Source organism: Pieris brassicae, chromosome 1 (genome assembly GCF_905147105.1).
Source record: "Pieris brassicae chromosome 1, ilPieBrab1.1, whole genome shotgun sequence".
NCBI lineage: Eukaryota > Metazoa > Arthropoda > Insecta > Lepidoptera > Pieridae > Pieris > Pieris brassicae.
Window position 1 is genome coordinate 384,075 of NC_059665.1, and position 60,948 is coordinate 445,022.

At 36.1% G+C, this 60,948-nt stretch overlaps 4 protein-coding genes and 1 long non-coding RNA gene across 19 annotated transcripts; 2 read left to right on the forward strand and 3 right to left on the reverse strand.

The window, feature by feature from the left end:
• Window positions 1–14,576: 14,576 nt before the first annotated feature.
• Window positions 14,577–32,602, reverse strand: LOC123715203 (neurexin-4). Of its 3 annotated transcripts, none has more exons than XM_045670238.1 (25): window positions 32,414–32,602; window positions 32,134–32,247; window positions 29,990–30,186; window positions 29,319–29,460; window positions 29,030–29,233; window positions 28,712–28,878; window positions 28,275–28,451; window positions 27,991–28,152; window positions 26,784–27,000; window positions 26,298–26,442; window positions 25,996–26,102; window positions 24,148–24,273; window positions 23,829–24,032; window positions 23,266–23,445; window positions 23,030–23,167; window positions 22,770–22,906; window positions 22,489–22,640; window positions 21,951–22,147; window positions 18,706–18,846; window positions 18,439–18,618; window positions 17,360–17,493; window positions 16,936–17,143; window positions 16,714–16,848; window positions 16,047–16,138; window positions 14,577–15,959 (listed from the first exon to the last, which is right to left on the reverse strand). In XM_045670238.1, exons 1-25 carry the CDS (start codon window positions 32,478–32,480, stop codon window positions 15,861–15,863), a joined length of 3,822 nt encoding a protein of 1,273 aa, XP_045526194.1. In that variant the 5' UTR covers window positions 32,481–32,602; the 3' UTR covers window positions 14,577–15,860. The 3 variants fall into 3 exon arrangements, with proteins under 3 accessions (XP_045526194.1, XP_045526116.1, XP_045526271.1); XM_045670160.1 differs by lacking the exon at window positions 29,990–30,186 and adding an exon at window positions 30,534–30,730; XM_045670315.1 differs by lacking the exons at window positions 32,134–32,247; window positions 32,414–32,602 and adding an exon at window positions 30,534–30,665.
• An 88-nt stretch (window positions 32,603–32,690) lies between these two features.
• Window positions 32,691–45,435, forward strand: LOC123708384 (cytoplasmic dynein 1 intermediate chain). 12 transcript variants are annotated; one of them, XM_045659062.1, is made up of 18 exons: window positions 32,691–32,832; window positions 32,940–33,048; window positions 33,322–33,449; window positions 33,693–33,880; window positions 34,113–34,240; window positions 36,156–36,188; window positions 36,733–36,753; window positions 37,350–37,397; window positions 39,130–39,300; window positions 39,496–39,652; window positions 40,210–40,464; window positions 40,617–40,734; window positions 40,952–41,183; window positions 41,313–41,473; window positions 42,842–42,982; window positions 43,137–43,262; window positions 43,470–43,627; window positions 44,656–45,435. In XM_045659062.1, the coding sequence occupies exons 3-18, from the start codon at window positions 33,330–33,332 to the stop codon at window positions 44,657–44,659; spliced, it is 2,061 nt and encodes a 686-aa protein (XP_045515018.1). In that variant the 5' UTR covers window positions 32,691–32,832; window positions 32,940–33,048; window positions 33,322–33,329; the 3' UTR covers window positions 44,660–45,435. The 12 variants fall into 12 exon arrangements, with proteins under 12 accessions (XP_045515018.1, XP_045515042.1, XP_045515052.1 ...); XM_045659086.1 differs by having other exon boundaries at window positions 39,163–39,300; XM_045659096.1 differs by lacking the exon at window positions 37,350–37,397.
• A 98-nt stretch (window positions 45,436–45,533) lies between these two features.
• On the reverse strand, window positions 45,534–47,213 carry LOC123708465 (peptide deformylase, mitochondrial-like). The gene is made up of 3 exons (XM_045659185.1): window positions 46,590–47,213; window positions 46,350–46,470; window positions 45,534–45,749 (listed from the first exon to the last, which is right to left on the reverse strand). Exons 1-3 carry the CDS (start codon window positions 46,923–46,925, stop codon window positions 45,556–45,558), a joined length of 651 nt encoding a protein of 216 aa, XP_045515141.1. The 5' UTR covers window positions 46,926–47,213; the 3' UTR covers window positions 45,534–45,555.
• An 86-nt stretch (window positions 47,214–47,299) lies between these two features.
• LOC123708451 (3-hydroxyisobutyryl-CoA hydrolase, mitochondrial) lies at window positions 47,300–50,342 on the forward strand. Of its 2 annotated transcripts, XM_045659164.1 has the most exons (6): window positions 47,300–47,499; window positions 47,564–47,687; window positions 47,840–48,374; window positions 48,813–49,087; window positions 49,577–49,718; window positions 49,848–50,342. In XM_045659164.1, exons 3-6 carry the CDS (start codon window positions 47,840–47,842, stop codon window positions 49,991–49,993), a joined length of 1,098 nt encoding a protein of 365 aa, XP_045515120.1. In that variant the 5' UTR covers window positions 47,300–47,499; window positions 47,564–47,687; the 3' UTR covers window positions 49,994–50,342. The 2 variants fall into 2 exon arrangements, with proteins under 2 accessions (XP_045515120.1, XP_045515130.1); XM_045659174.1 differs by lacking the exon at window positions 47,564–47,687.
• A 4,589-nt stretch (window positions 50,343–54,931) lies between these two features.
• LOC123713278 lies at window positions 54,932–60,493 on the reverse strand. Its single transcript, XR_006754169.1, has 3 exons — window positions 60,367–60,493; window positions 59,067–59,219; window positions 54,932–55,412 (listed from the first exon to the last, which is right to left on the reverse strand). It is a non-coding gene; the product is annotated as an uncharacterized LOC123713278 (long non-coding RNA).
• Window positions 60,494–60,948: the final 455 nt, after the last annotated feature.

Genomic DNA, 60,948 nt, shown 5'->3' on the forward strand with positions numbered 1-60,948 from the left:
GACTTGTGTACACATCTGGATAAAGGTTAGCTAGACGGACGGCTTTAACTAATCTTATTATTGCGAAGATCGCTCTGTGCCGACTGCCAAGGGTCAGGTGATTGCGCTCCCCACAAGGATTACACAGCGAGACTTATCTTACCTCTTGTAAGGAACAACAATGTAAAATCCAGTTTCGTTAGATTCAAAAAAAATATTGAAACACTGGATGATATAAACGAAACTGGTAGACGCAGATACTTCAGTATCTATTTTATTAGTTTGTTAAACCAAACGCATAGTTTTGAATTGAAAATGTCTTTGGCCGAGCGATTTATGATCGCGATTAACTTTGGGTAAGATATTTCTTGTAAAAGTTTTCCGACTCATAGATTCTATTATGTACTCAATAAAACCTCAAAGCATACATTTTCCTGCCGTATATTCATGGAATGATTGTGATAATAGCAATAATCTTGACTGATGATCATCACCTCTCGCACACTGACGGTGATATATCACGGCCGCGATGGACAGACAGATTTATTCGCTATCAATAGCGATTCAATGGAAATGTTACGTGAATTACGGCAGCATATTTGAAATTATATCATTACCAAACTGCACTTTTAAACCCTGTCTTATTTGACTTAAAATTCCTTAGAAACTCATAGAAAACCATGGATTAAACCAAATAAATCATTTGTCTCTTTCTGTGAAAGTGAGTCTATGTTTAGATAAAAAGAGACAAAATAGATATTTTTAAATTCGTAATTAGTTGAGTTTTTATGCATAAAGGAATGCAAATATACATTTTTACATAAAATATAATTTACTAAATAAATAAATCAGTGTAGCTACAACCTTTATGGGTGTGGGCCTCAGATTTATGTGTCTATTTCATGAGCAATTGTCAATCAAATAAGCTTTCGACTCTTTGGGTCTAAGGCAAGCTGGTTTCTCCACATCATTTTACTTCACCGTTAATGTTAAATGCGCACATAGAGATCGAACCTACGACGATTTTTTGTAAATTTTATTATATAAAAAGGCCCTTCGCAACATCCTTTGATTACAAAAAGCCTGTAACGATAAATCGTGTGAACATTTCCCCGCGGAAGTCACATAAATAAAACAATACTTGCCATAACCGTATGTACCGTTTGCACAAAATATTTGCATGTAAAGCAGAAAGGCAATCCACTTAGAGACTGTTACCTGCACGATGTTCCACTTAAATATCATGCTGTCGGTACAGAACAGAGGAGTTGAAGAGCTGACCTTCCACTACGTTTCACAAGACATGATTAGTGTTTGAAACGTGACCAGCTATTACCTAGTGTTTTCGAAAAAAAGTTCTCTTTTAATTAGCCACAATATCGTTCTGCTGTATGATATTCTAACTTGTTTATTCTTTCTCTCTTTCTTGGGATATTATTGATGTATAGCACGGGCTATCGTATGGGAAGGTGCTTGTGTGTACACGTTAGCCCAGTCGTACAAGCGCTAATACTGGCGCGGCCGCAGAGCAGGAGGAAAATAATAAACTGCTCAAATATAAGACTCTTTTGTCCAACTTTGATTTTTTTCTCTTTAGAGTAGAGACTCTTGCAATAATATTGTAAATACCTACTGTATATTTATGTGTTGCAAGTAATATCACATATATATACAATCATTAGATTGCCAATTTACAGAAAAAGAAGTATCCATGATGAAAACTTCAACAAAATTCCACCCGTATCACCTCGACGTCCGCCGTTCCACGACTGAGCGTTTTTCAAGGCAATTTTTGCCGCGCACCACCGCTATGTGGAACCAGCTGCCCACTGAAGTATTTCCGAACCAATTCGACTTAGGGTCCTTCAAGAAAAGAGCGTACAAATTCTTAAAAGGCCAGCAACGCACTCGCGAGCCCTCTGGCATTGAGAGTGTCCATGGGCGGCGGTATCACTTAACATCAGGTGAGCCTCCTGCCCGTTTGCCCCCTATTTTATTAAAAAAAAAACTGAATATATAATAAAAAATATATGAAAAGTATGCCTGAAACACGACTCCATCCATCTGCAAGACACAATTTGTCGAGGACTTACCTCTTCATAAAGGGGGTTGGAATTTTTCTTTATTGTTCGGATTATTGAGCATCCCTGAGAGGTTTATCTGAAGATGGCCGATTTTACGACATTATCAAACTTCGACGTTATTAAGTTATTGATATAAAATCGAAGCCTCTCTACCAGAAGCTTGGAATCGAATTTTTAAAATTGCTATTTCGCTTTTGGATTTTCGTATTTTTATGGAATAATCAATATTATCTAAGCATAAATTAAGGGACTAATGTTGTAGTCAAACGTGGTTACTATGAAAATTTTCATAAAATTTGTAGTTGTCTTATTTATTGTATTTTTTTTATTATTGAGTAAAACTTTATATCCAAGTTCTTACTAGTTACATTAAATATATGACCACGTATGAGTAGGTACTTCCACATATTATCTATCTCTTAAGTCTTTTTGACATTCTGACATTGTTTTTTAATTACATTTTGACATTTGCGTGCTGATTTCATATAGCTGATTGCAGTTTGTTATAATTATTCCATCTTATGCACCAGCTTCATCGCAAAGAACGTATTATTATTAAGATAATATAGATTATTTTGCGGGAAACTACTTATTTATGTTTAATCCAGTCCTCAAAAGTATTCATTTAGTAATGTGTAATAATGTTAAGCTTGAAGTATAGGTTTAGATCGCGTTGCATTCTTGTCGCCCGACCAGAACAAATAAATTATCATTAGTGTACACAGGCAAAAGGATGAAAGTAACTGAGTTAAAAACTTGGATATGGTATTTTTTATAAAAAAACACAAAAAAGCTCAGCTAAGCTTTGCTATATAACTTTGAAAAACTTTAAGGCTTAAAGGAAATAAGTGTTTATTGTTAATGTTCCTCTTATAAGTTAATGTTTTATATTATGCAGTCAATTTAAAGACAATTTTTAATTCTTTTTTTTATTAAACGGTAAACGAAAATATTCTTATTATTTCGATCAACTGATGTTAAGTGATACCGCCGCCCATCGACACTCTCAATGCCAGAGGGCTCGCAAATGCGTCGCCGGTTTCTAAGAATTGGTACGCTCTTTTCTTGAATTGGTTCGGAAATACTTCAGGCAGCAGTTTGTTTCCGAAACTGCTTTAAAATACTTAGCTGTGAAACAGCGAGGTGTCGAGGTCATACGAATGGTATTTTGTATTCTGCCTTGACGTCTTATGATGAAAAATTGCCGCAGGTAAAGTTAAGAATTCCGAAGCTGACTGTGGCTTTAAGAAGAGTGTCTTTAGAAAGAGATGTAGTGACAATTGGTGTTTAAGCCTATTTTTGTGTATGCACATACGACTCTATAGCTGCATTCGAATGGCAAGTGAAACCAGATTTAAAAAATACTCAATCATTACCTATGAACGGTAAAAGTCATAAAAAATAAAAAGGAATATTAAACTCTCTAAATATGAGCCACGCTAGGAAGTGCAAGCACGCTTCCCCGTGATTGCGTCCATTGTCGCCTCTAGTTAGCAAAACTTATTTTTAAAACTCCACGAAATTGACCGTACTTGTTTGAGGAAAATATTTATGCTTATGAAGCGGAATGTATGTGAATTCCGTTCCTACTTTTCCGACCGTTAAAATGAAATGGTAGGATACGTTTGAACTTATATAGATCGCATTATATACGGATGTAATACTTAGGGCATGTAATTAGATAGACTAGCTTTTTCTATAATCTATAATATTTTAACCATATAATACACTCAACTATAAAATTAATTTTTAAATAAACTAAAACTAAAATCTTTGCAAAATATTTTATAATTTTTAAGTTGATATAGGAATATATATATTTGTATATATCTCTTTATTTCACATACATTGTAAAATATTTCAATCGATTTATATATAATGTGTATTCGGAAGCTATATCCAGGATCCCTCAATGGCTTAAAGCGGTAGGGACTGGAATTTGTCTCGTGTAGTTAACAAAGCAATTACACAATAGTGACACCACCGCCGGCCGCCGTGATAAAAATAAATATGTTTATTATGGAATAAAAGATACAGGTATCACTAATTCCACGTCATTAAATTTGTATCTGTAGACATCCCTACTCATAGACAAAGAAGACAGAGGATGTAGGCCGGGAGAAAAAGCCGGCGTAAAAAACTCTCGGTAATCTTTAAAAATAGCAAATCATCATATAAAATGACTGGCAAACATAGATAGTAGAAACCAGAAAGGAAGGAGATACGATCCTCTTTATTTGTATTAAATTACAAAACTTAACGGAAACCTCGCAGTCCTGTTTCCGGAAGCGGCACCTGTTCACAAGCATGACGTATGAGCCAGCCGTCGTTTTACTCAACCATATTTGAAGGAATTAAACTACACAAGCATGACTTCTCCGGCGGTGATAACATTCACATTGCCAGAAGGCTCGAAGGCTTTTAAGAATTGGTGCACTCTTTTCTTGAAGTCGAATGGTTCGGAAATACTTCAGCGGGCTGGTTCCACATAGTGGTGTTACGCGACAAAATCTGCTTTAAGAAACGCTCAGTTGTGGAATGACGGAGGATTCTACCTCGACGTCCGATGAAACTCAGATAATTTATTTGTCTGTAACCATGGCAACTACGCCTTATATTTATGTTAGCCATAGAAAGTAGTATAGTATATTTTTTATCACAGATAACATAATTGTGAGGTACAATAATATGGTGTAATGCTACTCTTTGTAGTTGCAGTTACTCTTTCGTAGCTCTTCTACGTTTACGGCTACACTTACGGCGGGAGTGTACAAATTGAAAGTCAGCCGACGGTAAACAGCTACGACATTGATTTGTTGACCGTTTTTATCTAGAAATACAATTTGTTTCACAATTTACGTTAAGCTTTTTTTACATTTTATGATATCAACTCGGTCACGGTTCTAATTATTTTAACACCCGATTTAAACACATCATAAGCACGGATGTTGATAATGCTCTTAAATACCTTATTAAGATATTAAAATAATTAAATGGACAAGATTTTAGGTAATATTTTTATTGAGTTGTTTTTTACTAGATAAGATTATATTGGACGACGCACTTGATTTCTTAACAAAGGATTCTTTCGTCACAATTGAAAGACAAAAATAGTACTAATTTACACGAGGATTTATATCATCTAAATAGGTGTGTTTAGCTCAAAATCTGAACGAAACCGTATTGTTTCACTTTTGTAAATTTAATTTATAATATACGCTATTTTTATAATCAGAAAACGCGGCGGCTTTTAATGACAAGTTGTATATTATCATAGTTACACTGATTCACAGTATTTACTCAAGCTAATATCAATCACCAATTGTCTGTTTAAAGGACTTCTGCCATTTTATTTTATTTAATATTAAGGCTATGATTACAGTTTTCGCAGTTTGTATCTTACCATAAAGAAAAAACATTAATCAAATCGGAAAAACGTCCATCACTCCGTAGTCATTAGTGAGTTGCAGGTGTTTTTTATCTGTAAGCCGAGAAGTAATCGACAGGAGAATTAATGTGGCGTCACTAAGTTGGACCTCGGCTGCCACTTTTAAAAATCTCTCTTTTACTTAATTTTTACATCGCTACAAGGTGTTAGATTTAGGGATGTAGACGCTCTGATGTAAGAATCAAAACTGTATTTTATACAATTTTTTCTTTGTTTATTTCTACGCGTGAGTACTACAAACGGTTTTGAACATGTTTAGTTGACAGTTAATTAATCGCCATCGCAATTTACGTATATTTAGCGATACTTGCGTCCAACTTCGAACCCATATTCTTTTGAGGTCCTTGGCAATTCCATCCCCTCATCATCATCCTCGGTCTACCGGGTTTTTGTTGCCACCTGGTTGTGAGTTCTGTCTTGTGTTCTTGGGGTTCTGTCGTAGCATTTTGTGAATTTGACGATGTTGGGGTTGTCAAGGAACTTATCAAGTTCTTCATTTTACCGAATAGGCCAAACACCATCGTCACAAACAAAGCCAAAGATTTTTCGAAAAATCGTCCCCTCGAATATAATAATCAATAAATAAAACCTTGTGACAAATTAAATTGGCTAATAAATCTGAAAAAATCCTTTTCTTCTACAAAGGCTTTACTCGTCATCAACGAATGTTATCATTATCGATTTAAAATATCGCGGCATACATTTCAAAGTACTGCGTTTGGTTTGGTTTAGTTTTAGCTACAAATAATCGCTGTTATATATTTTATACACATCTTATGAAATACGTTAAACTACCTTCACTATAAACTATTAAATCAGCACTCATTAACTTCCATAAGGTTAAGGAATCAAACGTTATTTAGCAAGATAAACTCTTAATCCGGCTATCGACAGCCTTCAGTAGGATTGCAATCACATCCCTACTCATGAAAACCTATTAATAACTCGCGGCTGTGGAAACTTTTAAAAGTGTTTTCCTCCACCTTGTTGGGAGGTGTCGGACGCGTTCCGTCCATTAATTATTTGCTCCGATCCGCAAACCTGATGATATTGTTGAATCTTTTATAAAGAAGGGAGCGATATTGTATGGTAATTCGATTTGGAGATGTAGGAAAACATTGCAAATAATACTTATATAACTGTAAATTCTTAAATGCGATTGTCAGTTTGGATTTTTTTAAGAATCAACAGTTTGCGTGTGCTAATTTTACAGCAGCTAGTGAGAAAATATACTTCTCTTTTATACATAGGTTATATGAAAGAAACCATTTCTGGAATTTATTAATTCGGACATTATTTGAATTGTTTCATATTGTAGATTCATTATAATTTTAGTGTATTAATTAACATATACATATAATACAAGCTGACCCGGCAAACGTCGTTTTGTCGTGTATATTTCTAGGAAACATTTCTTTATTTCAATAAAAATAATCTATATATATATATATATTAAAAAATAGAGGTTAATTCTAGCGGGGTGACAATTAAGGGTTGTATGCATTTTTGTATGCTGTATCATAAATAAATACAAATAAAAGAAGTTGTCCAAAAAATAAAAAATATTTTTTTGGGGTGGACACCCCTTATCAGTTAGGGGGTTGAAAGATAGATAGTAGCCGATTCTCAGACTTACTAAATATAGATTTAAAAAATCATAAGCATCGTTCGAGCAGTTTCAGAGGAGTATGGGAACGAACATTGTGACACGAGAATTATATATATAGATATATATACAGAGAAGACACGTAGAAAGAAAACTAAATAACTAATTCGTAAACTGTGATTATGTCAATAGCTTTTCCTTCCAATTAATTTGTTACTAGGCAACCCGCTGATTGAATTGAATTCTACGTAGTCTGTTCCTAATATCAAATTAAGAATCAAGGATATATTAAATTCTATATTAAACTAAGGAGGTTAATGTATGAAGGTTTTATTCTTCACAAAATTAATTACGGAAAAGAAATGCTAAACGAAATTCGAAAACAGGTGTGACTATTCTTCCCAAACATTTCCTTAACTTCCTCGTTTATTTAATGTCACAAGCATTTCTTGGAAGTGAAAATTAAATATACTAGAACTTCGTTCAACAAGCATATTGCTATACTACACTGAACCTTAAACTTTTGTTATAAAGGCGCAGTAGCTCGTTGAGTGTTCTTGGTAGGGCGTTCACAAGTAGGCTATGATTATGACAGGTTGGCGAGGTGGTGAGCTGATGGTACTTATAATTCTATGAATCTCGACTGTTTTTGCATTGTTTAGTGAATGTTGAAACTGAAATACTCTTATCCTTCTATTTCGACGCACTTCAGTGTTCTGGCGATGGTGATGGCGTAATCTTCAAATACCAAGTTTAACTTAAGTAAAAAGTTATTTAACTTATTTATTTATTCCTCATAAATGTCTTTAACGCTAGAATAGTTTATATTCTACTTACCTACTATATAGTCTTTACGTTTTAATAAACTAACGTAAACGCATTTTTTTATATGACATTAAGAAAACTTACCCTAACTTGAAAAAAATATTTTTTTAATAAGACCTTTGTAGTCTTAGATTTTAAATGTGTTTTTATTTATAAAACAACAAATATTAGAAATGAAATCGGAAAAACAAAATTACACTAACAAATAATAGAACTTTTGTCAGTTCACTCAACGGACAAAAAGGTCCGTTAACTAAATTTATAAACCGAGTCATATGTGCACATTAACAAACAGCAGACGATAGCTTCTAACGAAAGTACCGCCAAATTACTGCATACTGATATGTTCTGTGTCCATTAATAGAAAACTTAAGTCCTGAATTGCTTTCAAAACAATCTTTAGAATGGGTAAGTAAATAACAATTTGAGTTTAGAAGTGTAGCGTAGTGTTGTGCAAGTTATCGAACTCGCAAGGTGTCGTTAAGGCGAGCGACGCTTGCCACGGCACGTACGGCTATCGACACCCGACAACGTGTTGTTTTAGGGAAGCTATTATGTCACCTGAAAGTCGATATTTTCATTCTTATTTACAGTTATCACGTATTTCTTAGTTGTAAGACTACCCCTTAAATTTTAAGAGAAATGAAGTGGAAATAGAAACTTTAGTTAAATAAATAGACGTTCGTTGAAGATATTCATTATATATATATATGCATAGTACAATTATTTGGGTTGTAATAATTATTTAAAATGCTTTGAGAACACCTCGTAGACCGAGGCTACGTTGCTGTGATGGAGTTGTCAAGGACCTCAAAACAATAGGGGTTCGAAGTTGGACGCAAGAAGCACAAAATAGATTGCAATGGTAAAATATAGGTACTTGAGGAGGCTAAGGCCCACGAGGGACTAATTGGATGATGATGAAGATTGAGGGTATATGGTATAAATCAAAAAGACACCCGGAGAAACCTAAGATGGAATAAGAGGTAATGCGAGACAAGTGGAAGAATTTGCAGGAGCCCTTCACTCCGTCGGAGGTAGAGTACTAAGTAATTAAACATAATCACAAAAACTTAATGTAATGTGTAATGTAAATGCTCGACTAAAGGCAATTTTTTATTATTGATATTGTTATCGAATACCTGGCACAACCCTCGCTCTGACACCTTGTAGAATATATTACTTCGTGCTACCGAATCTAATCATGATCTGACGGATTAATATCTGCCGTGTGTTCCGCTAACCCGCCGGCCATTTTATAATTACTTTGATTCGACACCCGAATTCACCCTTATCACAACGGACTAAAGTTCAAATTGGTACGAATGTCTACCCCGTAAGTTTGTTTTATGAAATATTGAGTTGCCCTGAAGCACTTGAAGATTTATTATAATACCGGCCTTGTTCGATTGTTGTTTAATGTAGGGACGGATTAGGTGAGCGTTGTTTAATAATCTTGATAATGTTCTTGTAATTATTATTAACGGTGAGAGTTACGAGAAGATGGCAGTAAAGTGACAACAAGATGGCGTTACTAATTAACATCTATCCCTACTATAACTAAATGAGAAAAGCTTTTAATAATGGCTGATCTTTCCCACAATAAAATAATATTTACCCAGTTTATCTTCACCACTGTCACATATTAGACAGAAAAGTGGACGTGTGTCAGGCATTGTACCACAAAGAACGGTTCGGTGGCTATCGATACACAATCTTATACTAGAATAATAAGTCCCGAGTACACTATAAAATTCTAAATAGTGGACGTAACTATTATCAATTATAATTAACAAAAAGTATATTTCAAAATAAAAATGTGTCTAACGTAATCCGAGTAAATCTCAACACTGACTCAACTAATAAATGTGACGGTCGGCCGAGAAAATTTTTTTGGGATCACCCTCATCAAAAATTATTAAATTGAAATTATGTACTTCGAACAGGCATATAATGCATAGAAATATTATCGTGCAAACAGAGGCGATTATGTGTATTTTTATTTAAAGATTAAAGTACATACCATCATATATAAAACATTCAAGAGAATTTCGGTGAACAGAAAATTTACAAAAGGTAATAATAATACTTCCAAAATAGAGAAAGAAATTTGATAAAAAGTTCCGTTTTTATTGATTAAAAATAATGTTTTTTTTAATTGACTGTCTGCCCCATATCCCCCTAGACTTAACTCTAAAAAGAGGCAACTCTCTATTAGAAACATAAATAAATTATCTAACCTTTGCATCAATATAGGTACTTACTACGTAGTAACAGAAGCGAACACGGAAACCCTTTTCAACATAAAGAGATTACGAAATATGACGGAAAGAAGATAAAAGTTCCGTTACACAACGTCACGGCGACACCGCAAAACATAATTCCTCAACTTATAAAAAGATTTCCACTCCACAAAGGTGGAAATTTTTATCCGAGAAACAGGCACCTGCTTCGCTAAGTTTCCGAAACTTCGTGGAACTTGGAGAAACTTGGCGCAGGATGTTGTTATCGGCCGGAAGCGCTTTAGGCGACTTCCTGTTTTGACGGACGGGAAAAAACCGCCATGCCTAATGTAGTTTATATGAAAAGTTTTGAAGAAGGCCGTGTTCAATGTTAATAGCCTAGATCAGATCCTCCTTAACATAGTATGAATCTTTATTTTATTAATGTAGGAGATGAAAATATGTAAGAATAGATGTTTCTATCGTAAGCGTAATACTTGTTATATGGTGTACAAGCCAAGGCTGTAAATTTTGCTCACTCAGGCTTTCTTCTCTTCTTTTCTTCAGGTTTTATAAGTGATGATCGATATTTACGTGCCAAGGCTTGCATAATTTGCTCATTTACAAGCTTGACGATTTCCTAAAGTATAGCCAGACGGAGGCACTCTCTTGTACATTACAGTTATTCTTTTCGTAGCAATTAACTTAGTCATGGGAGTTACACCCCGAGAGCATAGCCACTCTCTTTGACTGTTAAAATTGCATTCTTTCGGTACATTAGCACGTCATTATTTCGCTCATATTCTATTGTAAAGTGGTTAATATAGAGTAAAACAAGAAAACTCTGTTATTCAAAGCACCCCGATGAGCAAGGAACTGTACATATGGTAAAGGCAAACACAAAATCGTCATCAGGAGACTATGGCACATCTAAAATGATAGCATTGTGTCAGGCGACAGGAGGCTTAAAAATATTAAATATGACAACATCAAAAAAAAGTTCTTTTCTCTTGTGTACACAAAAAAAATAGTAACAATAAATGGTACACAAACGTTAGAAAATGCTTACTTATTTTACCTTGAAAATAATTTTAGTATAAAAAGTAATTCCCAAGGTAGAGTGCAAAGTGCTCATACATTAGGCGCGAGGAGACATAGTTTCTACATTATGTTCCCGCGATGCGCTACAGAAAAATAGCTACTGACGTGCACCCGACGACGCACAAGATAGTTGAATTTTATTTCCGTTTTCGAGTTAGAATAAGATCATCAAAGATTCTCATAAGAGCCTTAAATAAGGTAATTGTTGATTGTGTTGTTAATTATATTTTTGAAAGAGACTTTAGCCACTTAATTCGAGGAATTTTAGGCCATACACCTACCGTAGCGAAATGAAATTTACTAATGACTTGCAAAGTTTATGTCTTAATTTAGACTTTATTTGTAATAATTTTAATGAGCAAATAAGGCTTGAAAGCCTGTCAAGTGGCATCGGATCGTAATCGGCTCAGACAGGTGCCGTGGAGGTGGGGAAGGGGGTGTATTTTAATTTGCAACTAATTTCGAACGCTTAACAGTTAAAGCGGATTGCAAAGTTCATAATTACGCCGAAGCTTGCCCGACGCGAACGACAATTTTTGATCATTATTTCACTGTTGTCAGGTGGACATGAGAATTTATATTTATGCATACATTTCATAAATATTAAACGTTTCAATCTCAGAAACTAACACGTCTTACATTTATTTCACATATTTCTTTATGTATTCTGTATGTGTTGCTTGTGTCCTCGTACTAAAACAAGAAAAAGTACACATTAGATTTAATTAGGTGGAAGGAATATGATATTTATACATTAGGCAGAAAAGAGCGTAATGTGAAATCCTATATAATACATATACTATTCATTAAATTATTTAATCTAACTTATTCTAATACATCAAATGTGCCGGTTTTGGTTATCAACGAATCCTATACTCATAGACCTCTTCCAGCTGCTTCTATTATTTTCTTATGTTAGCTCTTCCTGTCCAAGTTTCTCCTATACTCTCTATATCGTCTGCCCATCTCTAGCTCTGTCCTCTTTTCTTTTTCCAGTGTTCTCAATGATAGACAATTAAAAGTGGCGATATAGAGTATCTTATTTTCGATTGAGTTTTAGTGTTTACACTGTTAATGTTTTTGTCATCTCGTTTCTGAGGCGAAAGGGATCTCACTTAGATTATTATAAACGTATAATATAACCTTTATAAAAATATAAGGGTTTTTTAAAATTCCAATACATATGCTGTTAAAAAAAAAACTGTGAGTTAAAATGTTGTATATCGCATTTAACTGAATGCATAATACAACTCAGCAATACAATTATGACAGAAGGCTACAAATTACTGTTTGCGACACACCTCAAAGGAGTGATCACTACACAAATTATAGGATTCCCGGGAGGTGGCACAGATTACACGTTACCACTTTAATGACAGAGTTCTGACGCAATACCTTTCATTTGAGAAGAATAGCTTTGATTGTATACACGTACGATCAAAAGTAAACCGACATCTATAGAATCCACCCCTAACCTATAAAAAAAAACGTAGTATTCAGATTCTAAAAATAATATAATCATGACATACTGCACCTTTAGTCCACACCACGGTCGATTTGTAATCGGACACCGAAGCTATGTTTATATAGAAAATTCTAATGATTTTTAAATATATAATAGACATTATTGTCTGATTATTGTGTGATTTTGTGCTACGGATACTAGTAACAAAATAGTAAGGGGTAGACTGTTTTATGGCTAATTTGAGGCATTTTTAAATTTCTCGAATACATCTCTATCAAAGGAAATCAAATAAGTTTGCAGTTAGAAATTTTCTCACCCCTTTAATGGTGTTTTGCAAAAACAAGGAGCAAATAACAAGGCAATAAAAACAAGATATCCCAGGAGAGCGATGTCGAGGAGTTGTAACTGGCACAGGTGAACGTACAATTTTATTACTGTACCACTCTTGAGACTCAATGTTAAATTATAAACAACCTTTTTACAGAAGATTTTAGCCAATGAATTACTTGAATGCATTAGGAAGTCAATAGAATCTTTATTCATTAAGTCGTTGTGTATATAATTCCATTCGGACATGGACACAATATACAATTACATAGTTGAATGATGTACATATGTAATTGTGTAATTTAATTGATTATACATATAAAGGGGGAAGAAATGCTATGTTTAAAGATGAATTATTTTAATCCATACACGTATGTCGCAGCAGCCAAAGGACCAACAGATGTATGTATTCATCTGAGGCGTGAGGGTGTTCAAACATCCGTGACCGTGGAACTTTATAAAAATCTTATAAAATATATTGTTATAAAAATCAAGATACACGAATGCAACTCCTCAAAAAATTCAACCTTCTGATAATACTCGAGTCGAGAGCTCTATTATCTTATCAAATAAATGTTAAACCAAGTACTAGTGATGTAAGGGCTTGTATCGACATAATATATGTCAAGGGGGAGTGAAATTCAGCGTTAGAGCACAAAGCGGCCGATAGAAAACCATTTAAGGCACAATCGGCCCGCTAAGCACCTGGACCACTTAACCCCTTTGCAAAGCGCTGACTGCCGACGGAGGCTTTTACGTGAGAAAATCTAGTGTTGTCTCTACATCCATGTCGATGTTTCAAGCTATCCCATGGTAAAGTTTTGTTGCCTTCGGCTACGGGTAAACAATTATTTAACCCAAACGTTTGATTTGCAGGTCAAGCTGCAGGGCGCTGGGTATCATACCTATTTGGTAATAATGGAGTATTAACTGAGCAATCGTCCTCTTCCAGTGGATGTTACACTTTATAAAGGCAAATATATACTATTATTTAGTATATTAACTACTGAACTACAAAATAATGATATTTTCATTAAGAGTTAATATTCACCTACGATATTAATATGTTGGCATAATCCCAGCCCTATGTATCGAGCGCAAGTGGTCTTTAGGGCTGGTATATCGGCCATCGAGCACGCGCAGCCTCTCGGCACCTTCGCGGCTCGGGTCACTGGGCCAGGTGACAGCTTATACACTTCGCATACGCTTACCGCTTTTGTTCTACGACCTCATTATACCTAAGCCACGATAACGGTTACTATTAATATTGTTTCTCCAAATTAATTTGCATTCAAATTGAACTATACATTTCAATTTACAAATATTGTTCCACCAATATAACAAAGTTTCTAGAACAATCTTTAGTAATTGATTTAACAATCCTGTAAACACAATCTTTGATAAACTTGAACTACCTTATTCAAGGAGATCGCTCAAGATTTCTTATTTTATTATAAGGAATAGTTGTCATCTGTTTATCTAAGAAGACGGAGTAGGGTGATAAAGACAATAAAGCAAATTATGATATTTGGGCATTTATTTGTGATTTCATAGTAAAATAAAAACTCTAGTCTACGCTAAGTGATCTCTGTGCCAAACTTTAAGGCACCCTTATGTGACGTCATCCACAGACAACAGCATACTATATATAAAGCTAAAAATTATGATATATTTCATTTGAAAAATATTACAGAAGTCAAGAAACCTGCTTGCTTCAATGGTTGAATTTCATTTAACAGATAATATTATTCACTTTGAAGATAGCTATTTCTTAAATATTGTCTGTGGAAATAATGTGTTGCTCAAACAGTATACAAACCTAAACTAATTAAAACAATACTCAAAGGTTAATTTATAATTTATTTTCATTCATTCTTCATCTCGTTTCCGTGAATATTACTTGTAATAATATTGATATTAGTATCAGCCAGTTAACAACTGACATTGTTGCGCAAACTATAGATTAAAAATTAACCCTTTGTTATTGTTTAGTCTGTGCAATTACAAAAAATACATTTGTACGATACAGAAGTCTTTTAATTACAAATAGTAATACAATAATAAATGAGATTCAATACGCTACACAGCTCCTACCTTCATACACACTAAATACGATAAAATAATTAATACACAATAGTTTGTTTTTGCATTTCCAAACATAAATCGCATTTATACAATTAAGTAGCGTTTTGACATTTTTGGACGGAAAAATAAACGAAAATTTACATGAGATTATAAAAATATACCAAAGCCTAAATCTGCCGACCGAAGCTGTGTTCGTCATTCGTGCTGCTCTGATGAGTTCATCTCGTTCAATAACTTAAAACAAAATCTTGTTACTTAAAAGGGAGTTTAAGTTTTACTCTCTAGTGAAGCGAACTAGACAAACATTCACGACATACCGAACGCCGACTTTAGAATAATATCATTTAAAAAGGCTTTAAAGGGATTTAATTTGAATCTATTAAATAAATTACACCTGTTCGTTAAAGCCAAATGGCACTCACTGGGAGAAGAATCAAGTATAAAACGCTTTGTGCTCGTGACAACACCACCGAATATATACCGATACCTAAGATTTTGCAGAATTGGGACTACAGCATCGCGATTAATAGTGATATTAAAGGCTATTTGGAGAGTGATAAGTCATACAAACCTGACTCGAGGGCCAAGCAATTTCATGAATCGGGCATCGACTTGACAACTTGACTGATGCGTCAAAATAACTACGCTATTAAATGAACTAAGGTCGAAAGGCTAAGGGTATGAAAACTATATGGAATGGAAGCTGACGGAGACGCGTCTAGATGAAAAACTCCCTTCGTTTGGTGACCCTCGGGCCGGTGGCGGCAGCGAGGGCAGCCGAGTCGGGGTCGGCCGCTCCTTCCGCTCCCCGTTCCTCCTGCGAACGCACAAGTCAACGGAGTATAATTAATATAGGAAAGTGTTTAGAACCGTTCAGGGAGTACAGACGTAAAAAGCGAAATACCTGAGTGAGGTATTCTCCCTTGTGGCGTGACAGCGCACGCACCAACACTATGGCCACGGCGATCAGCAGCAGGAATATGAAGGCCAGCACGGCTGCAATTCATCAAGATGCCATAAAGAATTAGCAGCCACGGTCAAGAAAATATCTCTTTTACTTAAGATCGATCACTTTATAGAATTGTAATCGAAAACACCTAGAAGCATCAACGTGTGAATTTGAAGAGACCAGGCACGACTCACGCAATTTCTTTTTCGACTAGACATGCATTTTTATTATGTATAATGAAGGATTATGTTTCAAATGAATACAAATTATTAACATCGCTTACAACTACTAAAATCGTACCTTTTAAGACAAATTTGCACGCCATTACGTGTGCCAGAATATGAAAAATTTAACATTTTTCTACCATATTCTTTCAAATAAATAATAATTATTATTAGTGTACTATCAAGTATTAATATTTCACGAGTCTTGAATACGAAAAAAAAAAACAATAGTCGACGTTGGATAGTAAGGCAACGCTAAAATATAGAAAATTCAATAAAAATAATATATAATAAATGAAAATTGACTAATTGAACTGAATAGAAAAGTGACAATTATTTAACCTTTTTACTCAATAAATTAAATTAATCTGAAAAAAAAATATAGGTCCGAGACTCACTCGCGAGTATGGCTTCGTCGGTACGATGCAGATCGTCGGCGGTGTTGTCGACCGGCGGAGGAGGTCGAGTCTCAATGGGCTCCGGGGGATGAGTCACGGGTTCGACGCCGCAGAAGTCTTCGTGGAGGATGCCACCTAACACACAGAATATTATTATTGTATAATATATGTTTAATAATATAATTTGTTTTGTGCGAAACGAGTGAGAGACAGAACACTGACCGATGGCCCGGACGTTGGCGGGCGGGTCCTGCTGGAAGAGCAGCTTCAGAGGGTAGATGTCGTCGAACTCCACGCGACTGACGCATCCCGCGAAGCCTTCGTTCATGGTCTCGTTGCGCCCCATGTACATGTACTGGATGTTGTTGAACTGCGCGTCCGCACTTTCGCGTATGTTGAAGTGGTACTCTTGGGTCTCGTAGTTGTCGACCTGAAGGTTTAGCCCTTTGAGTCTCGTCTCGTTTGAGGTTTGGAGACCATTTAACACGAGAAAGTAAAATGTAAAGTTACACTAGTGCAATACTAAAGACTTTTTTTAAATTACTAGAGATACACTCACATTTATTCGAAAAAATTCACAGACAATTTATAATTGGTCATTAAAAGCAGCTTTCACGAATTTTCAATAAATCGGATGAAGCGGTACCTGCAGGACCATAGTGGCGCCACTGTTCTTCCTGGAAAGACGCACGTCGTGGTACTGGCCCAGCCCGAAGTGCTTCCCTTGGAATATTATCTCTTGACGCTCGAAACCGAAGTCGAACACCACACGCAAATGACCTGGAGTTGTGTTAGGGAGACACGTCAGTTAATTAACCGTTTAGATGATTTTCAATAAAAAAAATATTTTCTGCATTTTGAAGATATAGATTTAGTATATTGTTACGAAGACGGGTCGACTGCAGTGTTTCTAGATTTTTCCACTACTTAGAGAACTTTTCAGCAGGCTGTAATATGATTTCTGACCGTTTCAGGAGAGGGTCACATATTAGAAAATTGTAATTTCCATAATGTTACCCTAGTTTTCAGGAAGCTGAACCCTTTTTTCAGTCGGTTTCAGAACATGTGTAGTAGAGTGGTGCAGTTTTCAGGAGACCCGTTTTCAGGCGTTTTCAGGCCTAGGTATACCCCTTTGATGAAGGAATATTCTAGACCAAACTTTCTAGGTGTGAGACAAGGAGGAAATGATACGAGAGAGAGAGAGAGAAGATCAGAACTTTCTCGAAACTAGACGAGCACTCTAGAACGCCGTACGACAAGGACGGAGCAACGTGCGAAAGAGACAAAGAGTGCGAACGTTCTAGAATTGTGCAATGGCTACGCAGTAGCAAGCCCGCCTAGAAAGTTCTCTAATATTGTTTAGAATTATTCCCAGGGATATATAAGCGAGCCGAAACGCGACTAGTCGCCTTTAGTTTTGAATGCGATTACACGAGAGGAACACCGAAGCGATACAGTGCGAATAAAGTGAATACAAGTGATAAAGTACTGTGTTAAGTGTGCATTAGTGAAGTAATTAGTGACTGTTTTTGTGCGTGTTATAAGTGCATTTCTGCGATTAATTTGTGTCCATAAATTCCTCATTGATTTATCAAGACATGAACGCTTGAAGAAATCTACGGCATTTTCTATCCAATCCCCTAGCTCGTAACAATATGATAAAAAAATAAAGATATTTTACAAGAAAACTGTATAATTTTTCGAATAATATTCACAATAACCTACCAGAGTTGGACACCATGAGCGTGAGGTACTCTGCGGAAATGTTGGAGTAGAACCCGAGCAAGAATCCCTTGGGGTTGGTGGTGGTGAAGCCGACGCGGATCTTCTCGCTGATGGTGGATCGCCACGAGCCGAGGAAATCGTATTTCACCATCAAATTGGGGCGAAGGTTCACTCCGATTTCTGTCAAAATAGATGCCCACTCAAATTAACATTTTATTAAAAGGTTTAAGGAGGAAAAATACTGGTCAGGAAGCAGAGTATACTCACCGTCGGCACAGATCGGGCCCTTGAAGGCGGTCCAGCGGCAGTCGCAGGAGTAGGTGTCGTACCTCTCGAGACAAGTTCCGTTGTTGAGGCAGGGCGAAGACTGGCACTTGCCTACGCAGCCCTCCGACACTCCATACAATCCTACGAGACCAAATATATCAATAATATTTAATTCAAAACGAGAGTTATATATATATATATATATTAACATAACATAACATTTATTTCCAACAACACACACAGAAACACATAAAATAACAATAATCAAAAAGAAAAAGGTTTAATTGTGTAATGCGTGTGTGCTGTGGTTGTAATTGGCCCTGGCTCAGCATTTTGCTGAGGAGCAGATTTGTTCCACAGCGCTGGTCATTCTGCCAGAGACCACAGCAGCTAGTTTGCACCTCAGTCGTAAAAAACAATAAAAACTAATACTGAGTAGAAACAAATAATAATAATAGTAGTAAAAGATAGCAGTGTAAAAAATGTAAATAAAATAAAGACTTTCACACACTTGAAGCCAAAATGAGCCCTATAGTTTTTCCTACAGTCATAGATTGTAATATTATAGCATTTTAGTTTTCTATCATGTCCAATAGGTCGACTACACTTACTGAATTGTCGCTTAGATTTAATAACCCTTTAAATAAACCAAGTTAGTGTTTTGTTAATCCGGCGTCGCAACGTGAACGCATAGGCGTTAATGTTTATGTTAATAAAGCCAATTGACACCCAGCTTCATACAAAGAGTTTTATTTAACATACATTTGAACATTATCTGGGCATAGTTAGTTTTTTTTGTTAAGAGCGAAATCGCCCTGTCCTGTAACTTTGTGCTACAAAGACCATTTACGTTTACACAAACAGTATTTTACTCTTAAGTATCTATTTTTTTAGTTGTAGCGTACAAAACCGTAGATGTTCATTATATTTAAGTTTATATTGCAAAATAAAACCAACAAAACGTGCGTTTTTTGCATGTCCCACCCCTAAACCTTCAAGTTCGCAGCTAAAATTAATATCAATGTTTGCTATTATTTGTAAGGTTTATAACCTTCGTCATTCAAATGATTGTATACTTGGCTTTTTATTTAAAACCTTATCAAACCATAGGTTAAGCTATATAATTGATTTAAGGTAACATTAGTGTTGTCCTCAAAATTTGGTATAGTGGACTGTCCATTGGACGGAACGGTCTTACTATTTCCACTTCCCTGCCAAAAACTACCGTACTGGGTTCGGATTTTAATTAATAAAACATTATTTTGTCAATGGAAGACACCTTCTTGCTAAAAAAAGCGCCCGTTGCCTTGTAAAACGCGATTGTAAAGGATTGTTTTCTAATTGTCAAAAAATTGTGACCACTACGAATGCTACGAAATAACGGTACGCTTAGTTTTATTGAATTCTTAGTCATTTCTCACATTGCGTAATTTACTATTTCATTAGTGGATTGTTTATTCCCTATAAACTTTGGCTTACAAATATCTTTAATCTGGGATATATACATATTTACACAACGTTAAATATTAATGGTAAAAAGTGACGTAATGGAAATATAAGGACTACTCCATACTATGACTACTTCAAATAAGATGTTCTTAAAAATAATAAGTAAAAAGGCTGAAAATTTTCCAAAAAAAGCCTCGGTGAAGGCTCAAAGAAGGCAACTTTGGAGAGACCAAAAACAAAGAAGTAAAAAAAACAAGATAATATTTCGCGTTTCTTACGTAACACACGTGTTGTCCCAGATAAGATTGTTGTACGCCTCAGAATTCAGGTAAGGTTCACATTTACAAAACCAAACTAAAGAAAATCAAATCGTTATATATGAAAATGCTTTGAAAAAAATAAAGAAACTATAGGCAGGTTTTGCTTCTCTGAGAAAAATAATTCAAAGAACCAAAAAGCGTGCGTGGTGGACGCACAAGTGTGAGCACTTACAGAAGAAAACAATAAATTTAAAGCACGGCAAGAAATGTTTTAGGCTAGCTTTAAAAAAATTAAAGATAGGCGTGTTTTAAAAGAAAACTGCTAATAACGAGATTTACACAAGATTGAATTTCTGAATTGAAAAAGCAGTTACCTCGCTACAAGACACATGTTTACTAAGCTAAAGTCCAACAGGAACAAGCATTGCAGCAAGCATCGTGCATTTTAAGATGAGTGACCTAAATACAGTAAATTATGAATAAGACTGGCCCGAAACTCGTAGCTTCAAAAGTTTACTTGTCTAGGTTTAATGATAGTAGTAGATAGTAACCTTATGTTTCATGTTTGTATTTCATCCAAAACTAATAAAAGACTAGACATGCAAGTTTTTTTTTAATTTACCGTTTCTTCTAGCCATTTATGCCTTTACATTTTCCGATTACAATAGAATTTCGATTACGTAACCGTCCCATTATTTTGAAGACGAAAATTATATTTTATTTGATATCTATTTACAAAATATAACCACTGAGTACACTATACTTTAAATCTATAAAAGGATAAAAACGTCTATATTTTTAACTGATTAAATAAAAAATAAAGATATGAAAGTGACGTAATTCACTAAATTAGATAAATTGAATTACATGAATGAGTTTTAGAATTACAGCTACTTGAAAATGACGCGTGTGACGTAACGGACAATTTTATGCATATCGTTTTACTAAGACTTGATTACTGCCCGATATCTTGATTTAATTTACTAAAAAACTTACCAGTGCATTTAACAATATTTATTTAATCAAATTAACCTTAATTTAACTTATTTTAATCGTTAGTCCACTACGTCACAAAGCAAAAAATCTAACTATTCGAGTGAGGCGCAATAATTACTTAAGCAAACTTAAATTTATTAAATTATTATATATTCAATTATGAAATACGCTCTTTTGATTTATTTAACTAAAGATACGGTAGATTGAGTTGATCAATTTTTTTTACATACTAAGATTTGTGTGTGTGTGAACAATAAATGTATGGAACACAGCGCCATTTAAAAGTGTTTTTAATGCGAAATGTAAAGTTCTGTAAAAAAAATGGATTAGATGACTTTCTGCTACTCGTCCGGTTCAGGTCTTAGAGAGATGGAGCTACTATGCTTTCTACTCACACCGTAATGTAAGACCGCGAATATATCGTTATTGTAAAGTTGATTATTAACACCGAAATTTTCTAATATTCCAGTTATATCGGCCATAGAAGTTCTGCATGGGCCATCGTCAGGCCATCATAAGTGCACTGTAGGTTTCACTCACCTCGCCTGGCATACGATCTGAGGTCGACCGGTTTCCCGCTCAAGAGCAAGGCCCTCATGCAGCCGACGAAGCCGTCCTTTCGCTCCAACGTCGCCCCCAGCACGAGGGCCGTGGTGAGGTGTAGGGCCCTCACGGGTTCTTTAGCGGTTCGAATCTCATTTTTCAACGCCCCATCCACGACCACCCGAGCTTCTTTCCTGTTAAAATTATTGATTGATTCATTTACGACATTTGGTTTTCAACGTCCTAAAACCATACCTGGAGTCGTAAGTTCGATCCTCGATCCAATGAACTATTTGCGCACTTAACACTCGCTCGTACGAAAGAAAACATCGTGAAGAAACCAACTTGCCTTTGACCCAAAATCTCAACAGGGTGTGTCAAGCACAGGAGGCTGATCACCTACTTGCCTATTAGATTGACAAATGATCATGAAAGAGATTCAGAAATCTGAGGCTCAGCGCTGTCGCGTAATTCGTGTGACCTTATATTAACTGATGATACAATGATGAAAACTGTTATTCAATTGAAGTTGTACCTATTTCTCTCGATGGACACGGAATGCCAGTGGTCATCGGCCAGCCGAGAGCTGGTCTCCACGGAGACGCCGAGGGGCGTGTCTCCCACTTGGAACTGGAAGTGCAGCTGGTCTCCGCCGATTATCGACAGCTTTATGTAGTCTTGGGGACCCTGCAGGAGTTCAGGGCGTATTTACTATTTTCCAAGACAAAGCCGTACGAGACGTTTGTGAAGCACATTGAGGAGACAATTAACATGAATTATGTTAAGGGAAAAGCAGTAATTATAGATTTCACATACCTTAGCGTGCAACAGCACGGCGTTCTCTTTCGTGGTTTTGAATTCGAAATAGATGTCTCCGCTGTGGCCCAAATCAAAGGCCGGCAACATCACCACGGCGTCGGAGATTCGGAACGTTATCTCGTTGTTGAACAGGTCTATGGTTAAACGTTTTCATCAAGTTGAATCATCACACACACCATGGAGAGACCGTTCAGGTTGAAAAACGTTACAATTTTATCTAAATTTACAATTCTGAAGTGATGAAGAGATTCACTCACCGTCTCCCTCGCACAAGAGAGGTCCGAGGGTGTACCTGCCCTCCTTTTCGTCGAGATGGCTGCCGGTGTCCCCGAACCGCAACTGCTTCACCGGCAAATACTCCTTTTCGGTGATGTCGCCGCCATCCATTTGGAAGTCTGGGAAATCAATTTTATGAGTACTTAATAAATAAATATATTATAGCTTTTGTTAATTACTATGAATGTATTTGTTATATAATACGCATTTTCCTCACCGTCTTTATCCCCGACCAGATATTCCGCATCGCAGTTGCACCACTTGCTGGGGTCCTTGCAGGAGCCGAGGACCCCACAGGCGCACATGCGCGACCCGGGTGGGGCCCCGGCCCAATAGTCCATGCGTTGACCGCTGCGCGACACCCACCACGCGAACGGGTGGAAGTTCGATTCTTCGCCTACAAAAAATATACACCTTAATTGGTAAACAAATTAACCTACCTAGTTACTTTGTCATATATCCGGAACGCACGGTAAGCGTTAATACAACTGCTGCACAAAATGCTTAGTTTCAATTATGTTATCGCATAAGGTGTTTGGCATTAAGGATGTATTGAATATTAAGGGCAGTCTAACATCGACCACCGTGTATAAAACACTTGTATTTTTAATCAATTAATAAAGTTTCTTTTTTTTAAATCTATTTAATACCGTCGCAATTTGACTACCTACGCTACCTGAACAATAAAAATATTTATGTATTGTCAAATATTTCAAAGTTCGCGTATAGAAATTATTTATTTATACATAATTCTTAATATCAAAATAGGAGCATACTCACTGGGTGAATTGAGCAGGCGCGAATGTCTGCACATGTAGTCCAAGCGCTGAGAGCAGGTTTGAGATCGGTTCAACAAGGCCTCGAGCTGAGCTCGCGACGCGTCGTACTCGATATCCTGTTTGAAGCTTCCCGGCTCCTGGTATCCGTCCACGATGCTGCTGCTCGCCACCGCGTGGCTCACGGCTGTCACAATGCGACCGTCGGCTGAAAATAAATTAAAAATATAATCATACTGCACTTTAAAGTTACATTCTAAAAAACAATAAGAAATTAATTAATTCTAGTGATTTACTATGTTAGAAAGACGGAAGACACTCACAATAGGCATGGCAGGTGACGGGGAAGGCCGCTAAGGGCCCGGAGCCGTCGACGTCCACCTTGATGTCGGCCGACCTCGTCAGGCCTGCCGCGTTGGAGTACGCCTGGCACGACAGCGGGTGTGTTGCTGCAAATTTATATTTAAGAGATCGTTCAATACCTGCATACTAAAATAGTGAAACATCATATTCTAACACTACCTTACAACTAAAGATAAGAGACACTAACAACCTGTCGTTTGGCGAAAATCAAACCACAGGCTATGATTATACTATTGGAAAATGCAGATTTATTTAGCTCCAAAAATAAAGTTTTCTTCAGAGTAAATATTAATATTACTGGCAGACACAAGAACTTATCAAACTATCCAGATACAAACTCACAAGTCAATAAACTACGATATCCGGATTGGGTTTAAAATCTACAGAGGACTTACCTCGTATCTTGGCATGACTCTGAGGTTTCAAAAACTAAAACAAACACGGTGCACGCTTATAACCACTCTCAAATACATGCAAGCACACACCCATTCACACACTCACACAGTCACACACACTTAATTCCTTATATGACTTGTGTTAGATTAGTTATAACACTATACCCTATACTTTTTCGCAAAAAAACTGTTTAAACCATGACTGACTAATTGTTATTTAGTTACCCACAACGTGGACCTAGTGTGTAAACTAGCCATAGATGAATTTTGTCACAACCCATTTCTGTCATGAACAAAGTGTTCATTATTATTACTATACGGCAGTGAGGTACAGACTATTAAATAATAAATAAAATGACGCTTCGAAGCTTTTGAGATGTGGTGTTACCGTCGCAGAGTCAGAGACAAAGTCCTTCAACGAATGGGGACGACAGGAAAGTTTAGGACTGTTTAAAATAATAAAAGACATATCTGGGACACGGATAGCAAACTTCAAGACAATAGAAGGACTGGTAGAAGGGAGAAGTCGTGGTTGCGGAACGTACGGGAGTGTACCGGCATCACAGCTTTTTAGACTAGCGCAAGAGGCTTGGCATAAATTTTAATCAACTAAAAAGACAAATGAGGAGGTGTCATTACAATGTCAGATTAAATAAATAAGGGAAAAGGTAAACATAGTGTTACGAGCTAGGGGATCGGATAGAAAATGCCGTAGATTTCTTCAAGCGTTTATGTCTTGATAAATCAATGAGGAATTTATGGACACAAATTAATCGCAGAAATGCACTTATAACACGCACAAAAACAGTCACTAATTACTTCACTAATGCACACTTAACACAGTTCTTTATCACTTGTATTCACTTTATTCGCACTTTATCGCTTCGGTGTTTCCCTCTTGTTATCGCATTCAAAACTTAAGGTCGCGTTTCGGCTCGCTTATATATCCCTGGGAATAATTCTAAACAATATTAGAGAACTTTCTAGGCGGGCTTGCTACTGAGTAGCGATTGCACAATTCTAGAACGTTCGCACTCTTTGTCTCTTTCGCACGTTACTCCGTCCTTGTCGTACGGCGTTCTAGAGTGCTCAGTCTAGTTTCGAGAAAGTTCTGATCTTCTCCCTCTCTCTCTCGTATCATTTCGTCCTTGTCTCACACCTAGAAAGTTTGGTCTAGAATATTCCTTCATCAAAGGGGTATAACTAGGCCTGAAACCGACTGAAAAAAGGTTTCAGCTTCCTGAAAACTAGGGTAACATTATGGAAATTACAATTTTCTAATATGTGATTAACCCTCTCCTGAAACGGTCAGAAATCATATTTCAGCCTTCTGAAAAGTTCTCTAACTAGTGGAAAAATCTATAAACATTGTAGTCGACCCGTCTTCGTAACAATAGTTAAAATTCTACTTACAAGAATGGCACACGGCTCCGGCGTATCCGGTGTCCGTACAGTCGCACGTAAACTCGTCCGCGCTCTGCGTACACGTCCCGCCGTGCTCGCACGGGTTTGGGTTACATCTGTTAAGTAAACCATATTCCTTGTCATACAAAGGTTTTAGCCGAAAAGCATAAATGCTTATGAGTAGGAGATATACAGAATCATAAATATTTTTCCAATGCTTGTTTACCAAAAAAAAAAAATACATTTTCAAATTATCAAATACCGGATAACATTAAAAAATATTTCTCCTTGAACAATACAATAAACCTAACCTGTCAATCATATGGCAGGCATCAAACACGACCTCGTTGGGGCAGCAATACTCCTCAGGCTTCCAGTCGGTCGGAAGACGGTAGTTGCCGTCCAAGGCTATACGACGCATGCAGCCCACGAAACCACGCACGCCGGACTTACCACCTAACAATTTATTATTATTATTAGGCCTTTTATTTATAGGCTTTATATTCATCAACACTATTCGTGTTTTTAACTATATATGAATCTTAAACTGCATTCTCTAATTTAAATCGACGCTGGCTTTTATTAGAAGTATCGCATATTTTTAAAAAAGAAGATGGAACGACGTGGAGTAAAATTAAGAGAGCTGTTCTGGACCGATCATGCTGGTTTTCTATACTGGATACCCTTTGCCCCATTTGGGGTACGTAGAACTTCACATATTGCGTCAAGCAAGTCATCGGATATTGGGAGAAGGGAATTTTAAATCATATTAAAAATCACTATTTTATATGTCTCACCGGCAATGTAATAACTGCTTCCAGTAAAGAATTTGAGTTTTTTCGTAGTTTTGACGGGTCTATAGTTGAGAGAGAGGATCAGCGTGTCCGGAGCCATGGTCAGCATCAGGGAATGCCAGCGGCCATCGTTAAAGAGCTCAGCATAGTTGTCGAGCTTTACCTTGGGTGAACCCTCAGTGAACAGTTCAACTTTCACTTGACCTTCTTCTAGAAAGACCTATTTAAGAAATTTTATTTACAGATATGTTACAAAAATTCAAGATTATATCTTTATATATATTTCTACTGTACGTGTGTATGTCACTGAACTCCTCTTAAGCGGATGAACCGATTTGTATTATTTTTTTTGCATGTGTTTTGGTGGCGTTCTGTATGGTTTAGATTCACAAATTCTCCACTTTCCAGTCGGTATCTAGGTTTTTTTATCTAAGTACCAATAGCATTTGTTCGTAATTAAACTCTTAAACGGCTGGACAGATTTTGATGAAATTTTTTGTGTGTTAAGTGGAGCCGAGAAATATAATAAGTTTTTTTTTGTATTTAAGACACGAGTACAGGACAACGTCTGTCGGATCAGCTAGTTTATTTATATATATATTAAATAGTGACATTTAAAACGTTAAAAAATAAAATTATTTTTCGTATATTTATAATTAAGATTAAATAAAATATCGTCTATATGATAATAATTTACATAAAGATTTAAAAAAGGTTGGTTGCCGTCCCGCACCTGGCTACACCTCTTCGCAGCCAGGTGTAAACAGGAATTGTTTCGATAGATTTATACGTTTATAACGTACATTTATCAATTATCATATTGAAGCTAATCTTCTATTAATTATCATATATGCGTGCCTAATTAAATCTGGGCGCAAGTGTGAGTGGTCCAACCCTTATATAATTAAATCCAGTTTCCAAGTCAGACATGAGGATCTAATAGTCAAAACTCGAGGTTTGACTATTAGATCGATACGATATTTGAATTATTTATTACATATCTTTATTTTTACGCATCTAAAACAGGGAACTGTCGTTATATAGAAAAAAAAAATGTAAATTTTTGCTTTTAAACTAGACCATCAGTCTTATACTCTACGCGGATACATTTGAAACACTCCTTTACTGGATGTAAATGGAAATCCACATCCTACGGAATTGATATTACTTAATCATACAAGGTTGTCCAGGAAATCACCCAAAAACTCACCTTAACATATCCATCGGATTTGAATTTGTGGTAAATGAGCAGTCCGTGCAACTCGTAAGTCCTAAACTCTAGAGACACGTTCAACGTGTTACCACCCGAGTATCCCCGCAGTTTGGCGTACGAGCCCGCTTTCAGGAACGTCACCGGGACCAAGGGCGGCTCCTGGTAAGACCAGATTATTATGTTACCTCTTTTTATATGATAGACTAAGTTTCTTTTTAAATTCGTAATCGATAGCCTCATTCTAGGAAGAAAAATAAACATATTGAACTAAGTCAACTCACCGGACAGCTATACAGGGTGTTAACTTTCTGATACTTAAAAGGTTCTCCGGTTTCGTATCCTTGCTTCAGTTCGTATATAATGTTCGTCGAATTCAAATACATGTTCTCAACACACCCCGTGAAGTTCTGGTTGACGACGAGACCGTCTTGGAAGTTCGGTACACCGCCTATGTAGAACTAGAAAATAGATTTTTACATTTACGTATTTGGTAACATTTACAACAAACATTTCTACTAAGCCTTAACACTAAAGTTTTTGTCTCATCGAAAATAAATCTGCAAACTCAAACTTACAACATTTATTTTTTACAAAAATAAATAATTTGCAACATTAGTAGGACGGATAACTATGTGTTTTCAATACGTTATTGAGTTTCATCTTTAGACGTAATTTTAATAAACATGGCCGATATTATTTGCTATAGATTTGAACTTACCGCTCGATTGAGGTTGAGCCGAGAAAACTCCCCCCTTATTCGTCCCTGTACCACCACTCGGTCTACCGAGAAAATTATATCTCTCCGGTTACGGGATATTACAACATCGTGCCATATGTTGTCATCCAGGAGGCTGCCCACGGACAGGGATGTCAATAGTCCTGAACCTATTCAAATATAAATATTCAAATGTTGTGTTATGTTAATACTCTATGGGCTAGAATCTGCAGCGTACTATAACAATCGTAGCAATCTGTCATTACATACTATGCATATACATATATAAAAAAACGTTACGTTAAAAAAAATATCTCTCACCTAGATCAATGTTAAGTACAAGCCTATTATCCCTCAACTGCAAGGCTAAGTAGTCGCCCTGAGTACCGCGAGAGTACAGCAGAGCCCCGGAGGCGACACTGGTCTTAAAACGGAAGCGCACCGTTTCGCGTGATGCTGATACCGGGTCTCGGAGTAAATCCACTTTCACGAGAGAACTTCCATTAAAATATAGGGTATCGGCCACTAAAAAAAAATACAATATGAGATCCCAAAACATCATGACACGACATCAGAAATATTAGAAATATTAAAGAGAAACAAAACCCACCATAATCACACCCGTACAACTCCACGCGCATAGAGATCTTATCTCGCCACCTCATGGGATTAATCCTAATGTATTGAGCAATTATAGGCACTTCGAATTCATTTTTAACTATTGTATTGCCATCGTGGTTACCTCCAAACATCTGAAAATATTATATGATATAAACACAGCCAGAGAATTACCACACGAGAAAGAATTTTCATTCTATTGTATTTCTATTTAATAAAAATATTATGAACAACATTATATTAATTTCATCTAAGCCTGGGTTGGAGCTTGGAACTATAGAAAAACATATCCATAGTATTGTCTTTTGTTACCATAGCTTTTACACATTTAAAGGATAACACTTTTTTACCGGATTGAAGCTATGTATTATTATATAGTTCAAATTATTTTACATAATTTTAATTTTTTTCCGACGTTTCGCGTGCTTTACAGCGTGCGTGGTCACTATGACTGAAGACAAAAGGTGTTGAATGTCAAAAAGTATCACAGTTGTAGAGAATTTTATATTATCTGTATTTATTTACCCGGAGTAAAATAATTATAAATAATACATAGCTTCAATCCGGTAAAAAAAGTGTTTTCTTTAAAAACATATTCAGCAAAATGTTGACTTATCTGCCTGTTAAGAATTTACAACTTCTCATAGTATCCATTCCTATCACCTTTTCATATCCATCTGAGTCAGATACGACCCGCCAGCTCTCCCCGTTATCAGAGTACAGGAGCATGTACTCCGAAACGAACTCGTTTGTCGCAAACCGCCCCCTGGTGGCAATCGCACGTAACTCTACGCGCTTGCCCAACTTTACCGTCAAGTGCTGATAGTAGGAGCTCTCTTTCGCCGTCCATGCTGAGGTTCCTTCACCGTTAATGTTAGTTAGTGCTATTTACTTTTAAACTTTTAAGTTACAGAAAATGTTAGTTGTTAGAAGGATGATGTTATAGCCAGTTTTGTATTCATTCTACAATACATTTTTTTTCAATTTGGTTAGAGGCTGTTGTTAGATATTAACTAAGGTTAACATAAATGATAAACAGAGTTACTTGTTTCAATACAATCATCATATCGACATGAAAATATCAAAAATTTTGTTCAACCATCTACATAGGTTACATACCAACTAAATACTCTACAAAAGAAGCAGCACATGCAAAGTATCCCACCATGTTAAGTGTTGTTAGTTTATAACAATAGTCTCTTGTTACCTTGACTTCACCCCCTGCAGCTTTATAACGGGCATAATCAAGGCCATTGCTACCATAACTTATGTGATACTCTTGAACAAACTCTTGCGAATGGGCGCGCCCTTGCGTAGCCACTCGCGTCACATTCTTCACGCTCCCCAAATCAATGATGAGTTGCTGATCAAAGTCATTCTCTGACGCCGTCCACGCGTTCAAACCTTATGTTAATTATTTACTTTAGTTTTACGATTTTTCAGTGAGTGTTAGGTAAAATTAAATGCGATCAATATATATTCATCATTTTATTGTTAGACCCAAAAACTTATTACTAACTAAACAACCTACATTTTTAAACTAAATATGAAACCTTTCACCTCACTAAAATCATATTTTCGATGTACTTAATAAGGTTTTTCCTTCTTCCCCAGGAAATTACAAGCAAATTCAGTATCAGGTTCACTCAATGGTTTGCCACAATTCAAAATATCTTCAATGTTCAAGAATACAAATGGTGCATCTTCTCTCTTATATGCTTCGGAGTTTTCTAAAGCGACAGATACAACATAGGATTCATTTAGCATGCATTCCTCAAACACATAGTCTTTCACCACATTATCCACATAAAGTTTTGTACTTGTTATCACTTCTCCCAATTTTAACTCATTTTTTATGGAAAAACTTATAGTATCAAGAGGAATTGAAGCTACACCCTTGCCTATATTTTTCAAATAACTTTCTTTAAGACACCATATTCTATAAAAGCAAGCTAATTTTTCTGAATCCGTTTTATATGTCTCAATTTGCTTCCATTCTGTGTGAGTAAACTGTTTTCTCATCAGTCGAAAGAATTCAGAAACATTTTTGTTAACAAGAGGCTCAGTTTTCATAATATCAACACCAATCCTTTGCTTAGTATTACCAGCCAAGACTACAAAATCTGCTTGATGGGATATATTAAAATCTATTGATGATTTATCTTGTTCTAACAAGAATGGCTTGCCTAATGTATCTCTCCCTATACATAAGCAATTATAAGGAATATCAGTAACTGTGCTCAGGTACTTTCTTATAAGCAGTCTTCCTACTAAACTTGACTTTGCATCTTTCAAGAACACAAACTTAGATATTCTTTGTTTTTCTTCTGGTTGAATGAAAGAGGATATAGCTAAGACCTGTTCTTTAGAAGGTTTCCATGCAGATACATCAAAAGCCCATCGTGTATTAATGAGAGACATCTTTAACTGATATATTGGTAAAATCTTGAAATGTGTAGACCAATTAACGTAACAAAGGAATACAGATAATTTTTTATACCATGTGTGAACCTGTAGACATTAATCCTGTTCAGGGTCACAAACACAAAACAGAATCCTAATATATAAGCAAAAAATAACAAAACTGTCAATATGAACATGCAGTGTAAAACAAATAAAAACATACAATAATGTGATTGAACTCCCAAATACATGTTAATAAGTTGCAAAATAGTAAATATACTTAAGATTTTCATTTTTTATTTCAGCCATGAATAATAAATTTGCCATACAACTACAAATACAATTGTATATCTATTATTTAAACATAGCACAAAGGAGTATTGTTTAATAATTTATACACTTACCATACAACTTAGCATTATCCGGTCCTCTTTCTCTTAAACTAGAAGTAGCAGTCAACTTAGCAGTCTCTAGAAGAGGCTCATTACACTCATAGTCGTAATAATATCGTACTGAATCTGAAAATCGCAGTTAAACTTTATGTTAATTAAAGTTATTCTGATTCAAATTAAAACTCAGTATTAATACTTGTTAAGTTACGTCGATCTTAATAAATCTTATCATTTAGAAATTTATTCAACGCTTTTTTAACGAATATGTGAATCCTAACTACATTACACTAACCTGATTTGACGCTTGTTAAGCTTAAACACAGCACCGCAACGAAATAATACAAAGTATCAATCATCATAACTTCATAGCTATAAATAATGCAGCTAAATATTAATTCGTCGTTGTAATAGAATTCAAATAAAAATTTGTTTGATCATTACAAAATTCGGTCGGCGTTGGAGCAACGCAGCTTGCGGACAACACCCAAATACATGTAAATTGCCAAAAGTGAAATTTATCCTTACCTGTGCCTTTAAAACTTCATAAATATGTGTGTCACTGTGTTGTTGTCGACCATTTGTCAATTGCCATTGTCACTCCGATTTCGGCAATTGTTCGATTCGATTCTTCCATTAGGAAGATTTTGTTTTTCAATTTTAATACATTTTAACTGTTTGCATTGGCCTTACTTCTAGATTAAACCACATAAAGTAGGTGTTTTTTTTAAATCTAGTTTATTTTTATTTAAAAGACTAAAAGATTATCTCTAAATAGGTGAACGCCCTAGTCGCCACTTATTCTTCATATTTTTTTATAGATCCGTATTCGGTTTCCCGTGAAGTCAACAATTAAAGTCAGTGCCACGTTATAAGTTTTATACTAATTAAAGTATGAAAGACCTCTTTTCTGGATAATTTTACTAAAAGGTAAGACTTCTATTTCCATGATTGAGTCATGCCAAGTTTGTCACGCAACTAGCTTGCTGTTTTTAAAATCAATACTTCACCGGCCCCACTACGTAATATTATTGTTTATTTTTGTACAATATGAAATTGTAAAATTAATGTTTTTACCATACAGAAATAACTATAAATTATTATCGTGTTATTGCTAGTATTTATAATAATAATTCCTTTAACCCTTTTTATTTAATACGCCCCAAAACATTAAAATTAAGTAAATTCTAAATAAACCTGCAGAATAAATCATGTCAACGACAGACCGTAAGTTGGAATTAGAACGTAAGAAGGCAAAGCTCCAGGCTCTTCGTGATGAGAAAGATCGTCGTCGCAGAGAAAAAGAGCAGAAAGATGCCGAAGAAGCTTTGGTAAGTAAAGAAGTAATTACCTTAACGTAAATTAAAACATTAAGAATTAACCTTAATGTAATTACAATCTTTTTTTATAAACATAATATAACAATTTTTCAATTCTTATTAGAATGACAAGCAATAACATGTGAACATTACAATCTTCAGATTATATCTTCTAAAATACAATGAACTAAACTTTATCTTTTGAATCCTTATAGAATACAAAACACCTTCTAGTTTTATTTATTTCCTTTTTAGCACAGAGCATCCACAGCTTCAAGCTTGGACAGCCGCCGGGATCTTGATGAAATGCTATCATCACTTGGGGTGGCTCCAGTGAAAGATGTGCTCTCATCACTTTCTTCGATGACTTCATTAACACCACCTCAGACAGCCTCACCCGATGCCAGCCTTCCACATACTGATAAATCAAGCATTCCACATGGGTGTGTATATCCATGAGCTCTATGATGAAAGATAAATGAACATAAGATTAGTTATTACAGACACAAGTCTATTAGCTATGTCAAAATAGCTCGGCATAATAAAAAAATTATATTAAGTACATTTTTAACAACTAACTCTTTGTTGACATTTTAAACGGAAAATAGTATTTTTAATCATGTTTAACAAAAGAAAACTGCTTATAGTGAACTACTTTTGAAAAACGTATTTCAGCACACCTAAGAAACCTCCACAACTGCAAGTTGTATCAGTTCAGTCTACAGACATTCCTCCAAAAGAAAATCTAACATATGCTAAGCAAACACAAACCACCACATCGGGAGTCACTGAATTGCGTGATGGTAAGCCCCTTTACAACTTAGTTAGTGTTTTGTTTTTATATATTTAAAGTTTGGGTACCCCAGAAAAAAATTGACAGTTTAAAGTTCTAAATGTTCTCAAGAACCAGTATTGCCTAGTATAATACTTTGGATATTTCAGTTATCACCTAAAACATCTTAGATGTGGCAGCTTATTATTGAAATTAAATTTTGATCTTCCATAACTTACAATAATTCTCTTTACTAAAGATAACATTACTGAAATTGTTCAATGGCGTTGAAAGATCTGTAAACACCAAAGGATGCACACATCTTAAAGCACTTGACAACAAACATATATGTATTTAAAAAATATTTCAAACCCATTGAACTGAAAATAATACTCAATTTTAATAATGTGTGTGTGTGATATAAAAAGTAACCTGCCTCTGTTTGTCAAATTAACTTATGACTCTCAAAGGCATAACAAATTCTCATTAACAATTTTCATGATAAAGATTTTACTAACCATAATGTCTATATATTTTTGAGAATTTGTTGAATTGATTTAACTGTGATGTTTGGGTGATGGTTTTATGTTATCATTTGCAAATGCAACTTGCTACTAACACATTTATGAAATCAGACACTAATATAGTTATACTACTTTTTTAAGTTTAACTATGTCTAATTCCACTCTACAAGATGGATACAAGCTGTGTGGCTTGCATTTTCATGCTAATATGTTTTAGACTTAATTTACACTAGATAATAAATAAAATATATAATAAATAATATTACGATCAGCTTAATCAAAAATATTTTTTTAATCTACACATCAGCTGCATGAAATCAGTTTTAGGAACTTCATAAAAATAATTCCATGTAACAAAACTGTACCATATGTATTTTGTTGAAGTACTTTTTAGACAAGTGATTATTATTTACCGTCTTCCATTTTACTTATCTTTGAAAAAGTAGTATAACTTAACATAATTTTAAAAGTATATCTTGCTTCATGTACCACATAGTACAGTATAGTATTTGCAAATGATACGTATCGTCGACATGTAGTGAAGCAGTATTTACTTTTCACACTTCTCGCCTTTGTAGTCTGAATTTTTTTGAAACAAATGTTAGTTATTGCTTTTGCTTACAGGCTCTTTCATTAGTGTTATTAGATGATTATTAAATATGCCGTAAGACAGTAACTGTATACTTTGCATTAGGTAAATTAATTTTAGAGAGATTTAACTTTTCTCTCTTACAAATCCCTTGCAAGTAAGGTGTGATTGATTCGTGTTGGTTACTGAAGGGTCACACTTGTCTAAAAAGGGATTGGAGAAAATTTCTGCGATCGATTCGATTTAATGATTTAAGTAAATCATATCATCATCAATATTTTTTCGATGTAGAACACGTATTACACGAATTGAAAAAGCCTGTGATGAGTATCTGTTCATCCTTATAATTATTCGGACTACAATTCCTCACGCAGTTATCAAGCTTTCGTGCTGTTCTGTGGTTATTAATAACGTTTATGTAAAGATAAATAAATGCAGTTGTATGTGAGAATTATACTCATGTTTTAAACAACTAACAGCCGTACTAAAAGTCGCTCATTAAGAGTTAATGGTTACTTATATATAAAAGCTATAATAATGCTTACTTAAATAAGCCAACAAGTTAGTAATTATTAATCTGTCTTTAGAGAAAATGGGCGACTCTGAGTACACCTATAAATATTAGATAATAAAAAAAACAAACATTGCGAATGAGTGACAAAATAAGAGTTAGTTAAACTCTTATTTTCCTCAAATATGACTGCAATTATGTGTTAATTAAAATAAAAATCTCGCGGTGAAACCGTAAAAGTAAATACTGTATGAGTGTTTGGTGCAATGTTTGTGTTTGTGCTACCATAAACAAGGCTCTTCCAATGCATCACCGCTTGCAGGATACATGGAGGACTGGTGGCGGCCACGGAAAGGTAATATTGACTTTATTAACTCTATTGATAGAGGTTGATTTTTGCTTGTTAGCGTCCCGAATATTCTTCCGAATATTTAGTTCATTTTATACCTTCCTTGTTTTGTAGTGTTTCACTTTGTTCACGGAATGGCTAGATCGTATTTTGTTCAGAATTTTTAATTTCAAATAAAGGTTCTATTTGTAGAAAAGCGGACGCATCAGCGAAACACAAACTCTACAAAGCATTTTTTGTCTTACAAACACTAATAAATATTTTTAATTGGACATATCATTAGGAATTCTCATTGTTTAATTATTTAATACACTTTTGACCAAATCATTACAAAAATTTCATCATCTGCATGTCAGAGTTTTTTTTTTTTAATTTAACAGGATTTTAGGCACGTTTTATGTCGCATGGTCTCGTAACACTGGTTTATAACAATATTTTTGGTAAAATTAGGTAAGATAATTGAATTGTAAGGTTTAAGAGAGGTCACGGTTGAAAGTCGATATTTTTGAATCTGTGATCGATTTACTGATCTGAATGTTCTCTTCCATAGCCCACGCGGCAGACTACTACGGTAAGTCATTATTCCTCCCGTTCGCTTCTCATGAGACTGAATAACTCGGTGGCGGTAGGACTAGACCTCATTAGTCGTATGTCTTCCACGCTTTTAGACTTACTAACATGCCGAAATAATCGGGCCTAAGGTTAATGATGTGGTAATTCGGTCCATTCCAAGTGGCCTTCCAGAGTTCTCCACGTGGTCTCCGACCGCTGGGCCACTATATAGCACAGTATATAATATTTGTATCGGTGCCGGTATGGGGATCGCCATATCATCTCATTCACATTTCCGTCTCAACTAACCATACATTGCACAGGTTTTAACGCATACGGCCCATTTTGTTAAACTTCAGACTGATTTCTCGGACTATACACCTTGCATTTCAAGAAACAACTCGTGAAATCGTTGTTTTTCGCTAAATTTTACATTTACACCAAACCGAATCTTCAAATGCACATATAGAACTGAAAAGCAGTCACAGTTGGATGAAATGGTGTCATAGGCCATGCTGTATATTACATAGCAAATTGTTACTCCTATGTGTATACATAAATGTTATTTTTTTTAATCGAGATACTGACATGATTGTTTTTTCCTCCCTTTTCAAGACGAGTACAATCTAAACCCGGGTTTAGAGTGGGAGGACGAGTTCACAGGTAGGTTTCAATTCCGACAAAGTCAATCCGCCCAAGTAGAGCCTGTGCCACGTCACTGCATGCCTGTTCGTACTCCTCTTCATATATGTAACGCTATTTATTAGTAGCTGCTAACATCCGCTAGTTCTTAACACCATTTACGTTTGTATGTCCCAATAGCACTTTAGCTTAGCATATTGAAATGATTTTAAGAACTGGCTTATCGTTTTATGTGGATCTATACAGGTGTATCGTTAATAAAATATTCATATCTCACACCAAGGTGAACACAGCTTTAATTGTATTACAATTATTTAAAAGCTATATTCAATTACACTGTTTCAACCAAAGCAATGTCTATCAATCTGTTTTCGTCACAGCGTAAACAAAACATAGATGAATAAAGGGACCAATACAAAAACTTCATACAGATAACTTTATTGACAAAGTAGTTGTAAGGAGATATTTTTAAAAGGGTGGCAACGCACATACGAGCCTTCTGGCAACGTGGGTGTCCACGCGTATGACGTAACATCAGGCTTTCTGCCCATTTGCCGTTAAATAAAACAAATTGTTGACGGCTATTCAAAACCACTTTTCACTTAATATATTATATACTTCAATTAAAACGTCCTGTATCCATCCATTTACATACGAGTTATAACAATTTTACTATACATTATTTATGTTACACCCTATATTATGCTGAAATAATTTGCATGTGACAGAAAATGTATGCACGATAATCGCCTCATGTAGGTATTTTTATTTATGTGTCTCCCAGTGGAGAGCTCGGGAAGTTTTTTTTGCATTTAATAATTCGTTGTTTTGTTTAGCTTTCTGTCACGACTTGCTTAATAGTGTGAAGTTTCTATTTCTGATTCGCCACTCATCATTTAAGGTTCTTTTTGCAATTTTTTACCACTTGAAGAATATGTAGATACAAGAAAAAAGAAGGAATCAGTAACAACTGCTCATCCTTTATCCTTATAAAAGCTCATTACTGTCTTAAAATAAATACAATTTCTCGGGCTAATTTAAGACACCAAGACAGGTTGGGTTTCTTCACTTAGAAGTTTGGTAGTGCTTTAGTTCCATTTTGGATATATTCTAAGGGATTTTATCTATTCCAAAGTATGATTTATACTATTCTTGTAAAAAAAATAGTAACCATGCTTCGGAGTAGACAACGACGACGCTTAAACAATTTATCTTATTATAACAAGTGCTTCAGTTTGGACATACAGGTTGTAAAAAAAATCCTTCCATCCAGCAATCTACAATTTCAAGATTTCGTACACATTTTGCAAAATTAACTTTTAACTGTAGTCAATACACTAATCTTAATCTCATATTCGAACTAATAAGATAAATTGATTAGGATTTTAATACTATCAAATCTTACATTTCGCTAGTAGAGTAGATTTGCTGCTGTCTTACATTCGCTCCACTGTTCCTCACTTGCAAAATGTCTCATGATGTTATGAATTCTACCGAAAACTAATATTTAACCACATCATTTCAAATATCTTATATTTTCACATCATGAAGCATAATTTGGCTGACATACTTTCCAAACATAACGTACTTTAAAAATAATACAAAACTTGCGAGCCAATAATTTGCTCGCGGATTTCAAAATAATTGTATTCCTCAATAAATATATAAATTACCGATGGTAAGTCAAAGAAAGTAAGTCAATCACGCATGTCCCCCACGCGGCGCACAAGGGCCATTCTTATTCACCGTCCAGTGCTTACATTCGACGGCGACGCCACGCGGCAAGGCGAGGATGAAGAGGCAGCATTCCATGGAAAACTCCCGCCGGGCATCCTGCCCCACGGGCTGCCTACGGTTAAGGAGGTCCAGCCGGCCGTCACCGCGACGCCGCACGAGAAGAAAGAGGAGGAGAAGGAGAAGAAAGGTGCGCATTTAACCGTCTTTCTTTCTTTAAAATGGCAGATAATTTAGAGAAAATAAATTACTTTGATATTGTTACTACGACTCCCGTATGTTAAAACCGTACGTTTTATAATACTTTAATTAATATCACGTGGGCTTTATTATATCTACTAAATAAAAGCAGTTTTTTATTTGTTAATATTTTATTTCCTAACAGTTCGGGAGTTGAGCAACGACGAGAAGCAGACGATAATGCTGTCAGCGGAGTTCCAGAAGTTCGTTTCTAAAGCTGGACGCGTCATTGAACGCGCTTTAGCCGAAGAAGTGGACATTTACACGGACTACACTGGCGGTGGAGACAACGAAAATGCGCAGTATGTTATATATTAGCCTGTTTACAAACCATGTCATTTTCATATATACATACAACATATGGTTCATTCAGTCGCTTCCTTTCCGTGTGTCTTCTGACTATCTCTCTATAGACTTGCTACTTCGTATATAGAAATAAATCACTGGCGCTACCTTTTCATGTCTGGGCCTCAGAATGTAATAGGTTACGCCGTCAATTTTTGGTTCTAAGGCAAGCCGGGTTCCTAACGTAGCCAGAAATTCCATTGGTGCACAGCCGGGAATCGAACCTACGATCTCGGGGATGATATTCTCACGCTGAAGCTAGGCTAACACTGATTTAACTACTTATTGTGTAAACGAAGTAAAAATATGTGAAGTTACGCTTTTGAACATCCAAAAATTACTTTACTCCAAGTTTTTAAACAAAGGGTGTAGAACAGAAGAGAAGAAATGACAACTTTACGTCCGTTTTATCACCGACTTTTGTTTTACAAGATCCTTCCTAGGACCTAATATGTATCGAATAAAATAATACTATAATAATCACGCCAGATTGTTAAATGAATGCAATCCCCAGGGACGACAAATCTGCAGCGCGTCTCTCCTTGGTCCGCACTTTCTACGACGAGCGCTGGTCTCGGGGCCGCTGCGTGACCTGCGTCGACTGGTCTTCGGCGCACCCCGAACTCCTCCTGGCCTCGTACCACAACAGTGACGATGCACCCCACGACCCGGACGGAGTCTGTCTCATTTGGAACACCAAATTCAAGAAGACGACCCCAGAGGATATCTTCCACTGTCAGTCGCCGGTCATGAGTGCGACTTTTGCTAAGTATGTTCTCGTAATTACTTGCTTAAAAATTTTGACAAACTGGGAAACTATTATTATTATGTATATTATTCAAAATACATGCTAATGGGTGTTATAATTACATCAAGGATTTTATTTATATTTTTATAATAATATTATTTTGTCTGATACAGGTTCCATCAAAATCTAATCCTCGGAGGCACTTATTCGGGTCAGATAGTATTGTGGGACAATCGCGTGCAAAAAAGGACGCCCATACAACGCTCGCCGCTGTCTTCGCTCGCACACACTGTATGTTTATCACGAGTTATCGTTTTTTTAAATTAAGCAGGTTTCAAAATTAAGCTTTTTAGCTTTTAGCTCAAATCTTAACATGTTCCTATAATAAGAGCTTCTAAATTTACCGTATATAACATTTGTTACTTCTTTATTTATAGATGACAAATAAATAAATAAAATAATAATTTTTGCTAGCCTTGAAATTAAATTTAGCCATAAATGTCTGCAGCACCCAGTCTACTGTCTGTCGGTAGTGGGCAGTCAGAACGCTCACAACCTGATCTCAGTGTCGACGGACGGTCGGATGTGCTCCTGGTCTTTGGACATGATGTCTCAGCCCCAAGAGACCTTGGACTTGCAGCACAGGCAGAGCAAAGCCGTGGCAGTCACCTCGATGGGATTCCCTCACGGAGATGTTAACAACTTTGTACTGGGAAGTGAGGACGGGAATGTTTACACGGGTGAGTTGTTGGAGAAAAGAGATGGACTCTCTTATTGCTTACGATGTATTCGAGTGAATAGTTCGTCGTTTGGTAATTGGATATAATTCACGAAGATATTCATAATAAAATAATATTCACCCAACACAGGATGTCGTCACGGGCAACGTGCCGGCGTGTCGGAGTGCGTGGAGGCGCACGCGGGCCCCGTCACGGCCGTGTCGTGTCACGCAGCGGCCGGACCGCTCGATCTCTCGCACCTCTATCTCACCGCTTCCATGGACTGGAGTGTCAAGCTGTGGAGTCTCAAGGTCAATACTAATTGTATAAAGCTAAATAGATTTTCGGTTGAACGCGCTGATCTCGGCATGTATTATTGTTCGAATTGAATTTTGTCACATGCAAGGTGTTTCATAGGTTATCACGTTAAAATTATAACGCACAAGAAGGCAGCGATTTAAAATTATTTTGAAATTTTCAATTATATATGTTAAGCCATTCGGTCACAATGTTTTCTTGTTTTTTTACAAAAAACATCACATTTTATGTAGTAAAAATACAATTATGGGTTATTTCCCATTGATAACTTTTACAATGATGTTGCCGCGTAATATTTTGTATTACGCTATTGTGTGAAAAGTATGGAAATATCTATTTAACCCCTGCCATATATGAGAACAAATTTTGAACAATGCACCAAATTCTTAATACTGTTACGAAGACGGGTCGACTGCAATGTTTCTATATTTTTCCACTACTTAGAGAACTTTTCAGCAGGCTGTAATATGATTTCTGACCGTTTCAGGAGAGGGGTCAATCACATATTAGAAAATTGTAATTTTCATAATGTTACCCTAGTTTTCAGGAAGCTGAAACCTTTTTTCAGTCGGTTTCAGAACATGTGTAGTCGAGTGGTGCAGTTTTCAGGAGACCCGTTTTCAGGCGTTTTCAGGCCTAGTTATACCCCTTTGATAAAGGAATATTCTAGACCGAACTTTCTAGGTGTGAGACAAGGACGAAATGATACGAGAGAGAGAGAGAGAAGATCAGAAATTTCTCGAAACTAGACGAGCACTCTAGAACGCCGTACGACAAGGACGGAGCAACGTGCGAAAGAGACAAAGAGTGCGAACGTTCTAGAATTGTGCAATCGCTACGCAGTAGCAAGCCCGCCTAGAAAGTTCTCGAATATTGTTTAGAATTATTCCCAGGGATATATAAGCGAGCCGAAACGCGACTAGTCGCCTTTAGTTTTGAATGCGATAACAAGAGAGAAACACCGAAGCGATAAAGTGCGAATAAAGTGATTACAAGTGATAAAGAACTGTGTGAAGTGTGCAATAGTGAAGTAATAAGTGATTGTTTTTGTGTGTGTAATTAGTGCATCTCTGCTATTAATTTGTGCCCATAAATTCCTCATTTGATTTACCAATAAATAAACCCTTGAAGAAATCCACGGCATTTTCTATCCGATCCCCTAGCTCGTAACAATACCTTAACTATAACCAATAATAAATCTAAACCAACAAGAAAAAAACAATTTTCTTAAATAATTAAAAATATCAAAACACAGACAAGAATGTACTCGTATATGCTCTAATATGGGCTGCTATTGAAATATGAATCGCAGGATGACTGAAGTAAAAATGTTCTTCGTCAAATTTCATATTTATCCCCAGGAAAACAAACCTCTGTACTCGTTCGAGGACAGCGGTGACTACGTGTCTGACGCCCGTTGGTCACCCGTGCACCCAGCCCTATTTGCGGCCGTGGACGCGCACGGTCGACTGGACCTCTGGAACCTTAACCGGGATACTGAGGTATTTAGTCTTTGCAATAAAACATCTAACTTTTTAAATGAAAATGGACTACAAATAAATGATGCCCGATGATGACCCTTTAGATTATATTTTTATACATTATGTATTATAAAAATTTATAATCTTGAAATTAGTGATGATGTGATTTATCCAGGTGCCCATAGCATCCATCACGTCGCAAGATGGCGTGGCGTTCAACCGAGTGTCTTGGTCTCCGAATGGAGCGTTGCTGACTGCGGGCGATGACGCTGGCAAGATATGGGTTTACGAATTGGCAGAGGTATGGTGGCTACATCGATAGATGAGCAAATATTTGAAAAGGAATCTTTTTGGTTCCTCACGTTCGGCCTCAGCATACTCTTTGGCAGCATTATCGGCACAGGGATAATTTGGTTTAGTTATGTCGATATAATAAGTCATCGCAATCCATTCCGTTGGACTATTATCAATTATAACTAACAATTGTGTTCATGTCGTTCCCTTTCAGCAAGTGTATCAGCCTCGCCACGACGAGTGGACGAAGTTAGTGTACACCCTGCAGGAGCTCCGTAACAACCAATTGGACGAGGAGACGGACCGGCTCAGTGTGACCAGCGGACCGCCTTCCCTTGGCAGCCTGACTTCGCTGGCTAGCAACCCGCTCAGGTGAGATACTCATTTTGACACTACATGCACGCGACAGCACCGTCGCCAAATGTTCCGTTCATCCGAACATGTCTCCATCAGAAGTGGTCGAGAACCGTAACAAACTTGGTTCCAAAATTGAAACGTTGCTGCAGACGTGTTGTGATGTGTGACGACAGGTTCGTTCGTTTCTGCCGAGAAAACCTCCTTTCGTCGTGTCTCCTCAATTTGAAGGTACCCTATCCTTGTCCAATTTCGCAGTCATCTGAAAAAAAAGCCAAACTGGCTTCCAGAAAGCTGGGTGTTTTGACTTTTGGGTAGGGCTAAGCAGTATTTTACTAAGGTACGACTTATGCAGCTCAACAAGACTCAAGTAGGAGCTCTTATGGAATATTGCTCACATTTCTGGGCCAGTGCTCCCCCAAATACAAGCTTCTTCCTTTTCACCAAATTCAGCTATGGGCTGGATCGGCTTATTTCTCTTCGCAGAGGCATTGCGTCTCTTTGCGTTCTCTCAAAGTGTACTAAAGAGTGTGAGTGTTCTGCTTCGTTTCAACACCGAACGAGCCGTATCAATTCCAAATTTCATCAGCTTATCAATTCATCAGCAGAAATGTGGAATCGACTCCCGGTATTCCTCTTCCCTGGAGATACGAAAATGGCGCAACTGCCCTTTCTAGGCGTCCCGTAAGCTCATTGGGTCCTCTATTTTATTTAAAAAATCATAATAAATATATATCTTAGGGTAGGGGGTAGACCAGTTCTACCGGACACTACTAGTTCAAAATATGTTTGTATTATAGATATAGATATTTCAGAGATGTCTTTACCGGTTGGTGCTTACACAAAATGCTTGTGACAGCATTCCTAGCTTTTCTTTAAAAAACGCAAACTGGTGGCACATTTCACTCATGTATGAAAACAGCTTAAACATTTAGTACTATACAAGCTAGGCTTAAAAACACCAATAGCGCCTCTACTGGAGAAGAACTCTTACTGAAATGTGAACTAGAATTGGCAATTTTGAATTTAGATGATATTAATTTTAGATAACTGATGCGGTGGGACATTCGCTGCGGGTGGAAACTGTAATCAGGGCTTGGGAGAGAGCATAAACCGAGTGAGATATGAAAAGCTGTATCAGAGGCCCATGTATAATTTCAACAGAGGACATATATCTATGGTGTCAAAACATTATATTTTTTAACATTAAATTTCCAATCTTAAAACTAAACCCTCGCTTAAAACAAGTCTAGAATATGGGCCTAAATTGGAAAAATTCAAGGAAAGGCTTTATTTATAAAAGAAATGCAATTTATTATAGTCATGTTTTGTTTGAACTTTCAAATGATAGAGTAGTTAACTACTACAGCTACAATAAAAAAAAATTTGGTGCATATATTTCTAACTAGGTTAAATTATTTCTTAATTATTATTTATATACTTTCTAAGGGTTGTAATATGTATATGTTGTGCAACTGATTGAATTTGAGTGTTGGAAGTAAATGACTAGTTCATGGTTTCAATATGGAAGCCACCATTTTAATACTAAAATAACCTTGAATTGCCGATTGTGCAAAAAATACTCAAACTTACTTCAATCCTTAATATATTCATTAATTGGTAATGAATAGATGTTACTACTTACACAATACATTAAATCTACTAATTTAACATATAAATTCAGTACCTTATATATTCCAATGTTAACATGTTATGTATAATTAGAGAACTATTTATTAAAGGCAGGTATTATAAGATTTAGTTGTGATCTATTTTAAGTTTACTGTTCTTATGTGCTTATAACAAAATAAATAAATTGCTTATGACTATATCTTTAATGCAATAATTAAATCCAGAACCCAAAATATTGAGTAACTGCATGATTTTTACCATTTTACCAACAATTTGTAAATAAAACATGCAGTGACCTCTTACAAATGTATTATTTATTCAGGTCTAAATGGTATTGCAATTTTTCCTTTAGAAAGGTTAACTTCATCCCAACAAATACACTGTAAACTCTTACGATCCATTATGTCAGTATACAGTTTGCCATCTAAGTGATCCATTTCATGTTGTACAATCCTTGCTGGCCACCCATGGTATGAATGGCATGTTTCTTCCCCATCACCATTATAGCCTGAAAATTAAATTTAGAAATAGGAAATATGAATAATAATGACTGTATGCAATATGTTAGAATGTGCAGATTACTCAAAATCTGAAAAAGATACAAAAGCATTCATAAACAGAGGGAAAAATATATGGCCTATGTAGTGAGAAAAAAATACATACATAAAGATTGTAATTCTATTTGTGTATTTAGTGGTATTCAAGTTTTAACCAATTTAATTAAGAAAACGAAATATAGGATGCTACTTGTGAATTCACATTAGCCACATCCACCTCCCTCAAACAACCACAAAAACTGTCCTTAAAGCATACAAACAGTCCTTGAACTTTGATTGTGTTCCTTGAGGAGTGGAGATTAGAGCTGTGGGATTTAAGTGCCAAAGATTAAAGTTGGTGCTTGGTAGATACTACCCGTGAGCCCAGTATAATCCCTGAATTATTTGGCTGCCAGCATTAAAGGTACAAGGTGGCATTAATGCCACAGGAACTAAACTTTTAAAATTCATTTTTGTTTACCATTATAAGATAATAATAAGATGTTTGCATATATTGAATTTTGTATGCGATAGAAATATGCCACAAATCATCAAACACTAGGTTTAGTTACCTGAAACTTGTACAGCTTGATATCTCGCTACTTCAGCTTGAAATGATCGTATACTCTCACATCCCTCAGTATGCACTACTTTTTTGTAATCTAATACTTTTAACCTGGGGTTAACATAGACCTTAAATGAAACATGTTATTTGATATATGAAATATGACTAATAAAGTTACAACACCAATTAAAAGAAAATAAGAGAGTATGAGAGAAAACAACATTGTTTATTCTTCAGACATACTCACAGTCAAAGGTATTTCATACATGCATCTACTTTTTATAATTTCTGGTAGTTCAGACTTTATTTCCTTGATTGTATGTCTCATAACAAATATTCTTTTATTAATACCTATTTGAGGTGCAGACATTCCAACGCTTCCATAATTTTTGAGAACATGTTGTAAAATTGTGATGATGTTTTGAATCTCAGGCGATCTTATTTTATCTAAAGGGACATCTTCTGAAATTTTACGTAACGTGGGATCCCCTATTTGGGTAACATGTTCATATGGTGGATTTATTGTTCCTCGACTAGGCGATAATTTAGCGTACCAATTCAATGTTTTTCTAAGAACTCCCATTGCGTTGTCTCAATTAGAATATTATTAAAATGATACATAAGTAAATAATTTATTAAACGTTCAAACTTTATGCATGATAACGAGGATACTTGACAAAAACCAACAGAAAGATCAAAATACATATACTATTGATCGTAATCAAAGTCAAACTCACACTCCAAGTCTCCAAAATGTATCGGAATTTGATATACAGAAGTCAGCCCCGAGCTCGCGCTAAATCTCGTTTCGGATATCAGTATTCAGTAATCCTGTCCTGTAATCAGTAATCAGTATCACCCAAAGTATTAATATCATCGTGACTGTCTGATTGTCAATTATCACTTGACACTTTACGCAATTGATTATTGACATAACAAACATACAATTTACATTTTAGAATTTAGAATTGGATTTCTAGCAGGCCGCTACTAACACACCGCTACGAAATTATTAAACAACAAATTGTAATATTAATTTCAGTTGTAATAGTTTCACTGTAGAAAGATTAGTATTGTGTTTAAGAAGCGAAATTTCCAATCGTTTGAATTTATATTTTAGTTTAACTCGTATAACGTATTGTACCACTTTTATACTGGTACGTACTTTGCGAACTTCACTCGGAGTAACTTTTATTTATTGACTTCCATTTAATTTTCCAGTTTCCACCCGTGCTGATTATAAAAATAGTTTAATTCAAATATAGGAGTAATAAGTGATCATTATAAGTTTTATATTATTTATCCAGAATAAGAAAAAATAAACTTATTCTAAAGTTTATGCAAAGTAAGTAAAGCTATTTGCATTTTAAATGACCTTTAGCCTTGTTAAACACTATTTTGAGTTATCAAAAGAAGTAATATCAGTTAATTGTTATTTAATAGATATTACTTCTTTTGATATGTACATGTTTTCACCCAAACATTATATGATTTTAGATGCTTAAACTAAGACTATTACCTCGAACGACAGGAATAATAAAACGAGCAATGTCTACGCAGGAACAAGACGTTTTATTTGAGAATCTCAATAATGCAGGCATTATTACTCTAAATCGTCCTAAGGCTCTGAACTCGCTTAATACTTCTATGGTAACAAAACTTTTACAGCAGCTAAGGGATTGGGAAAATAACAAAAGCCTGGTGATTGTGAAAGGTGCAGGTGAAAAGGCTTTTTGTGCTGGAGGAGACGTAAAATCGGCAATAGATAGAGTAGAGGGGCCGAGATTCTTTCATACTGAATATAATGTAAATTATTTAATTGGAAAATATAAGATCCCGTACATAGCATTTATAAATGGGGTAACAATGGGAGGTGGTGTAGGAGTATCAGTGCATGGAAGATACAGAGTAGCTACAGAGAAGACTGTTGTGGCAATGCCTGAAACAAAGATTGGCTTATTCCCAGATGTAGGGGCATCTTATTTTCTACCAAGGCTACAGGTTAACTTAGGAATGTATTTGGGTCTCACAGGTAAGCATATATTTGCTTATTTATTCTACTTGCATTTTGATTTTTCTTATTCTGTCACATATAATATAAAATTCACGAACAGGCTTTTAATGTAGATAAATCTGTTTATTTAATTTAATTATTATCATCATCGTAACATTTTATCACTAGATAGATGCTGTTATATATGATGTAACTTCTTATCAATTTTGTCTCTATGTAAACATGAACTTTGTTCATTTTTACATATTCAAAAAAATATGAGTGAGTATTTTTAAGTTATTTTATAGTTAGGCTCACAGATTAGCTTACCTACAACGCACCTTATACTAAATCTCAACAAATGAAATAAAAAAATAATCTAAAATCTCAATTGTTTTGATTTGAAGTATGTTTGTAGCTAACATTAATTTTACCAATGTTAAATATATTTTTTAATCAAAATAATACATATTTCAGGGGATAGATTAAAAGGCAAAGATGTTGTTAAGGCTGGTATTGCTACACATTTTGTCTCTAGCAAGCGTTTGTATGAGCTAGAGAAGCTGTTATCTCGGTGTACCAATGACAACGAAGTCCTTTCATTACTGAACAAATTTCATGAACCATCAGAAGAGTTTTCTTTAGCTGACAACATAAAGCATATCAATTACTGCTTTGCGGCATCTACTCTTGAGGAAATTATTGAACGTCTTGAAAAAGTACAAAATGACTGGTCCCTTAAGACAATTCAGGTAAAGTTTGTGTTAGTAAATTTGTGTAAAATACTGAAGAATTTGTTCTTAATGTATGATAATAGTTACACTACATCAACAAGAACAGTAGCTTATGATAGGAATATGATTAATTATTATGCACTTTAGGCCATAGGGCTCCTCAAGAAGTTGCCAGAATCCCAATGCCTTGGAAGATAATATTCCCGTTGAATATCTTTTTTGTCACCTCTGTAACAGTGCATGAACGCGCGCGTCTATTTTTTTTTTCCTTTGAATGTATCAAATGAATATCAAATCTCCATGACCACTTCCAGGTTTGCGTGGTTTTGGTTTTGTATTAACATCTGAAGCTTTTTTAACTTTTTGCATTACATTTTTACTATATTAAATAATGGTTATAAAATACAAAGAAATGAAAATTAAAAACAAATCAACATCTTTAACACGTTTAAACCTACATCTATTCACATATTTCACAAGTGTACAATTAATCATTGTAATTTCCAGACGCTTCGTCAGATGTGTCCAGGATCCCTGAAAATAACGCTTCGGGCCCTGCAGCGTGGAGCCCAACTGGAGTTGCCACAGTGTCTAAAAATGGAGTACCGCCTGGCCTGTCGAGCTACCGAGAACCATGATTTCCCTGAAGGTATCTTTAAAGTCTCATAATTTTCTGTCATAGACTCGTAGACTCTTACATAAAAAGTCTAACCTGAAAACGAATTATCGTATTTTAACTGACTTCAAACCGACCTTCATACAAAATTGCATTTCCAAGGTGTGCGCGCTCTGCTAATAGACAAGGACAACAAACCCAAGTGGCAGCATTCGTCCCTCTCTGACGTCGATGATGATTACGTCGAAGATTACTTTAAGAAACTCCCGCAAGACAAAGAACTGCAATTCTTCGACGCCAAACTGTAATCTGTAATTGTATGTCTATAGCTGCGATATAATCTTATTTTTTTGTAATATTTTTTGTAACTAAAGAAGTGCCTTGATGTACTTACATGAATATGTTAATACTTCCGAATTGTATTTATATTTTTTTAAGAGAACGCCCTAGTTAGTGTCAATCGTAAAAAATCAATATTCTTAGCTGTTAGAATTTGTTATCGTTACATATATATTTTTTATAAACATATTGGCTGTGTTTTGGTAAAGTTTCTAGTATGTGTATGATACGAAATGAACTGCATTTATATTGTATAGTGGTGTTACGAGTGTGTGGCCATCGAAGACTGCCATGTTTATTAAATGTTTCTATCGAAAATGACTTTCATTATTTCTCTTCTTGGTTATGGCTTTTATTTATGCCAACTGGGCACAAGGTACTTCGCCAGTGTCGTGTAGATGGAGAAGACACGAAGGAGATTGATCGGTAAAAATAATAATTAAGTTAATTTTGAATATACACAAAAAAAATAGTTGAAATTGGATTGTTAGTTTTGAGACAGCACAGATAACACAAATATGAGTAAAAGCATTATTAAATACTGTTTACTATTTATGAATAATTTATATATATTACACTTTAATTCTATTGCTTTCTATATATTTACATAAAAATCTACAATATGGGCTAAACACAAACATTTAACACTTAAAGGACGTGGGACTTTAGGGGGAAGAATGTCATAAAGAGGATAAGTTAGTTTGGGACAATTAAATAGTATGTGAGATAAAGTGCCTTCATCCAAGCTACACTCACAGTTAGAGTGATCCCTAATCCGGAGCTTGGCTAGATGAACAGGGGTGCAAGCATGTCCAAGACGCAGATGCGAGATTGTAGATGTAATCCAGCGATTTGCATTTCGATAATAACAAAACCAGGGTTGTCTTGGTATGTTTGGTTGGATGGAAGCATAAAACTTACCCTTAACCGATTTGGAGTCATTCCAAAATGTCTTCCAGGTTCTGTCCAGATATATCTTTGCAAGAGAACAAAGATCCTGAGCTGAATTTTTAAAATGATCTAGAGAACCTGACTCAACAGCTGCTTTGGCACATGAATCAGCAGTCTCGTTTCCTGGGATACCTGAGTGGCTAGGAATCCAAACTAGTATGATAGACAATCCTTTTTGATTACAAGAGAGCAGAGTTTCCCTGATTTTTAGTATAATAGGAAAACGTGATTTGCTACGAAATGGATTCCCTTTAAAATAAACATTAAACAACTTAAAGAGTCTGTCAAAATAACTGTCTGTTGTATGTTATGGGAGTGTGCAAATAGGATTGCTTCCAATAGAGCTGTGGCCTCTCCTGTGAAGACTGACGACTCGGGAGGACATTTAAATTTCAGGATAATTCTATACCGAGGAACCCAACAGGCAGCACCAACACAGCCATCTGGAGACAGCTTTGATGCGTCAGTGTAAATAAGAAGATGATTTGACCAATTTTAATTAATATAGCTTTGTAATTTGATGTTGGTATCTGGGGCTCCTTTGATCAGACCAAGGTCTGTGATGATGGGAGGGTTGTATATCAGGGCTTTATAAGGAGTAGAATATAGCGGATTTGTTGGAAAAGATATCATGGGGTTAGGGAGGCTGGTGTACTTTAGATAACTATCGAGCAGATAGGAAGAGGAGTTGCGGGTGCAAGGAGCATGTGATAGTCGGGTTAATCGATGCCAAAGAGGGTGGGATGATATCTGTAACATCTTGCTAACAAAGCGGTCACATAAATACTGCCGGCGAATGTGTAGAGGAGGATCAACACACTCAACCTGCAAAGCATTAGTAGGGGAGGATTTCATTGCACCTAGAATGATTCTTAGGCACCTATACTGAATTTTGTTTAATTTTCCAGCAGCTGATTTGTTAAAGGGATCCAGAACAAACATACAGTAATCCATATGACTACGTACTAAGGCATTATACAATAACTTTAAAGAATAGGGGTGAGCACCCCACCAAACCCCCGCTACTGCTCTTAGTACGTTAATACCTTTTTCACATTTTTTTATTATGTGTTCAGAGTGGGCAGTTCCGTTCAGCCGATTGTCTAAATAAATACCTAAAAATTTTACTTTATCTGTCAGGTTGATTGCTTGATTTTCAAATGAAATGAGTAGAGTAGGAATGTATCTCTTCCTTGTAAACACCACTGCCTGAGATTTGCCAGCTGACAGGGACAAGCCGTGGTCAGACAACCACTGGCCTAGATAATACAAAGCAGAATTGATACGATAGGATACTTCCCCTATACTGCCTGAGCTGTGATAGAGGACAATATCATCAGCATATTGTAAGATGTTAGTAAAACTGGTGACAGACAGTTCGAGGTCGTGGGTTTATACCCATATTTTATTTATTTTGTGGGTTTTATATAGCATTTATATGCTATAGAGCAGAGGGCTGAGAACTGAGCCTTGAGGGAGACCTTTCCAGACTATTCTGGGGGGAAGAGAGGTATCCTGATGCTTTATCAGAATAGATCTGCAAAATAGCAGATTACATATGAGATGAACATCCTCAAAGGTACACTCAGCTTAAGCATTTTCTGCCTGAGCGCCGGAAGTAGGACACTGTCATATGCAGAAGCAATATCAAGAAACACACCCACAAGGTACTCTCCTTTTGTAAAGGCTAGGCGAATGTCTGTTGTCAGTATACTGACGCTGTCTGTGGTACTCAAACCCCTCCGAAACCCAAATTGGGAGGAGGGGAGAATATTTCTACTTTCCATTAACCATTCCAGTCGGTTTTTAAGAAGGTGTTCTGTTACTTTAGCTAAAGTAGATGACAAAGTTATGGGTCGATATGAATTTGAATCTGAAGGGATTTTTCCAGGTTTGAGAATGGGAATGACTATTTGAGATGTCCAAGATGCCGGTATAATACCAGTTTCAAAACATTTGTTTATTATTTTAAGGTAGTAAAGTTTAGCTTTGTCATTTAGTCTAGCCAGGAAGGAATATGGAACGCCATCTTCCCCTGGAGTTGAATCTTTGAGACCATTAAGAGCGATTTGAAGCTCAGAGAAAGAAAAGGGAGCATCCATTTCATCGGAAGCTGGAGCTGGCATAGAACTCAGAAATGAGTCCACGTAGGGAACGAAAGGTGGAGCCAATTTGTCTGCAAAGTTGTCAATCCAGTCAGAAGGGTTATTTGTAGAAGCATCAACATGGTTCAGGGAACGCCGGAATCTCCTCACATTTGACCACACAATAGTGGACGGAGAGCGAGGGCTAAGGGATTCACAAAATTGTATCCAACTAGATCTTTTCTTTTTCGATACTAACCTTTTAATTTTAGCATCAAGCCTCTGATAATTATTAAAGTTCTCATGAGACATACAGGCTGAGTAAGATTTCTCTGCAGCCGTTCTCTTCAAATCCAAACCAAACAAATCGCTGCATTCATCATCCCACCAGGGAGAGGAAAGCAGCACATTTTTAGGAGAGTGCTTTTTGGGGATCTGATAATCGGCCGAAGATATGAGAGAATTTAAAAATAGATCATAGCAAGAGTTATGTTCAGGCAGACCGAAAAGACATTAAAAAAAGAATTTATTTATTTATATGTCTTTACAATTTGAAATCTACTACAAGACTGATCTAAATCTAAATAATACGAATACAATAATTAACTTTCAAATAAACTATAGTCGGCGAAATCGCTGAGTGCAACGTCAGCGATTACCAAGGGTTGCCTTGGTAACTCCTCCGTCCTTCAGAGAGAAGCTGATTTTACAGCTTCCACCAGTGTCCTCACTGGTAGGCGTGATCTTCCGTGCGTTCTTGGTGCATCTGCTTGATAACTTTTTATATACTTTCCATGATACTGCACATATCAGTAATAGATAGAGGATGATAGTTGTCCAGCTTGGAGTTGTCATCATCTTAGGCCAGTCGTTAATGTCACCCTGCTTCTCCAGATCTTCAGCCTTGTCCAGTAGTTGCCGAACGTTATCTAATTCCAGATCTTGCAATTTTACTTGATACCGCACGACATCCACAGGTGAGTCTTGTTTTTGGGGCAATGGTATTATTTCATCTAAATCTAATTTCGTGACATATGACTGCAGCGTCATGTTCGCAACTTCTGCGCGACAATCTTCTGTTACGGTTATAAGATGGATTCCCGATGCACGATGGTAAGATGTGTTGGTCCCACATTGTGCTCTTACGATCTCTTCTCGTTTAAGTATGACCAGCCACGTGTTGTCCCGCGTTTTTTGGATCTTGCTGTCACCTAGTACCATCTTAACACGGCTGCAGTTGGCATTCTTGTGTTTTATGCGGTTGACGATGCAATCTTCTGATTTTGTGAAGGATTTCATTTGCAGAGACTCGCAGAGATGAACGCTCTCGGTGATCGACTTGCAGCTGTTGTCGAGGTATGCGTACTCATCGCTTCCAAGTGCAAGGAATTTGGATTTGGGTATAATGGTGAGGTACTCGGTATCAGGGATAGAATATAAATGAATAAGGTCATATATACTTTTATCAATAGAAGGTATTTGTAAAATAAATGTTAATGAGTGCTTAGTACTATACGCTTTTACTGTTATTGACCTTTCTAGTTCTCTTATATTTCCTATATTTAAATCTGTAATTGGTTCTAAATTGTATATATTTCCAAGCTGTAATAATTCATATATTAAATTCTGCGGACTTATAATACTAGGGTGCATAACACCTAATTGCGAAAATGTTATAGCATCTTCTAATATCATTAACTTATCTAATATAATTTGCAAACTAAAATCTATTTGAACATAAATGTCTAAGTTACGAACGTGATTAGCTAGCACATCATTCGTCTTTGTTGTATTCTCCAAATACAAAACTAACTTTCGCTGATTTTCATTGAGTTTATCTAATTGGAGACCAAATTCTTTTATAGTGTTTTCGGCTATTACTAATGTCTTCTTTTGAACCTTTTGCATAGAAGTAACCTTGTTTTTAATGGCCAAAATATCAGCTTCAAATTTAAGAGCGTCTTGTTGATCTAGATTACCTGTTATGGACTTTATAACTGAGCCTAAACCGTTAATAAGACCTCGTTTGCGCCTAACATTCTGGGGAATAATATAATCAATTTTTCTATTCACTATAGATAGATTATGTTCTATTTGAGCTCTAAAAGAATTTTGCACTTGATCTGTATGCATTGTATACAATTCTGTGGTATTTATGCTTGTGAATAATGTCGCTAACTCATTAATGGTTGACTGCAAATAAGTCATGTTATACACACATGCTAAATTAAAAATATCTATTTGTTTCATTATCCGCCCTTGTTTAAGCAAAAGGATTCCCGGATTGTTGTTAACAGGATTAAGGATTACGTCACCTCTTGAACAGAGCATGATTGCTCCTGCGATGAGGATCCTGGAACAAGGTGGGGCCTTCTAAGGAGTTTATAATGAACTCTAATCGATTTAGAATTTGGATGACTACCTATTATCTCGGCTACATTATTAGGGTGGAGGTGAATAATTTTATACGGACCTTTAAATACGGGTTTAGTTTTGTCGTTCCTTGCTGTTTTCGCCACCTGTTTATATACGGTTTCACCTACCTTGAATACGATGTCTACAGCTTGCTTATTACGCCTGGCTATTACCTGTTCTTTATTTGTTGACATTAGGGCAGTAACAGATTGCTGTATAGCTTCTGCGTTTGCCTTATGCTTTAGGACGTAATCTTGATAAAATTCCTTCGGAAAGTGCAGCTCCAATGGGTTACGTGAAATTGTGTGACCAAATAATAACTCGTGTGGTGAATAACCGGTTGCCGAGTGAATAGCGTTGTTGTAAGCTATTATGGCATATTTCATAATTAACTGAATTGGGTCATCTTTATTAATCATACGCTGAATTCTAACTATTTCAGCTATAGTTGAATGAAAACGTTCTATTGGTGAGTTCGAGTTAGGGTTATACGGGGTTGTAAAATGAATGTTAATATCATGTAGAGAGCAAATTTCCTTAATTACGTCATTATCGAACTTATTATCTGAGTCTGTTGTAATTTTATGCGGGAGTCCTAAAACAGAGAAAACTTGTAATAATGCTTCGGCTACGTGTATACTACTGCATGCATTTAACGGAACTGCCTGTGCGAATTTTGAAAAATTATCTATTATAGTGAGAAAGGGACCTTCTCCTGCTGAATATAAATCCATAAATAAATGTTCCCAGGGCTTACGAGGTGTTTCAGTAACTGCTAAAGGGGGTCTTAAAGGGTTTCTTTCATACTTCGCTTTCAAACAAATGTCACATTGGTTAATATACCTTTGAATAGTAAGTAACATGTTAGGCCAATGGTAATTTCTGTGCAATTGCTTAAGTGTTTCCTGTATACCGCGGTGTACTGGCTTACCTTCATGATACTTCTTAATCAACGCTTCCTGTTCGTTCTTATTCTCAACTAGCGTAACGCGCGTGGTACATCTAATAAGTTTTGGGCCTCGATTATTAAATGTGGTACTATAAACTTTACAAAATGTTGGGTACAATTCATCGTTATAAAAATAACAGTGGAATATGCGATCTGCAATGGTGTGCTCTTTAAGAAACCGAATTATTTCCTGTTCTGTGTTATTTACGGGAATAAAAACGTCTTTAATAACAGTGCGTCGGTTGGTTGACCTATCTTCTACTCTGTAAGTGGTACCTGGGGTTGACCTAATATGAAATTGTTTTAGTTGCCTATCGATTGCGTCAGATAAAATAGGGATACCGTTATTTTCATTATCTGGTTGGGTATTAATAGTACTAACTAATTCTACCTCACTTAGTTGATTTTTATCTATAGCTGATTCTGCAATTGAGGGGCTCTGTGGGTCTAGTTGTACGTCTGGTTCTAAGTTATCATCTTGTCTACTCGGGCCTGCCATCGGTTCGTCATCAGTCTGTCTGTCATTTTGTTGAGTTATACGGACATTTTCAAATATTCGACCAATTAATTCATCGTCTTCATTATCGTCAAGGTTTACTGCAAGTGAATCAATGCTGTGATGAAATATCTTGACTCGAGATAGTGCGTCTGCGTTAGTGTTTTGCAGTCCCTTCTTATAAACAACATTAAAGTCATACTCCGCCAATTTCAGTCGCCAGCGCGTCAACTTTGAATTATGATCTTTTAGCGACATCAACCATGTAAGGGGTCTGTGATCAGTATAAATTGTGAACTTACGTCCAAAGATATAGGGTCTAAAATATTTTATTGCCCACACTATCGCTAAAAGCTCTTTTTCGATAGTGGAATAACGCGATTCTGAGTCTGATAAAGTACGCGACGCATAAGCTACGGGTTTATCAGATCCTACTCTACCCTGAGATAACACAGCGCCTAGAGCAAAGTCAGATGCGTCAGTTGTCAATATGAACGGTTGGTCAAAGTCGGGGTACTGCAATATCGGATCGTTAGTAAGTATTTGTTTACACTTGTTGAATGACTCTAAGAATTCTGACGTATACACAATTTTTCTGCCTTTTTTTAAGCAAACTGTCATAGGCTTTGTTAATTTTGCGAAGTCTTTAATAAACTTGCGGTAGTAACCTACTAGTCCCAAAAATGATTTGATTTCTTTTTGGTTTTTAGGCAACGGGAAGTCAAGTACAGCTTTGATCTTGTCCTTATTCGGTTTCAGTCCTTCGTCTGTAAGTTCATGACCCAAAAAAATTACTTGTTTTTGGAGGAATTCCGACTTATCTAACTGAACCTTAAGGTTATGAGTTTTAAATCTTTCAAAAACTTCACGCAGCCTTTCTATGTGTTCTTGTAATGACGTACTTATTATGATAACGTCATCCAGGTATGTATAAACGTTCGGTAAACCTCTAAGAATATGGTCCATTAACTGTTGGTATGTGCTAGGTGCATTCTTAAGTCCAAATGGCATGCGTAAAAATTCATAATGACCTCGTTCAGTAGTGAACGCCGTCTTCTCTATGTCTTCTGGGTGCATTTCCACTTGATGATAACCACTAGCAAGATCAAGAGTAGTAAAGTATTGAGCACGTCCTAATCTGTCAAGTATGTCGTGTATGTTAGGTAAGGGATATTTGTCTTCAATTGTCCGGTCGTTAAGTCGTCTGTAATCTATTACTAGTCTCCATTTAACTTTACCAGATGCGTCCGGTTTCTTAGGTACGATATGCACTGGGCACGACCATGGTGAAATACTTTCTCTAATAATACCTTGCTTTAGTAAATTATCAACTTGGTTACGTATTTCTGCACGTTGTTGTGGGGCTTGTCTGTAACTACGAACGTAAATTGGTGTATCATTTGACAATCTTAACTGATGTTTAACTGCATGTGTAAAAGTTAATGGTAGATTTTCTGAATGAAAAATGTCGCGGTAACGATAACAAAGCTCAGTAATTTCTCGCTTTTCTTCCTCATTCATGTGACCAGTTCGAATTTTATTGAAATTGTCACAGAGCTCTTTGTCTACGTCTATGTTAAACGTTAGTTTCAGAATAAGCCTCCAACTCTATAGGGGATTTATCGTAAATAAACATGTTTTCGCCAGTACTATTAACAACAGTAGTTTTAAAAGAACCGGCTTTAACTGTAACTAACGCTGTGGGGGATTCCAAACCTTCAGACCAATAGTGTTTGTTATGAATATACTGTCCATCTATATAATTAGTCTTTATTCTTACTACCTTCTCACATTTGGCCTCAATTTTAATTTTACGCAAAGGTTGATTAAAATAAATTGGTATATTCGCTGTTTCTGTACGTAACATTCCTCGATTTAAGTCAATATTACTTTTTAAATGTTTCAGTAAGTCACATCCTATTAGTCCCTTATATTTTGGGTCGAAGTCGAAAATTAAAAATTTATGAATTGTATCTGTGTTAAAAATTGGTGGTAACGGGAGGTGTACTATGTACTTATGACGTGATCTACTATGTGCGGTGGATATTTCGAAAGGCTCGAACTCAACCAATTGTTCCCAAATATTGCCAAAATAACATCAAATGAAACAACACTCCGACTGGCACCGGTATCTACTAAGAATTTACCTTGAAACTCCGGCAGCTCTATGTACGGTAGATGGTCGGTATTTTGGACGTTGATTTTCACTACCTCCGATCTTCCTCTCCCTGAGCTTCGTGAAAATCCGGGTTGTATTCGGCTTCCTCCTGACAAGAATTTGGCTCGACATCGCTTTCGTCCTGTAGGCTATTGTAACAATTATAACATGTACCTTGGAAGTCCGGGTCCGAATTATAAGGGTTATTCTCAGTATAAAATTCCTCTTCAATTAAATATGGGGGTTTTTGGGGTTTTGACACTGACCGCATGGTGACATCCGAATTTTTATGTGCATGATGACCCTGTTGAGGAATATTGAGTGATTTACGGAAGTTTCCAGAGCTTCTACCTCCTTGTTGGTTCTTCCATGGGAGTAACGACTTAACTAGCTGTTGCCGTTGTTCTGGGGTCATATTGTTCTCTTGAGGTACATAGTTATCAGGTCTAAATTGAGGATGTGTGGGTGGAAGATGTAGTCGAGATGGGAAGGGTAACCTGTTGTTATGTGAATGTTGAGGAAAGTTCGGTTCCTTTTGCCTAAACGTACCGTTATAGAATGTCGAAGGGCCCGGCTTGTTAAGAGCAAGTCGCGCTTCTTCCTCCTTCGCTATTCTAACGCCTAATGAAACATGGAAATCTAGATTATTAACATACTGTTCAATTACCATTTCCTCGTAATAACCTTTATTAGCATGGTTTCCTATAGATAACAGGGTGTCCAGTAACTCACGAAGTCGTTTGCCAAAGGACTCGGCGTTCTCATTTTTTAATTTACGACGAATAAGAGCTGTCTTTATATTGTTCCACGTATCTAAGTTAGTCTCATAGGCGATTGCCTCTACAGCCGCACCGCTCAACTTACTTTTTATTACGCTAAGCAATGTGGGATGGTTCCTCCCCGCGACTTCTATTTGTTCGAGAACATTTTCTACCTCTCTAATATAAAAATTAAGTAATTTCTTAGTTCCGTCATATTTGGGAATAAGATCTACCAAAATTTTAAAATGCGGTGAATCTAATAGCGACATATTTTGAATTTAATTATATGAATTAATAAAGTTATAAAATATAACAATTTCTATGTAGATCCGCTTACACTTAACAATACGCGTAACGTGACGCTAAGGAATGCCCGTCCGATGTGAGAACAAGACAATAGCCTATTGTTATAATGTTAAAGTTTTAAACCGATTTTAGGTTTAAACACTCATTAATTATATATATAAAAAAAAACTATATCTAGGACAGGAAATAGAGCAGGAAACTTGGCTTAGCGAGAGTACTCACCAGACCAGCAACTGCATTTCTTGTCGAGTCTCGTAGCAGCACGAGGGAACGCCCAATGCTCCAGGTGTACCCGCGTGGATCTCGGTGACCGCCCTTGATGAGGTTCCTTTGGAATGCAGTAACGCGACTAGGGAGTCGCCGTTTACCAGGGGACTTTGAAGAGTTTGATTCGCGGTTTTCCTAGTTAAACGTGCAATCCTACCGACTGCGCCAGTTATGTTCAGGCAGACCGAAAAGACATTAAAAAAAGAATTTATTTATTTATATGTCTTTACAATTTGAAATCTACTACAAGACTGATCTAAATCTAAATAATACGAATACAATAATTAACTTTCAAATAAACTATAGTCGGCGAAATCGCTGAGTGCAACGTCAGCGATTACCAAGGGTTATGCCTTGGTAACTCAAGACAAGACATTTTCTTCACGTTCCAAATCCGGCAGAGTGTCTACCATACAATCAACGGATTGGGCATACTCTTTCCAGTTTGCTTTTTTGAGTTTATATTTCAAAAGGGGGTTGTGGTAAGAGAGGGGTAAGGATTTGTTGTTTAATGTTATAAGTATGGGAAAATGATCA

Bases quoted from the DNA above. Each gene is read 5' to 3' on its own strand.
- LOC123715203 (XM_045670238.1), bottom strand. From the start codon at position 32,480: ATGATGATTGATACTTTGTATTATTTCGTTGCGGTGCTGTGTTTAAGC. The intron at 29,461-29,989 runs GTGATAGGAATG...TAATATTTTCAG, and splicing joins ACTCAGATGGATATGAAAAG to ATGTTTGGAGGTAACCACGA. The intron at 16,849-16,935 runs GTCAGTGTTCTG...TCTGTGTGTTAG, and splicing joins CGCCAACGTCCGGGCCATCG to GTGGCATCCTCCACGAAGAC.
- LOC123708384 (XM_045659062.1), top strand. From the start codon at position 33,330: ATGTCAACGACAGACCGTAAGTTGGAATTAGAACGTAAGAAGGCAAAG. The intron at 40,735-40,951 runs GTATGTTTATCA...AAATGTCTGCAG, and splicing joins TGTCTTCGCTCGCACACACT to CACCCAGTCTACTGTCTGTC. The intron at 42,983-43,136 runs GTATTTAGTCTT...TGATTTATCCAG, and splicing joins ACCTTAACCGGGATACTGAG to GTGCCCATAGCATCCATCAC.
- LOC123708465 (XM_045659185.1), bottom strand. From the start codon at position 46,925: ATGGGAGTTCTTAGAAAAACATTGAATTGGTACGCTAAATTATCGCCT. The intron at 46,471-46,589 runs GTGAGTATGTCT...GTTTCATTTAAG, and splicing joins TGTATGAAATACCTTTGACT to GTCTATGTTAACCCCAGGTT. The intron at 45,750-46,349 runs GTAACTAAACCT...TTTAATTTTCAG, and splicing joins TCAAGCTGTACAAGTTTCAG to GCTATAATGGTGATGGGGAA.
- LOC123708451 (XM_045659164.1), top strand. From the start codon at position 47,840: ATGCTTAAACTAAGACTATTACCTCGAACGACAGGAATAATAAAACGA. The intron at 48,375-48,812 runs GTAAGCATATAT...TACATATTTCAG, and splicing joins AATGTATTTGGGTCTCACAG to GGGATAGATTAAAAGGCAAA. The intron at 49,088-49,576 runs GTAAAGTTTGTG...TGTAATTTCCAG, and splicing joins GGTCCCTTAAGACAATTCAG to ACGCTTCGTCAGATGTGTCC.